General features: G+C 45.7%; 1 long non-coding RNA gene across 1 annotated transcript; it reads right to left on the bottom strand.

The window, feature by feature from the left end:
- Positions 1-41,592: 41,592 nt before the first annotated feature.
- LOC138672624 (uncharacterized) lies at positions 41,593-66,908 on the bottom strand. Its single transcript, XR_011319756.1, has 2 exons — positions 66,726-66,908; positions 41,593-43,720 (listed from the first exon to the last, which is right to left on the bottom strand). It is a non-coding gene; the product is annotated as an uncharacterized lncRNA (long non-coding RNA).
- Positions 66,909-72,089: the final 5,181 nt, after the last annotated feature.

Here is a 72,089-nt window from a genome sequence, read left to right as displayed (position 1 = left end):
GTGTGTTCCACTCCAAGGTGTTCTCCAGGTTGCCTTTCCTGAGCTTCGATCTTCCAGCTCTCGTTTAGTAGTTGTTGGAAACTACGCTGCATTAGGCCTACAAATTGGGTATGGGGTGTAGAGAGATGGTGTGTTCCACTCCAAGGTGTTCCCCAGGTTTCCTCACCAATGCTTCGATCTTCATGCTCTCATTTAGTAGTTGTTGGAAACTACGCTTCATTAGGCCTACAAATTGGCTATGGGGTGTAGAGAGATGGTGTGTTCCACTCCAAGGTGTTCTCCAGGTTGCCTTTCCTGAGCTTCGATCTTCCGGCTCTCGTTTAGTAGTTCTTGGAAACTACACTGCATTAGGCCTACAAATTGGGTATGGGGTGTAGAGAGATGGTGTGTTCCACTCCAAGGTGTTCTCCAGGTTGCCTTTCCTGAGCTTCTATCTTCAGGCTCTTGTTAAATTGTGGTTAAATGGAACAACTGCATTTGGCGTACTAGTTGGTTTGGGGCCTACTAACAGTGTCTGCCGCTCCTTGCTGTTCTCCTGGTTTCCTGTCCTGAAATTCCGTTTTCAGGCGCTCGTTAAGTAGTTGTTAATGTTAGACTGCATTTGGCCTACTAGTTGGGTTGGGGCCTACTATCGGTGTCTGCCACTCCTTGCTGTTCTCCTCCACTGAACAAAGCTGTGCCGCCTGTTTACTACGGTTGCCAATTTTGAACTGCATTTAGCCCACTTTATTCTTTGGGCCTATATCTGTGTTTCCTCCTCATCCTGCCCATTGCCCAGCCAGTGATAGATGAGTCTGCTGGTACATTGACCCATAACGCAACATTCCCCGTGCACGCTACACAACAACATTGTGACCCTGCTGAAAGTCAGGTTGCTCTTCCCGCATACCATACCACCTTACACGGGGACAAAGAGGAAGGTGCAGATGAAAGTGCAGGTTCCTTCATCAGGTGGGGGGAGGAATACTAGTTGGCGACGTCACTGGCACAGGGCCTCTCATAGTACGCAAAAGTGTTGCTGCCGGTGGGAGGCGCCCCCGCCGTGCAAACACACCGCTGTACTTTGAGGGGCCCTGTGCCAGTGCCAATGCCAACGAGTGGGCCCCCCCTGCTTGCTCAGGTTCACAGCACTTGCAAAGTTGAAATACTTACCTCTCCCTGCTCCACTGCCGTGACGTGGTCCAGATTTCCTGGGCCCACTAATTACTTGAACCAGCCCTACCCACCACAACTTTATCCAAATGACCCCCAATTTCAAATGCCTTCCAATTATTATAAGGTAAATTACGCTTGACAAGCTTCATTAAGAAGAATGGATGGTTTTGACATTAAAATGGGCACTCTAGGTGTTTTCCTGGCCCCCACTCACTGCCGACTATGCTGCCCCATTGACTTGCATTGGGTTTCGTGTTTTGGTCGATCCCGACTTTACGTCATAATCAGCCGATTTCACTCGACCCAACTTTTGAGATAGTCGGGTTTCGCGAAACCCGGCTCGACTCTAAAAAGGTCAAGGTCGCTCAACTCTACTGGTGAACTCAATGCAAAAAGACCTGGAGCCCACGGAAGACAACAGTGGTGGATGATCGCAGAATAATCTCCATGGTGAAGAGAAACCCCTTCACAACAGCCAACCAAGTGAACAACACTCTCCAGGAGGTCGGCGTATCAATATGCAAATCTACCATAAAGAGAAGACTGCAAGAAAGTAAATACAGAGGGTTCACTGCCTGGTGCAAGCCACTCATAAGCATCAAGAAGAAAAAGGCTAAAAACATCTAAAAAAGCCGCACAGTTCTGGAAGAACATTCTTTGGACAGATGAAACCAAGATCAACCTCTACCAGAATGATGGAAAGAGAAAAGTATGGCGAAGGCGCGGTCCAGCTCATGTTATGATCTGGTGGTTTAGGAGCAACATGGGATGAGCTCTGAAGGAAGTGGTACCTGTACTGACCGCAGTCCCTAAGCTCAACACAACACTAGAAGTAGCCGTGGGATGCTCCTGACACTCCCTAGGCACCTCGTCACAGCCGGAGAACTAACTACCCCTAAAGATTGAAACAGGAAAACTATCTTGCCTCAGAGAAAATCCACAAAGGATAGATAGCCCCCACAAGTAATGACTGTGAGTGGAGAGGGAAAAGACATACACAGAATGAAACCAGGATGAGCACAGGAGGCCAGTCTAGCTAGATAGATAGGACAGGATGGAATACTGTGCAGTCAGTACAAAACACTACAAAAAGATCCACACAGAGTTTACAAAAATCTCCACACCTGACTAAAGGTGTGGAGGGTAAATCTGCTTCCCAGAGCTTCCAGCTACACTGAATTACTTCATACTGACAAGCTGGACAAAACATAGAAAGCACAGAACGGACAAGTCCACAACCTGTGGACAGAAAAGAGCAAGCAAGGACTTAACTTTGCTGAACTGGTCAGGATAACAGGGAAATCCAAAGAGATGTGAATCCAACCAGGAACCATTGACAAGTGGCACAAGCTGAAGGAAAGAGCCAGGCTAAATAGCCGAGCAGAAAAGACAATCAGTGGAAGCAGCTGCTAACTACTAAATCCAAGGAGCAGCCATTCCACTTCAAACCACCGGAGGGAGCCCAAGAGCAGAACTCACAAAAGTGTCACTTAGAACCACCGGAGGGAGCCCAAGAGCGGAATTCATAACAGTACCCCCCCCTTGAGGAGGGGTCACCGAACCCTCACCAGAGCCCCCAGGCCGATCAGGACGAGCCAAGTGAAAAGCACGAACCAAATCGGCGGCATGGACATCGGAGGCAACAACCCAAGAATTATCCTCCTGGCCATAACCCTTCCACTTGACAAGATACTGAAGCCTCCACCTCGAAAAACGAGAATCCAAAATTTTCTCAACCTCATATTCCAACTCTCCCTCAACCAACACCGGGGCAGGAGGATCAACCGAGGGAACAATGGGCACCACATATCTCCGTAACAAAGATCTATGGAAAACATTATGAATGGCAAAAGAGGCTGGAAGGGCCAAACGAAAAGACACAGGATTGATAATCTCAGAAATCTTATAAGGACCAATAAACCGAGGCTTAAACTTAGGGGAAGAAACCTTCATAGGAACATGACGAGAAGACAACCAAACTAAATCCCCCACACGAAGCCGAGGACCAACACACCGACGGCGGTTAGCAAAACGCTGAGCTTCTCCTGAGACAACGTCAAATTGTCTACCACATGAGTCCAAATCTGCTGCAACCTGTCCACCACAGAATCCACACCAGGACAATCAGAAGGCTCAACCTGCCCCGAAGAAAAACGAGGATGAAAACCAAAATTACAAAAGAAAGGTGAAACCAAAGTAGCCGAACTAGCCCGATTATTAAGGGCAAACTCGGCCAACAGCAAGAAAGCCACCCAATCATCCTGATCAGCAGACACAAAGCATCTCAAATAGGTCTCCAAGGTCTGATTAGCTCGCTCAGTTTGGCCATTAGTCTGAGGATGAAACGCCGAAGAGAAAGACAAATCAATGCCCATCCTAGCACAAAAGGCCCGCCAAAACCTAGAGACAAACTGAGAACCTCTATCAGACACAGTATTCTCCGGAATGCCATGCAAACGAACCACATGCTGAAAAAACAATGGAACCAAATCTGAGGAGGACGGCAACTTAGGCAAAGGTACCAGATGGACCATTTTAGAGAACCGGTCACAAACAACCCAGATAACAGACATCTTATGGGAAACAGGAAGATCCGAAATAAAATCCATGGAAATATGCGTCCAGGGCCTCTCAGGGACCGGCAAAGGCAAAAGCAACCCACTAGCGTGGGAACAGCAAGGCTTGGCCCGGGCGCAAGTCCCACAGGACTGCACAAAAGCACACACATCGCGCGACAAGGAAGGCCACCAAAAGGACCTAGCAACCAAATCTCTGGTACCAAAAATCCCAGGATGACCAGCCAACACTGAACAATGATCCTCAGAAATCACCTTACTTGTCCATCCATCAGGAACAAACAGTTTCCCCACTGGACAGCGGTCAGGCCTATCAGCCTGAAATTCCCGAAGCACCCGCCGCAAATCAGGGGAGATGGCAGAAAGAATCACCCCTTCCTTAAGAATGCCAACCGGCTCAAGGACTCCAGGAGAATCAGGCGAAAAACTCCTAGAGAGGGCATCAGCCTTATCATTCTTAGATCACAGAAGATACGAGACCGCAAAATCAAAACGGGAGAAAAACAGGGACCATCGAGCCTGTCTAGGATTCAGCCGCTTGGCCGACTCGAGGTAAATCAGATTCTTATGATCAGTCAAGACCACAACGCGGTGCTTAGCTCCCTCAAGCCAATGTCGCCACTCCTCAAACGCCCACGTCATAGCCAACAACTCCCGATTGCCGACATCATAATTGCGTTCCGCAGGCGAAAACTTTCTGGAAAAAAAAGCACACGGTTTCATCAAAGAACCATCAGAATCCCTCTGAGACAGAACGGCCCCTGCCCCAATCTCAGAAGCGTCAACCTCAACCTGAAAAGGAAGAGAAACATCTGGCTGACGCAACACAGGGGCAGAAGTAAATCGGCGTTTAAGCTCTCGAAAGGCCTCAACAGCCGCAGAGGACCAATTCGTCACATCAGCGCCTTTCTTCGTCAAATCAGTAAGGGGCTTAACCACACTGGAAAAGTTGGCAATGAAACGACGATAAAAATTAGCAAAGCCCAAAAATTTTTGAAGGCTCTTCACAGATGTGGGTTGAATCCAGTCATGAATAGCTTGGACCTTAACAGGATCCATTTCCATAGACGAGGGAGAAAAAATAAAACCCAAAAAAGAGACCTTCTGAACTCCGAATAGGCACTTAGACCCCTTCACAAATAAAGCACGCAGCAAGGATATGATGATTTTAACTTGCTGAATAGGATCACCAGAAGAACGGGGTTTCAAAGCAAAAAACAATTTGCAGTTATTTTTAAAGTTCAAAAACTTGGATCTGTCCCCAAAAAACAAATCAGGAGTAGGAATTCTAGGCTCCAAAGCCGGAGTCTGGACAACATAATCTTGGATACTCTGTACTCTTGCAGCAAGTTGATCCACACGAGAAAACAAACCCTGAACATCCATGCCAGAGCATAAATCCTGAACCACCCAGAGATCAAGAGGAAATAAAAAAAGACAAAACAGAGCACAGAAAAAAAAATGGCTCAGAATTTTTTTTCCCTTCTTTTGAGATGCATTTAATTCATTTTTGCCCACTTGTACTGTTATGATCTGGTGGTTTAGGAGCAACATAGGACGAGCTCTGAAGGAAGTGGTACCTGTACTGACCGCAGTCCCTAAGCTCAACACGACACTAGAAGTAGCCCTGGGATGCTCCTGACACTCCCTAGTCACCTCGTCACAGCCGGAGAACTAACTACCCCTAAAGATAGAAACAGGAAAACTATCTTGCCTCAGAGAAAATCTCCAAAGGACAGATAGCCCCCCACAAGTAATGACTGTGAATGGAGAGGGAAAAGACATACGGTACACAGAATGAACCAGGATGTAGCACAGGAGGCCAGTCTAGCTAGATAGATAGGACAGGATGGAATACTGTGCGGTCAGTATAAAACACTACAAAAAATCCACACAGAGTTTACAAAAATCTCCACACCTGACTAAAGGTGTGGAGGGTAAATCTGCTTCCCAGAGCTTCCAGCTACACTGAATTACTTCATACTGACAAGCTGGACAAAACATAGAAAGCACAGAACGGACAAGTCCACAACCTGTGGACAGAAAAGAGCAAGCAAGGACTTAACTTTGCTGAACTGGTCAGGATAACAGGGAAATCCAAAGAGATGTGAATCCAACCAGGAACCATTGACAAGTGGCACAAGCTGAAGGTAAGAGCCAGGCTAAATAGCCGAGCAGAAAAGACAATCAGTGGAAGCAGCTGCTAACTGCTAAATCCAAGGAGCAGCCATTCCACTTAAAACAACCGGAGGGAGCCCAAGAGCAGAACTCACAAAAGTGCCACTTAGAACCACCGGAGGGAGCCCAAGAGCGGAATTCACAACAGCTCATGATCCAAAGCATACCACATCATCTGTAACACACGGCGGAGGCAGTGTGATGGCTTGGGCATGCATGGCTGCCAGTGGCACTGGGTCACTAGTGTTTATTGATAATGTGACACAGGACAGAGCAGCCGGATGAATTCTGAGGTCTTCAGAGCCGCCATACCGTGTGCTCAGATCCAGCCAAATGCAGCCAAACTGATTTCTCGTCGTTTCATACTACAGATGGACAATGGCCCAAAACATAAAGCCAAAACAACCCAGGAGTTTATTAAAGCAAAGAAGTGGAATATTCTTGAATGGCCAAGTCAGTCACCTGATCTCAACCTAATTGAGCAGCATTTCACTTGTTAAAGACTAAACTTCAGAGAGAAAGGCCACAAACAAACAGCAACTGAAAACCACGCAGTGAAGGCCTGGCCGAGCATCAAAAAGGGGGAAACACAGCGTCTGGTGATGTCCCTGAGTTCAAGACTTCAGGCAGTCATTGCCAACAAAGGGTTTTCAACCAAGTACTACAAATGAACATTTTATTTAAAATTATTGAATGTGTCCAATTACTTTTCGTCCCTTTAAAAACAGGGTGGGACATGTTAAGGAGCTGAAACTCCGGCTAAATGCATGACCATGCATTTTTAGGGTCTTGGTACTCATTTAGCCGGTTATTTGTTCTTCTTGTTGGAAGGGGGCCATATCCTGGGCGGCTTTTTTCTTACCTCATAGCCGATTCCAGTCAGGTCCCTTTGGATTTTCAGCACACCCTTACAAGTCTGCATGTGCAGCATGTGTCCTATACTTCAGGAATATAGGTTGGGAGGTTAACTAGATTATTGCAGGTGACACAGCATGCACATAGGGGTTGTGTTTTATTTATATTATACATTTGTCTTTTTATCCCATTGTTAGCTTATATAAGCCGGTATTATTATTTTTTGTGATTAGACCCTTAAATGCTTCTGTAGTATTATACTTTGCATTGTATAGACCCTTATCTCCCATTGTTTGTGGGAGTTTTTAATTGTTTTTACCATAGTTGTTTGTGTGGTGTGGTTCAAATAAAATTTGTTATACTTTTGTTAAATTGACTTGTGGTGATCCCATTTTTATGATGCTGTCTTTTCTCTTGTGAAGTGTTTGACGCTGCGTTGAGCCACAGCGTCAAAAACGCAGCGTCCAGATGTTACAGCATAGTGGAGGAGATTTAATGAAATCCTGTCTCCACTATGCATTAAAAGACGCATGCGGCAGACTCACGGAAACGGACATGCGGCCCGCCTTTTAAGAACGCAGCATGTCCTTACATTCCTCAAACAACGCACGAACAACGCAGGTGACCTGCCAGTGACCTCAGGTGCAGATTTGGTCAGGATTTTACCTGCATAAAATCCTGACCAAATCCTGATGCAATCCTGAACGTGGACACATAGCCTTAGGCTATGTTCACTGACATTCACGTCTGTAGGTGACATGACAGGAAATGTTCTGCACAGGAATGTTTTCAGTATTACTACTCTGAAGACACAGTTATTCATTATAAATTTTTACGTGTACTGTATGGCGGCATAATTTATAGAGCATTATTTATGTGTACTGTTTGAAGGTGTTATTTATTCATACAGTCTGGCAGCATTTATTTATGCGTACTGTTTTGTGAACTGGTGGAATTATTTGTAAAATCTAGCAGCATTATTATGTACTCGGTGGTGGCCATTACTTATTTGTTCGATCTGGCAGCATAATTTATGTGCAGCGTATTGTGGCAGTATTTATGTGAACAGTGTGACATCATTATTTATGTGTACTGTTTGGAGGCATAACTTATCTCTTCTGTATGGCAGCATTATTTATTTAGACTGTTTGGAGGCATTATTATTGTTGTACAATCTTGCGGCCTTTATTTATGTGTATTATTTGGTGACATTATTTATTTATACTGTATGACAGCATTATTTATGGGAAATGCACAGTGGCATTATTTATTGACACAATGTGTCAATATTATTAATGTGTATTGTAGTGTGGTAATATTTATAGCGAGTGAAATAAGTATTGAACGTATCACCAATTTTCTAAGTAAATATAATTCTAAAGGTGCTATTGACATGAAATTCTCACCAGATGTCGGTAACAACCCATCCAATGCACACTGTTACACCCGGTTCTGGTGCTGCCCCCAGTTCTGCTCCCTCATCCGCTTCTGCTCCCGAGGCTGCCTCTCCACCTCTGCGAGGTCCCTGCCTGGATCCTCGCTCTCCGTCTGTTCCTAGGGGTCCTGCTGCTTCTCTCTCCCCCACTTCCTGGCACGCTGCCAGCAGGCCTCCAGGGAGAATGCTTAGGACATGCACCAGTACCTCCGGTCTCTTATAGGGACAGCGCGCATTTAAAAAAAAATCTTAATTAACCAATGGCAGCGCACTGATTACTACTTCTGGCCCCTCTGTCATAGGGAGGGTGCCGGAGCAACGAGTATCTACTCTTGCTATTTCTGTGTCTGTTCTGACTGCGCTGATATAGCATTCCGTTGTGCGCTCTGCTTATACTGTTTGTTTCCGCAGAATATCAGTGACCAGTGGTTTGGCTATCCTAACACAACTTATGCACCTATATACTCACGTGCCATCCCATTCTGCCACCCGCCATCCATACCCCTGGACAACGCTGAAGGTGCCAGAGCCAGCGTCTTTCCATCTACACGGAATCTGACTATCCTCACCAGAGCCAGCTTCACATCTCATACCCGGTGTCCGTCGGTCTGCTCCACCATCTCTGTTATACTTTTTACCTGTTTGTCCCACTGGGACAGCTGCCACGTGTTGACTGGAGGTAGCACCTGTGTCCCCCAGGTACTCCACTCTGGTCCTGGTCGAAGGGATCTTACTATGGATACCTGGGGCTCACTGGTTACGACCCCTTCGGAGCCCCCCGGACCGAGGTCCCGAGGTTCCACTCAAAAAATAAAAACTTCATCACCTGTGCCTCCACTTCCATTCGTTACACACACAGGTAAAGAAATGAAACCATAGATGTCCATAAATTAAGTTATGTGCATTAACGAGAAATGGCACGGGAAAAAAGTATTGAACACATGAAGAAAGAGAAGGTGCAAAAAGCCACGGGAAGTCATGACACCAGCTGACATCTATCAGTAGTTAAAAAGCAATACTGCTGCTTATTTACCAATAATATCAGCTTGTTCAATTGATGGTCATTGGCCTGGAAAAAGGTGTCTCATTACCAAGGTGCCACACAAGAAATATCTCATGATGGGTAAAACCAGTGAGCTGTCTCAAGACCTTTGCAACCTTATTGTTACAAAACATACTGATGGCATTGGTTACAGAAGAATTTGTAAATTAGTCAAAGCTCCAGTGAGCACTGTTGGGACCATAATCCAGAAGTGGAAACAACATAATTTCACCACAAACCAGCCATGGTGTTTGACTGCAATTATTGGGTGACAATAACTTTTTAAAAAATATTTCCAAATGGCTGCATTTTGGTAAATGCAGCAATCCATGACCCACAATTAGAACAAGGAAGGAGAGACCCCAGTATATGAAATATGCTTAAGTTGGCTGTAAATAGTAATGGAACATATGTAAAGTTTGGCACCACAGCTGCATGTGTCACGGCTGTGTGATAGTCACAACAAATTCATGGAGAGCCTTTTTGCTAGGCTCTCCATGCCGTACAGGATCAGTAATGTAATGTATGTACACGGTGACTGCACCAGCAGAATAGTGAGTGCAGCTCTGGAGTATAATACAGGATGTAACTCAGGATCAGTAATGTAATGTATGTACACAGTGACTGCACCAGCAGAATAGTGAGTACAGCTCTGAAGTATAATACAGGATGGAACTCAGAATCAGTGCAGGATCAGTAATGTATATACACAGTGACTGCACCAGCAGAATAGTGAGTGCAGCTCTGGAGTATAATACAGGATGTAACTCAGGATCAGTAGTGTAATGTATGTACACAGTGACTGCACCAGCAGAATAGTGAGTGCAGCTCTGGAGTATAATACAGGATGTAACTTAGGATCAGTTATGTAATGTATGTACACAGTGACTGCACCAGCAGAATAGTGAGTGCAGCTCTGGAGTATAATGCAGGATGTAACTCAGGATCAGTAATATAATGTATGTACACAGTGACTGCACCAGCAGAATAGTGAGTGCAGCTCTGGGGTATAATACAGGATGTAAGTCAGGAACAGTAATGTAATGTATGTACACAGTGACTGCACCAGCAGAATAGTGAGTGCAGCTCTGGGGTATAATACAGGATGTAACTCAGGACAGTAATGTAATGTACGTACACAGTGACTGCACCAGCAGAATAGTGAATGCAGCTCTGGAGCATAATACAGGTTGTAACTCAGGATCAGTAATGTAATGTATGTACACAGTGACTGCACCAGCAGAATAGTGAGTGCAGCTCTGGAGTATAATACAGGATGTAACTCAGGATCAGTAATGTAATGTATATACACAGTGACTGCACCAGAAGAATAGTGAGTGCAGCTCTGGAGTATAATACAGGATGTAACTCAGGATCAGTAATGTAATGTATGCACACAGTGACTGTACCAGCAGAATAGTGAATGCAGCTCTGGAGCATAATACAGGTTGTAACTCCGGATCAGTAATGTAATGTATGTACACAGTGACTGCACCAGCAGAATAGTGAGTGCATCTCTGGAGTATAATACAGGATGGAACTCAGGACCAGGGCCCCAATGTTTATGTATTTCAGACCATTTCAAAGGGATTGGTGCTAAAAAATATGAGGTGGTCACATTCGCATTGCAGCTCCTTTCGATGTCTATGGGACTCTATGGAGATAGTGCAGTCTGTACTCAGCTAGGTAGGACAGTAATGTCATGACTATCCCTCAATTCAAGCACCTCCGTAATGAGAACGATGTTGTAGTGATCATGGGATCCCCCGGAATCATACATTGTGATCAGTCAGATTCTCTTTCTACTCCTCTCCGTGTGCTATGAGCTTTGTGTCTGCACCAACACTGAGGCCCCAGATCTCTCCGTTTATATTTCTGGCTCTGGCTCGTATAAATATTATCACTGTGTATAAACTATATCCAGGACAGGAGACGTTGTAAAAAATACATTACCACTTTATATTGCTGTGATTATTTTTAAGAAGAATTGGAAGACAATTCCTGTAAAGTCTATATTTTGGCTGAAGCTGGTGGAAAAGTGACGACCAATTTCATCAGTTGTAAATGTGCACAGAGCAGTTGTCGCTTCCTTTCCTCCATTTCTCGCGGCAGCTCATACAAAATGCGTTACCTAGTAGGGGGCAACAATAAGCAAAGGAGTGCGCATATACTGGTGCAGCGCCCCAGAGATCTGGTCGTTGCAGTATGACACTCTGCCACTAAGGGGAGTGATGGTACGTCTGATGGCACTTAGGAATTCTACTGACCAGGTATCACCAGCACACATTACACTTCACACTCCGGCCACTAGGGGGAGCAAAAGGCTTTATTTATTGGGCCACTCCTCACACTGGTAAAACTAGGGGTTGGATAGGAAGTTAGTCAGAAGCTGACTGGGTTGGATTCAGGCAACATCCCGTGGCAGGGGGTGTTGCAGGGAGAAGACACAGGGGGGTCCCTGTCAGGCGTGGGAACCTGGCAGGTGCCTAGCGAACAGAGCAGAACGTTACGGAACCGCGCCTGCACACCCTGCGGCGGTATCCTAAGAAAGTGACACGAAGGGAAGGATATTGTGGAATAGTGAGAAACGAGATCAAGCACAAAGGAGAACCAGTAGGAGTCGTGCCGTGAGACCGAGGCAACATCCTACTGAGGCGCGTAGCCGGTGGCCGGAACACCGCAGAAGTAACTGACTCTAGGCCTTACTTCAAACTCCGCAGGACAGTTAATTATAGGTTGGCTGTCTACCTTAAATTTCCTACGAAGACATAGGGGGCAACGCGTGGAGAGGGGCGGAATAGCTCCGAGCCTTCCCGTCATACGGGTGCGTCCTAGCCATAACATACTGGGGGACGAGAAACTAGTAACATCTGGAACAAGCGAGAGAGAATTAGAAAGAACGAACGAATGAGAACAGCAGTTGTGAGGACTATTCCGAATGCTCAGCAGGGTAGCACTACAACACACAGGCGCTAGTGGTAGGCACTGATTTCCACCTGCAAAGGGAACTCTGGAAGTGCCCATCGGACCGGCCGGTCTCAGATAGCCCTGTTAAGCGTGCTCTGGATTGAGGATCCTGAAGTCTTCAGTAAAGAGGTAAAGAGACTGCAACCCTGTGTCCTCGTTATTGACTGCACCTCACACCATCACCATCCACCTTACTGGGAAGCTGTCACGGTGAGGCTGACACGGTGGCTAGACCCGGTCCGTGACCCTGCTAAGGGGCGTCCAATAAAAGGTGATAGGAGTCTGTCAAGGTTTCGTGACGCCACCTGTGGTATTCGGTCAGGGTGACCGACGCTGCTTTAAGGGGTCCGCTGGGGACCGGTGATGTTATGGCTGCTAGATGGTATACCTTCCCACAGGTGAAGTATGTCCCCAGGGCTTCCCAGTGTGTAGACGGTGAATGATGAATGGCGCAGTGAAGAACGAGGCCACAAGGTTGCAGTCTCTTTACCTTTACTGAAGACTTCAGCATCCACAGTCCAGGGCACCAGATCACAGGGCAGGCGGAGTCCGGCCGATTTGGAGGCAAGTCCAGAGTCCCCTTTGTCCAGGTGGAAATCAGTAGCCTTCCTCTAGCGCTGCAATATTGTAGTCCCTTACTGCTAAGCTTCTCATAAGGTCCTCACAACTGTTGTAGATGTTATATCTCTCTCTCTGTCCCCCGGATAGGATAGGACAAACCCGTATGACTAGTGGCTTGAGGTGGTTTATAGGGACTCTATCATGCCCCAGCCTCTAAGGGGTGCCACCGTGCCTCCTGGGTGTAGGGCGGACAGGCAACGTGAAATTAGCTGCCGGTCTCTGGAGTAAAGCATAAAGGTCGTTACTCCCTCAGTGTTCCAGCTACCGGGCTTCTGCGCCTCAGAAGGAGGCAGCCTGTGTAGGGCTGGTCCCCTTCTGATATCCACTCCTTTGCTACGACTTCTTTTGCACGATCGCTGCAATACAGTTCTGCCTTCGATGTCTCTTTCTAGGAGCTGCAGCTCTGAGGGCATGCACAGCTCTGTGTCCCTCTCCTTTGCTCTCCGACAGGATCTCACCCCTGCCAGGGACCAACTAACTGAGCGGAGCTCAGCCAGCAACTGACTAACTTTCCCTACAGGCAACCAGTTTTACCAATGTCGGGAGTGACCTAATAAATAGGAGCAAGAGCTCCCCCTGGTGACCTGGAGTGTGAAATGTGTTGCATGTTTGTGATACCTGGATGCAGTTGTCCTTCTTTGCCTCCAAACGTAACACCACCCTCCCCTAGAGGAGAATGATATAACTGCAACGAGCAGGACCCTGGGGCGCTGCAATACCATATCAAGTGGACAATGTCATATCAATATTTTGGTAATCTTACAGGTTTCATATTTATCTTGACCTCCGAGGGATCCTCCTTGATCCCGGGAATAAGGTTCTAATCAGACGAACGATGGAAGCCTCATCTAAATGGACCATTGTCTGGTACCACTGTTGTCAGTTGACTTGTGAAAAATTGACTTGGGGTAGACTTGTTCAAGACTTGAGGCAGCAGCAGGGTCAAGTTGGGTCTGTTATTCAAGCCATTTTTTGGGACTACAGAAGACTTGTTATGGTATCCTGGTTGCCTGGAGGTCCTACGTGAGGTCTGGATAATTCATAGTTGTCGTTAGACAAAATGATTGTAAGTGGCCCTGAAAGAAGTAGTGTGGCAAGGGTTCCAGAGGAGCAGGAAGTGATGCGAACAACTGGCTAAGACGATGGTGCAGACAACAAGGATTCGGATTCCTGGACCACGGTGTGAATTACTTGTACGATTGACTCCTCGCCAGAGACGGACTACACATCAACAAACCTGGGAAACACACATTCACCAGAAGACTCGCTACACTCATCAGGAGGGCGTTAAACTAGAAGAAGAGGGGACGGGAAGAAAAACATTAGACTTGAACAAAGAAGACCCAGGAAAACATACTCAGAAGGGAGGTAAGAACATTTCTAAAACAATCCACAGCGAGGAGATTGGAACAAAACAAAATCCTCTAAACTGCATGCTCGCAAACGCCAGAAGTCTGACAAACAAGATGGAAGAACTAGAAGCAGAAATATCTACAGGTAACTTTGACATAGTGGGAATAACCGAGACATGGTTAGATGAAAGCTATGACTGGGCAGTTAACTTACAGGGTTACAGTCTGTTTAGAAAGGATCGTAAAAATCGGAGAGGAGGAGGGGTTTGTCTCTATGTAAAGTCTTGTCTAAAGTCCACTTTAAGGGAGGATATTAGCGAAGGAAATGAGGATGTCGAGTCCATATGGGTCGAAATTCATGGAGGGAAGAATGGTAACAAAATTCTCATTGGGGTCTGTTACAAACCCCCAAATATAACAGAAATCATGGAAAGTCTACTTCTAAAGCAGATAGATGAAGCTGCAACCCATAATGAGGTCCTGGTTATGGGGGACTTTAACTACCCGGATATTAACTGGGAAACAGAAACCTGTGAAACCCATAAAGGCAACAGGTTTCTGCTAATAACCAAGAAAAATTATCTTTCACAATTGGTGCAGAATCCAACCAGAGGAGCAGCAATTTTAGACCTAATACTATCTAATAGACCTGACAGAATAACAAATCTGCAGGTGGTCGGGCATCTAGGAAATAGCGACCACAATATTGTAGAGTTTCACCTGTCTTTCACTAGGGGGACTTGTCAGGGAGTCACAAAAACACTGAACTTTAGGAAGGCAAAGTTTGACCAGCTTAGAGATGCCCTTAATCTGGTAGACTGGGACAATATCCTCAGAAATAAGAATACAGATAATAAATGGAAAATGTTTAAGAACATCCTAAATAGGCACTGTAAGCGGTTTATACCTTGTGGGAATAAAAGGACTAGAAATAGGAAAAACCCAATGTGGCTAAACAAAGAAGTAAGACAGGCAATTAACAGTAAAAAGAAAGCATTTACACTACTAAAGCAGGATGGCACCATTGAAGCTCTAAAAAACTATAGGGAGAAAAATACTTTATCTAAAAAACTAATTAAAGCTGCCAAAAAGGAAACAGAGAAGCACATTGCTAAAGGTACCGTCACACTAGACGATATCGCTAGCGATCCGTGACGTTGCAGCGTCCTCGCTAGCGATATCGTCCAGTGTGACAGGCAGCAGCGATCAGGCCCCTGCTGTGCTGTCGCTGGTCGGGGAAGAAAGTCCAGAACTTTATTTCGTCGCTGGACTCCCCGTAGACATCGCTGAATCGGCGTGTGTGACACCGATTCAGCGATGTCTTCACTGGTAACCAGGGTAAACATCGGGTAACTAAGCGCAGGGCCGCGCTTAGTAACCCGATGTTTACCCTGGTTACCATCGTAAAAAAACAAACAGTACATACTTACATTCAGCTGTCTGTCACTTGCCGTCTGTTTGCTGCACTGACTGCTGGCCGCAAAGTGAAAGTGAAAGCACAGCACAGCGGTGAGTCACACAGCGGTGACTCACCGCTGTGGCTGTGCTCTGCTTTCACTTTGCGGCCAGCAGTCAGTGCAGCAAACAGACGGCAAGGGACAGACAGCTGAATGTAAGTATGTACTGTTTGTTTTTTTACGATGGTAACCAGGGTAAACATCGGGTTACTAAGCGCGGCCCTGCGCTTAGTTACCCGATGTTTACCCTGGTTACCGGGGACCTCGGGATCGTTGGTCGCTGGAGAGCGGTCTGTATGACAGCTCTCCAGCGACCAAACAGCGACGCTGCAGCGATCCGGATCGTTGTCGGTATCGCTGCAGCGTCGCTAAGTGTGACGGTACCTTAAGGAGAGTAAAACTAATCCCAAACTGTTCTTCAACTATATCAATAGTAAAAGAATAAAAACTGAAAATGTAGGCCCCTTAAAAAATAGTGAGGAAAGAATGGTTGTAGATGACGAGGAAAAAGCTAACATATTAAACACCTTCTTCTCCACGGTATTCACGGTGGAAAATGAAATGCTAGGTGAAATCCCAAGAAACAATGAAAACCCTATATTAAAGGTCACCAATCTAACACAAGAAGAGGTGCGAAAGCGGCTAAATAAGATTAAAATAGATAAATCTCCGGGTCCGGATGGCATACACCCACGAGTACTAAGAGAACTAAGTAATGTAATAGATAAACCATTATTTCTTATTTTTAGGGACTCTATAGCGACGGGGTCTGTTCCGCAGGACTGGCGCATAGCAAATGTGGTGCCAATATTCAAAAAGGGCTCTAAAAGTGAACCTGGGAATTATAGGCCAGTAAGTCTAACCTCTATTGTTGGTAAAATATTTGAAGGGTTTCTGAGGGATGTTATTCTGGATTATCTCAATGAGAATAACTGTTTAACTCCATATCAGCCTGGGTTTATGAGAAATCGCTCCTGTCAAACCAATCTAATCAGTTTTTATGAAGAGGTAAGCTATAGGCTGGACCACGGTGAGTCATTGGATGTGGTATATCTCGATTTTTCCAAAGCGTTTGATACCGTGCTGCACAAGAGGTTGGTACACAAAATGAGAATGCTTGGTCTGGGGGAAAATGTGTGTAAATGGGTTAGTAACTGGCTTAGTGATAGAAAGGAGAGGCTGGTTATAAATGGTATAGTCTCTAACTGGGTCGCTGGGACCAGTGGGGTACCGCAGGGGTCGGTATTGGGACCTGTTCTCTTCAACATATTCATTAATGATCTGGTAGAAGGTTTACACAGTAAAATATCGATATTTGCAGATGATACAAAACTATGTAAAGCAGTTAATACAAGAGAAGATAGTATTCTGCTACAGATGGATCTGGATAAGTTGGAAACTTGGGCTGAAAGGTGGCAGATGAGGTTTAACAATGATAAATGTAAGGTTATACACATGGGAAGAAGGAATCAATATCACCTTTACACACTGAACGGGAAACCACTGGGTAAATCTGACAGGGAGAAGGACTTGGGGATCCTAGTTAATGATAAACTTACCTGGAGCAGCCAGTGCCAGGCAGCAGCTGCCAAGGCAAACAGGATCATGGGGTGCATTAAAAGAGGTCTGGATACACATGATGAGAGCATTATACTGCCTCTGTACAAATCCCTAGTTAGACCGCACATGGAGTATTGTGTCCACTTTTGGGCACCGGTGCTCAGGAAGGATATAATGGAACTAGAGAGAGTACAAAGGAGGGCAACAAAATTAATAAAGGGGATGGGAGAACTACAATACCCAGATAGATTAGCGAAATTAGGATTATTTAGTCTAGAAAAAAGACGACTGAGGGGCGATCTAATAACCATGTATAAGTATATAAGGGGACAATACAAATATCTCGCTGAGGATCTGTTTATACCAAGGAAGGTGACGGGCACAAGGGGGCATTCTTTGCGTCTGGAGGAGAGAAGGTTTTTCCACCAACATAGAAGAGGATTCTTTACTGTTAGGGCAGTGAGAATCTGGAATTGCTTGCCTGAGGAGGTGGTGATGGCGAACTCAGTTGAGGGGTTCAAAAGAGGCCTGGATGTCTTCCTGGAGCAGAACAATATTGTATCATACAATTATTAGGTTCTGTAGAAGGATGTAGATCTAGGGATTTATTATGATGGAATATAGGCTGAACTGGATGGACAAATGTCTTTTTTCGGCCTTACTAACTATGTTACTATGTTACTATGAATTGACTTGTAAAGAACATACTTGTCAACAGTCCCATTTTATCTAAGATAATCTTGATTTTTCTAAAATTGTGAAAGCAAATGAGTCCAACTGAGGTGGGACTTACAGCAACTGTGCCCACAAATGGTTGGTCCAGTTTGGATTGAGGATGAGACCAGGGACTGGGCTAAAACATCTCCATAGTGCCAACATCCATGTTGGTGATTATGGAAGACCAGGTTCTGGATAAAGAGGAATAAGCCTCTTGAGAACAGGATGTGAGTTAAGAGGAATGGGCTCTTGTGAGTACAGTCTGGGGGCTACAGAAGTTATGATAGAATCCCTGTATTCTCTGTTGCAGGTCTAGCAGAGCTCGGAATCCTGAGTTGTAAATAAAGGTACCGTTACACTAAACGACTTACCAACGATCACGACCAGTTATACAACCTGGCTGTGATCGTTGGTAAGTCGTTGTGTGGTCGCTGGGGAGCTGTCACACAGACAGCTCTCTCCAGCGACTAACGATCAGGGGAACGACTTCGGCATCGTTGAAACTGTCTTCAACGATGCCGAAGTCCCCGGGTAACCAGGGTAAACATCGGATTACTAAGTGCAGGGCTGCGCTTAGTAACCCGATATTTACCCTGGTTACCATTGTAAAAGTTAAAAAAAACAGTACATACTCACATTCCGATGTCTGTCACGTCCCCCGCCGTCAGCTTCCCGCACTGACTGTGTCAGCGCTGGCCGTAAAGCAGAGCACAGCGGTGACGTCACCGCTGTGCTCTGCTTTACGGCCGGCGCTGACAGTCAGTGCAGGGAAGCTGACGGCGGGGGACGTGACAGACATCGGAATGTGAGTATGTAGTGTTTTTTTTTTTAACTTTTACAATGGTAACCAGGGAAAATATCGGGTTACTAAGCGCGGCCCTGCGCTTAGTAACCCGATATTTACCCTGGTTACAAGTGAACACATCGCTGGATCGGCATCACACACGCCGATCCAGCGATGACAGCGGGTGATCAGCGACCAAAAAAAGGTCCTGATCATTCCCCAACGACCAACGATCTCCCAGCAGGGGCCTGATCGTTGGTCGCTGTCACACATAACGAGATCGTTAGCGGGATCGTTGCTACGTCACAAAAAGCGTGACGTTGCAACGATATCGTTAACGATATCCTTATGTGTGAAGGTACCTTTACTGTGAAGAAATCAGATTATATCTTAATTACCCAAACAATCAGGTTTGGCAAACCAAAAAGAATTGACTTTTTATCTGTATGTTGGCTTTTGGATGTAAGTTGATTTCTGGTGGGTCAAGAAAACAGAATGGAATATTGACTTGTAAGATGATATGTGATATAACATAGTGTGCTCTTATCCTTGTGAATGGTAAGGTCTGCTGATATGCTATATATGCATTGCGTTAAGGTACCTTCACACATAACGATATTGTTAACGATATCGTTGCTATTTGTGACGTAGCAACGATATCGTTAATGAAATCGTTATGTGTGACAGCGACCAACGATCAGGCCCCTGCTGGGAGATCGTTGGTCGCTGAATAAAGTCCAGAACTTTATTTCGTCGCTGGACTCCCTGGAGACATCGCTGGATCGGCGTGTGTGACACCGATCCAGCGATGTCTTCACTGGTAACCAGGGTAAACATCGGGTAACTAAGCGCAGGGCCGCGCTTAGTAACCCGATGTTTACCCTGGTTACCATGCTAAAAGTAAAAAAAAACAAACAGTACATACTTACCTACAGCTGTCTGTCCTCCAGCGCTGCGCTCTGCACTCCTCCTGTACTGGCTGTGAGCCGGAAAGCAGAGCGGTGACGTCACCGCTCTGCTTTCCGGCTCCCAGACAGTACAGGAGGAGAGCAGAGAAGCAGAGCCCAGCGCTGGAGGACAGACAGCGGTAGGTAAGTATGTACTGTTTGTTTTTTTTTACTTTTAGCATGGTAACCAGGGTAAACATCGGGTTACTAAGCGCGGCCCTGCGCTTAGTTACCCGATGTTTACCCTGGTTACCGGCATCGTTGGTCGCTGGAGAGCGGTCTGTGTGACAGCTCTCCAGCGACCAAACAGCGACGCTGCAGCGATCCGGATCGTTGTCGGTATCGCTGCAGCGTCGCTAAATGTGAAGGGGCCTTTATGGAGCCAGTTTGTTGACTTCGAGAGGGAAAATCTATGCAAATAGTTTAAATATTCAAGTAATGCTACTTGATCTAATCACCATTGTTCTTTGATGCTAGACTGAAGGACACTTGTTAGATCTAAAAATAGATTTCTTCTGGTCAGTGTGACTCTTCAGGATCTCAGCTGAGGGTACGTCAGACCTGGCTGAAAGAACATAGGACTGCTTCATTGAACATCACTGAAACCCCAGAGACGTCTTAAAAAATCCTGTAGAGTGTAAGCTCTAAAGGTCAGCGGGGTCCTCTCTCCTGTAGAGTGTAAGCTCTTATGGTCAGTGGGGTCCTCTCTCTCCTGTAGAGTGTAAGCTCTTATGGTCAGTGGGGTCCTCTCTCTCTCCTGTAGAGTGTAAGCTCTTATGGTCAGTGAGGTCCTCTCTCTCCTGTAGAGTGTAAGCTCTTATGGTCAGTGGGGTCTTCTCTCTCCTGTAGAGTGCAAGCTCTTATGGTCAGTCAGGTCCTCTCTCTCTCCTGTAGAGTGCAAGCTCTTATGGTCAGTCAGGTCCTCTCTCTCTCTCCTGTAGAGTGTAAGCTCTTATGGTCAGTGGGGTCCTCTCTAGCATGTAGAGTGTAAGCTCTTATAGTCAGGGGGTCCTCTCTCTCCTGTAGAGTATAAGCTCTTGTGGTCAGCGGGGTCCTCTCTCTCCTGTAGAGTGTAAACTCTTATGGTCAGCGGGGTCCTCTCTCTCTCCTGTAGAATGTAAGCTCTTATGGTCAGTGGGGTCCTCTCTGTCCTGTAGCGTGTGAGCTCTTATGGTCAGCGGGGTCCTCTCTCTCCTGTAGAGTGTAAGCTCTTATGGTCAGCGGGGTCCTCTCTCTCCTGTAGAGTGTAAGCTCTTATGGTCAGTGGGGTCCTCTCTCTTTCTCCTGTAGAGTGTAAGCTCTTATGGTCAGCTGGAACGTCTCTCTCCTGCAGAGTGTAATCTCTTACAGTCAGCGGGGTCTTCTCTCTTTCTCCTGTCGAGTGTAAGCTTTTATGGTCAGTGGGGTCTTCTCTCTCCTGTAGAGTGTAAGCTCTTATGATCAGCGGGGTCTTCTCTCGCCTGTAGAGTGTAATCTCTTATAGTCAGCGGGGTCCTCTCTCTCCTGTAGAGTGTAAGCTCTTATGATCAGCGGGGTCCTCTCTCTCCTGTAGAGTGTAATCTCTTATAGTCAGCGGGGTCCTCTCTCTCCTGTAGAGTGTAAGCTCTTATGGTCAGCGGGGTGCTCTCTCTCTCCTGTAGAGTGTAAGCTCTTATGGTCAGTGAGGTCCTCTCTCTCCTGTAGAGTGTAAACTCTTATGGTCAGTGGGGTCTTCTCTCTCCTGTAGAGTGTAAGTTCTTATGGTCAGTCAGGTCCTCTCTCTCTCCTGTAGAGTGTAAGCTCTTATGGTCAGTGGGGTCTTCTCTCTCCTGTAGAGTGTAATCTCTTATAGTCAGCGGGGTCCTCTCTAGCATGTAGAGTGTAAGCTCTTATGGTCAGTGGGGTCCTGTTATGAACTGGTGATTCAGAACCACAACAGACCTGGTGGTTAAGAGCACACAAAGTGACCTGATAGTTACTAATAACATAGGACGAGCTCTGAGACGTGGGAACTCTGCTGACCGCAATCCCTAATCCTATCACACCACACTAGAGGTAGCCGTGGAGCGCTCCTGACCAGACCTAGGCGCCTCGGGCACAGCCTGAGAAACTAGCTAGCCCTGAAGATAGAAAAATAAGCCTACCTTGCTTCAGAGAAATTCCCCAAAGGAAAAGGCAGCCCCCCACATATAATGACTGTGAGTAAAGATGAAAATACAAACACAGAGATGAAATAGATTTTAGCAAAGTGAGGCCCGACTTACTGAATAGACCGAGGATAGGAAAGATAGCTTTGCGGTCAGCACAAAAACCTACAAACAACCACGCAGAGGGCGCAAAAAGACCCTCCGCACCGACTAACGGTACGGAGGTGCTCCCTCTGCGTCCCAGAGCTTCCAGCAAGCAAGAAAAACCAATATAGCAAGCTGGACAGAAAAAATAGCAAACAAAAGTAACACAAGCAGAACTTAGCTTATGCAGGTGAAGACAGGCCACAAGAACGATCCAGGAGAGAGCAAGACCAATACAGGAACATTGACTGGAGGCCAGGAACAAAGAACTAGGTGGCGTTAAATAGAGCAGCACCTAACGACTTAACCTCGTCACCTGAGGAAGGAAACTCAGAAGCCGCAGCCCCACTCACATCCACCAAAGGAAGCTCACAGACAGAACCAGCCGCAGTACCACTCATGACCACAGGAGGGAGCTTGACCACAGAATTCACAACAGTACCCCCCCCTTGAGGAGGGGTCACCGAACCCTCACCAGAGCCCCCAGGCCGACCAGGATGAGCCAAATGAAAGGCACGAACCAGATCGGCAGCATGAACATCAGAGGCAAAGACCCAGGAATTATCCTCCTGACCATAACCCTTCCACTTAACCAGGTACTGGAGTTTCCGTCTCGAAATACGAGAATCCAAAATCTTCTCCACTATATACTCCAACTCCCCCTCAACCAAAACCGGGGCAGGAGGATCAACGGATGGAACCACAGGTGCCACGTATCTCCGCAACAACGACCTATGGAATACATTATGGATGGAAAAAGAAGCTGGAAGGGTCAAACGAAAAGACACAGGATTAAGAACCTCAGAAATCCTATACGGACCAATGAAACGAGGCTTAAACTTAGGAGAGGAAACTTTCATAGGAATATAACGAGACGACAACCAAACCAAATCCCCAACACGAAGTCGGGGACCCACACAGCGCCTGCGGTTAGCGAAACTTTGAGCCTTCTCCTGGGACAATGTCAAATTGTCCACTACATGAGTCCAAATCTGCTGCAACCTATCCACCACAGTATCCACACCAGGACAGTCAGAAGACTCAACCTGCCCTGAAGAGAAACGAGGATGGAAACCAGAATTGCAGAAAAACGGCGAAACCAAAGTAGCCGAGCTGGCCCGATTATTAAGGGCGAACTCAACCAAAGGCAAAAAGGACACCCAATCATCCTGATCAGCAGAAACAAAACATCTCAGATATGTTTCCAAGGTCTGATTGGTTCGTTCAGTTTGGCCATTTGTCTGAGGATGGAAAGCCGAGGAAAAAGACAAATCAATGCCCATCCTAGCACAAAAGGCTCGCCAAAACCTCGAAACAAACTGGGAACCTCTGTCAGAAACGATGTTCTCCGGAATGCCATGTAAACGAACCACATGCTGGAAAAACAATGGCACCAAATCAGAGGAGGAAGGCAATTTAGACAAGGGTACCAAATGGACCATCTTAGAGAAGCGATCACAAACCACCCAAATGACCGACATCTTTTGAGAGACGGGGAGATCTGAAATAAAATCCATAGAGATATGTGTCCAGGGCCTCTTCGGGACCGGCAAGGGCAAAAGCAACCCACTGGCACGAGAACAGCAGGGCTTAGCCCGAGCACAAATCCCACAGGACTGCACAAACGAACGCACATCCCGCGACAGAGACGGCCACCAAAAGGATCTAGCCACCAAATCCCTGGTACCAAAGATTCCAGGATGACCAGCCAACACCGAACAATGAACCTCAGAGATAACTCTACTTGTCCATTTATCAGGGACAAACAGTTTCTCCGCTGGGCAACGGTCAGGTCTATTAGCCTGAAATTTTTGCAGCACCCGCCGCAAATCAGGGGAGATGGCAGACAAAATTACCCCCTCTTTGAGAATACCCGCCGGCTCAGGCAAACCCGGAGAGTCGGGCACAAAACTCCTAGACAGGGCATCCGCCTTCACATTTTTAGAGCCCGGAAGGTACGAAACCACAAAGTCAAAACGGGAGAAAAACAGTGACCAACGAGCCTGTCTAGGATTCAACCGTTTGGCAGACTTGAGATACGTCAAGTTCTTGTGATCAGTCAAGACCACCACGCGATGCTTAGCTCCTTCAAGCCAATAACGCCACTCCTCGAATGCCCACTTCATGGCCAGCAACTCTCGATTGCCAACATCATAATTACGCTCAGCAGGCGAAAACTTCCTGGAAAAGAAGGCACATGGTTTCATCACCGAGCCATCAGAACTTCTTTGTGACAAAACAGCCCCTGCTCCAATCTCAGAAGCATCAACCTCGACCTGGAACGGGAGCGAAACATCTGGTTGGCACAACACAGGGGCAGAAGAAAAACAACGCTTCAACTCCTGAAAAGCTTCCACAGCAGCAGAAGACCAATTGACCACATCAGCACCCTTCTTGGTTAAATCAGTCAACGGTTTAGCAATACTAGAAAAATTATTGATGAAGCGACGATAAAAATTAGCAAAGCCCAAGAACTTTTGCAGACTCTTCAGAGATGTCGGCTGAGTCCAATCATAAATGGCCTGAACTTTAACAGGGTCCATCTCGATAGTAGAAGGGGAAAAAATGAAACCCAAAAATGAAACCTTCTGAACACCAAAGAGACACTTTGACCCCTTCACAAATAAAGAATTCGCATGCAGGACCTGGAACACCATTCTAACCTGCTTCATGTGAGACTCCCAATCATCCGAGAAGACCAAAATATCATCCAAGTATACAATCAGGAATTTATCCAGGTACTCTCGGAAGATGTCATGCATAAAGGACTGAAATACTGATGGAGCATTAGAAAGCCCGAATGGCATAACCAGGTACTCAAAATGGCCCTCGGGCGTATTAAATGCCGTTTTCCATTCATCGCCCTGTTTAATACGCACAAGATTATAGGTCTCAGCGAACCATCCTTCTTGGCCACAAAAAAGAACCCTGCTCCCAATGGCGACGACGACGGGCGAATATGACCCTTCTCCAAGGATTCCTTTACGTAACTCCGCATAGCGGCGTGCTCAGGCACAGATAAATTAAACAGTCGACCTTTAGGAAACTTACTACCAGGAATGAAATCGATAGCACAATCGCAATCCCTATGCGGAGGTAGGGCACTGGACTTGGGCTCATCAAATACATCCCGGTAATCCGACAAGAACTCTGGGACCTCAGAAGGGGTGGATGATGAAATAGACAGAAATGGAACATCACCATGTACCCCCTGACAACCCCAGCTGGACACAGACATCGATTTCCAATTCAATACTGGGTTATGGACTTGTAGCCATGGCAACCCCAACACGACCACATCATGCAGATTATGCAACACCAAAAAGCGAATATCCTCCTGATGCGCAGGAGCCATGCACATGGTCAATTGGGTCCAGTACTGAGGCTTATTCTTGGCCAAAGGCGTAGCATCACTTCCTCTCAATGGAATAGGATACTGCAAGGGCTCCAAGAAAAACCCACAGCGCCTAGCAAACTCCAAGTCCATCAACTTCAGGGCAGCGCCTGAATCCACAAATGCCATGACATAATAGGATGACAAAGAGCAGATCAAAGTAACGGACAAAAGAAATTTCGACTGTACCGTACCAATGGTGGTAGACCTAGCGAACCGCTTAGTGCGCTTAGGACAATAGGAGATAGCATGAGTGGAATCACCACAGTAAAAACACAGCCCATTTCGACGTCTGTGTTCTTGCCGTTCAGCTCTGGTCAAAGTCCTATCACATTGCATAGGCTCAGGTTTATGCTCAGATAATACCGCCAAATGGTGCACAGTTTTACGCTCACGCAAGCGTCGAGCGATCTGAATGGCCAAAGACATAAACTCATTCAGACCAGCAGGCATAGGAAATCCCACCATGACATCCTTAAGGGCTTCAGAGAGACCCTTTCTGAAAATTGCTGCCAGCGCACATTCATTCCATTGCGTGAGCACAGACCACTTCCTAAACTTCTGACAATATATCTCTACCTCATCCTGACCCTGACACAGAGCCAGCAAATTTTTCTCTACCTGATCCACTGAATTAGGTTCATCATAAAGCAAACCGAGCGCCAGAAAAAACGCATCAATATTACATAATGCAGGATCTCCTGGCGCAAGGGAAAATGCCCAGTCTTGAGAGTCGCCACATAATAAAGAAATAATGATCTTAACTTGTTGAACTGGGTCACCAGAGGAGCGGGGTTTCAAAGCCAGAAACAGTTTACAATTATTTTTAAAACTCAGAAACTTAGCTCTATCTCCAGAAAACAAATCAGGAATAGGAATTCTTGGTTCTAACATAGAATTCTGAACCACAAAGTCTTGAATATTTTGTACTCTTGCAGTGAGATGATCCATACAAGAAGACAGACCTTTAATGTCCATCCCCACACCTGTGTCCTGAACCACCCAGATGTCTAGGGGAAAAGAAAGACAAAACACAGTGCAGAGAGAAAAAAAAAATGGTCTCAGAACTTCTCTTTTCCCTCTATTGAGAAGCATTAGTACTTTGGGCCTCCAGTACTGTTATGAACTGGTGATTCAGAACCACAACAGACCTGGTGGTTAAGAGTAGAGTTGAGCGACCTTGAACTTTTTAGAGTCGAGCCGGGTTTCGCGAAACCCGACTATCTCAAAAGTCGGGTCGAGTGAAATCGGCCGATTATGACGTAAAGTCGGGATCGACCGAAACACGAAACCCAATGCAAGTCAATGGGGCAGCATAGTCGGCAGTGAGTGGGGGCCAGGAAAACACCTAGAGTGCCCATTTTAATGTCAAAACCATCCATTCTTCTTAGTGAAGCTTGTCAAGCGTAATTTACCTTATAATAATTGGAAGGCATTTGAAATTGGGGGTCATTTGGCTAAAGTTGTGGTGGGTAGGGCTGGTTCAAGTAATTAGTGGGCCCAGGAAATCTGGACCACGTCACGGCAGTGGAGCAGGGAGAGGTAAGTATTTCAACTTTGCAAGTGCTGTGAACCTGAGCAAGCAGGGGGGGGCCCACTCGTTGGCATTGGCACTGGCACAGGGCCCCTCAAAGTACAGCGGTGTGTTTGCACGGCGGGGGCGCCTCCCACCGGCAGCAACACTTTTGCGTACCATGAGAGGCCCTGTGCCAGTGACGTCGCCAACTAGTATTCCTCCCCCCACCTGATGAAGGAACCTGCACTTTCATCTGCACCTTCCTGTTTGTCCCCGTGTAAGGTGGTATGGTATGCGGGAAGGGGGACCTGACTTTCAGCAGGGTCACAATCTTGCAGTGTAGCGTGCACGGGAAATGTTGCGTTATGGGTCAATGTACCAGCAGACTCATCTATCACTGGCTGGGCAATGGGCAGGATGAGGAGGAAACACAGATATAGGCCCAAAGAATAAAGTGGGCTAAATGCAGTTCAAAATTGGTAACACAGGACTAATCAGGGGGCATTGCAGTGGAGGACAACTGGAATGAGAGGCTGACACAGAGAGTAGGCCCAAATCAGTAAGTAGTCGAAATGCAGTTCAAAATTGGCAACAGTAGTAAACAGGCGGCACAGCTTTGTTCAGTGGAGGAGAACAGCAAGGAGTGGCAGACACCGATAGTAGGCCCCAACCCAACTAGTAGGCCAAATGCAGTCTAACATTAACAACTACTTAACGAGCGCCTGAAAACGGAATTTCAGGACAGGAAACCAGGAGAACAGCAAGGAGCGGCAGACACCGATAGTAGGCCCCAAACCAACTAGTACGCCAAATGCAGTTGTTCCGTTTAACCACAATTTAATGAGAGCCTGAAGATAGAAGTTCCGGAAAGGCAACCTGGAGAACACCTTGGAGTGGAACACACCATCTCTCTACACCCCATACCCAATTTGTAGGTCTAATGCAGCGTAGTTTCCAACAACTACTAAACGAGAGCATGATGATCGAAGCATTGGCGAGGAAACCTGGGGAACACCTTGGAGTGGAACACACCATCTCTCTACAGTGGAACACACCATCTCTCTACACCCCATACCCAATTTGTAGGCCTAATGCAGCGTAGTTTCCAACAACTACTAAACGAGAGCCGGAAGATCGAAGCAATGGAGAGGAAACCTGGGGAACACCTTGGAGTGTAACACACCATCTCTCTACACCCCATACCCAATTTGTAGGCCTAATGCAGCGTAGTTTCCAACAACTACTAAACGAGAGCCGGAAGATCGAAGCAATGGAGAGGAAACCTGGGGAACACCTTGGAGTGTAACACACCATCTCTCTACACCCCATACCCAATTTGTAGGCCTAATGCAGCGTAGTTTCCAACAACTACTAAACGAGAGCCGGAAGATCGAAGCAATGGAGAGGAAACCTGGGGAACACCTTGGAGTGTAACACACCATCTCTCTACACCCCATACCCAATTTGTAGGCCTAATGCAGCGTAGTTTCCAACAACTACTAAACGAGAGCCGGAAGATCGAAGCTCAGGAAAGGCAACCTGGGGAACACCTTGGAGTGTAACAAACCCTCTCTCTACACCACGGAAGGGCTGATTCTTAGGAAGGAAGGCTGTCGGAAAGAAGCAGGGCGCGTCCGAGGGTGATTATATTCTTATTAGGTATATACTCACCCTCGGACGCGCCCTGCTTCTTTATTTGTAATGAATGTTTATTTGCAATGTGGTTTTGACTTACTCTATTTTTTTGGTAAATAATGATTTTATTATTTTCATTGTTTTGCATCTTCTTGGCAATAATATAAAGAAGACGCGACAGGACAACACTCGGTGGATGCCATATCTGTGTTTAAAATTGAAAAAACCTTTCAGTTAACTACTTGCAGGAGAAAGTTATTGTAGCTGGTGGCCATTTTTAGTACTGTACCAGATTTTTGTTGTATGTGTTTGTTTTTAATGTTAAAATGTCTGCATTTGATATCTCTCCAGTATTTTCTTTTTTATAAGCAAAATACTTATTTTTATATTTTCTGATGTTGGTTCCAGGGGTACACGGGCAGCAGTGGTGTGGTCAGTGGAGGCCTAGTGGAAGGAGTGACCGCAGACAGGCATCGAAGGCCTAAAATAATAACACATGGCTGTAGGCAATTTTAAATTGGTTCCAGGGGTACACGGGCAGCAGTGGTGTGGTCAGTGGAGGCCTAGTGGAAGGAGTGACCGCAGACAGGCATCGAAGGCCTAAAATAATAACACATGGCTGTAGGCAATTTTAAATTGGTTCCAGGGGTACACGGGCAGCAGTGGTGTGGTCAGTGGAGGCCTAGTGGAAGGAGTGACCGCAGACAGGCATCGAAGGCCTAAAATAATAACACATGGCTGTAGGCAATTTTAAATTGGTTCCAGGGGTACACGGGCAGCAGTGGTGTGGTCAGTGGAGGCCTAGTGGAAGGAGTGACCGCAGACAGGCATCGAAGGCCTAAAATAATAACACATGGCTGTAGGCAATTTTAAATTGGTTCCAGGGGTACACGGGCAGCAGTGGTGTGGTCAGTGGAGGCCTAGTGGAAGGAGTGACCGCAGACAGGCATCGAAGGCCTAAAATAATAACACATGGCTGTAGGCAATTTTAAATTGGTTCCAGAGGTACACGGGCAGCAGTGGTGTGGTCAGTGGAGGCCTAGTGGAAGGAGTGACCGCAGACAGGCATCGAAGGCCTAAAATAATAACACATGGCTGTAGGCAATTTTAAATTGGTTCCAGGGGTACACGGGCAGCAGTGGTGTGGTCAGTGGAGGCCTAGTGGAAGGAGTGACCGCAGACAGGCATCGAAGGCCTAAAATAATAACACATGGCTGTAGGCAATTTTAAATTGGTTACAGGGGTACACGGGCAGCAGTGGTGTGGTCAGTGGAGGCCTAGTGGAAGGAGTGACCGCAGACAGGCATCGAAGGCCTAAAATAATAACACATGGCTGTAGGCAATTTTAAATTGGTTCCAGGGGTACACGGGCAGCAGTGGTGTGGTCAGTGGAGGCCTAGTGGAAGGAGTCACCGCAGACAGGCATCGAAGGCCTAAAATAATAACACATGGCTGTAGGCAATTTTAAATTGGTTACAGGGGTACACGGGCAGCAGTGGTGTGGTCAGTGGAGGCCTAGTGGAAGGAGTGACCGCAGACAGGCATCGAAGGCCTAAAATAATAACACATGGCTGTAGGCAATTTTAAATTGGTTCCAGGGGTACACGGGCAGCAGTGGTGTGGTCAGTGGAGGCCTAGTGGAAGGAGTCACCGCAGACAGGCATCGAAGGCCTAAAATAATAACACATGGCTGTAGGCAATTTTAAATTGGTTCCAGGGGTACACGGGCAGCAGTGGTGTGGTCAGTGGAGGCCTAGTGGAAGGAGTGACCGCAGACAGGCATCGAAGGCCTAAAATAATAACACATGGCTGTAGGCAATTTTAAATTGGTTCCAGGGGTACACGGGCAGCAGTGGTGTGGTCAGTGGAGGCCTAGTGGAAGGAGTGACCGCAGACAGGCATCGAAGGCCTAAAATAATAACACATGGCTGTAGGCAATTTTAAATTGGTTCCAGGGGTACACGGGCAGCAGTGGTGTGGTCAGTGGAGGCCTAGTGGAAGGAGTGACCGCAGACAGGCATCGAAGGCCTAAAATAATAACACATGGCTGTAGGCAATTTTAAATTGGTTCCAGGGGTACACGGGCAGCAGTGGTGTGGTCAGTGGAGGCCTAGTGGAAGGAGTGACCGCAGACAGGCATTGAAGGCCTAAAATAATAACACATGGCTGTAGGCAATTTTAAATTGGTTACAGGGGTACACGGGCAGCAGTGGTGTGGTCAGTGGAGGCCTAGTGGAAGGAGTGACCACAGACAGGCATCGAAGGCCTAACATAACAAAAATGTCAATACAATGGTATTGTCAGTGGCAGGCATTGAAGGATGTCAGCGCATAGACTAAACATTGGTGGAGCTGTGAGATAATTTTGCAAGTGGTAGAGCACTGTTTGAGCTGGGGTGGGGGGAAACTGTCTTGTGGCCGGCGGTACAGGCCCAGGGCCCCTCATATTACAACGGTGTGTCTGACGTTGGGTGCGCACCACCACCGCCAGAGACACTTTATTGTACTAGGAGGGACCCAGTGGCAGTGCCGTCGACCAAAAGCGGGCTCACCCACCTCTTCAGACAAACTGCACTCTCACGGGTGCTGTCGCCAAGTGTCGATACCACGGCCCCGTGTGAGGAGTTTGGCCATTTAGTGAGGTGTAAACATGTCGTATGCTGGACAATCAGGTGCAGAAAATTACGAGATTGGAAAAGGCATTCAGAATAGTCCACAGGCAAGACCTTTTCATAGGAAAGCTAGGTGTCAGCCGGGCAAGGTGGGGCAAAAGATTTCGAAATCCAGTTGTGGTTCATTTTAATGAAGGTTAGATCATCTACATTTTGGGTAGCCAGACGAGTCCTTTTTTCTGTTAGTATTGAACCTGCAGCACTGAATACTCTTTCTGATAGGACACTAGCTGCCGGGCAAGCAAGCTCCTGCAATGCATATTCTGCCAATTCTGGCCAGGTGTCTAATTTTGATGCCCAGTAATCAAATGGGAATGACGGTTGAGGGAGAACATCGATAAGGGATGAAAAATAGTTTGTAACCATACTGGACAAATGTTGTCTCCTGTCACTTTGAATTGATGCTGCAGTACCTGTCCTGTCTGCGGTCATAGCAAAATCACTCCACAACCTGGTCAGAAAACCCCTCTGGCCAACGCCACTTCTGATTTCTGCCCCTCTAACTCCTCTGGTCTGCTGGCCCCTGCAGCTCGTGTGAGAACGATCACGGGCGCTGTGTGCAGGGAATGCCAGAAGCAAACGGTCAACAAAAGTTGATTGTTTGGTTGCTAATATTAGTTCCAAGTTCTCATGTGGCATTATATTTTGCAATTTGCCTTTATAGCGAGGATCAAGGAGGCAGGCCAACCAGTAATCGTCATCATTCATCATTTTAGTTATGCGTGTGTCCCTTTTGAGGATACGTAAGGCATAATCCGCCATGTGGGCCAAAGTTCCAGTTCTCAAATCTGCGGTTGTGCTTGGTTGAGGGGCAGTTTCAGGCAAATCCACGTCACTTGTGTCCCTCAAAAAACCAGAACCCGGCCTTGCTGCGCCACCAATTTCCAGTGGCCCCGGAAAAGCTTCCTCATTAAAAATATAATCATCCCCATCATCCTCCTCGTCCTCCTCCTCCTCTTCGCCCGCTACCTCGTCCTGTACACTGCCCTGGCCAGACAATGGCTGACTGTCATCAAGGCTTTCCTCTTCCTCAGCTGCAGACGCCTGATCCTTTATGTGCGTCAAACTTTGCATCAGCAGACGCATTAGGGGGATGCTCATGCTTATTATGGCGTTGTCTGCACTAACCAGCCGTGTGCATTCTTCAAAACACTGAAGGACTTGGCACATGTCTTGAATCTTCGACCACTGCACACCTGACAACTCCATGTCTGCCATCCTACTGCCTGCCCGTGTATGTGTATCCTCCCACAAAAACATAACAGCCCGCCTCTGTTCACACAGTCTCTGAAGCATGTGCAGTGTTGAGTTCCACCTTGTTGCAACGTCTATGATTAGGCGATGCTGGGGAAGGTTAAAAGAACGCTGATAGGTCTGCATACGGCTGGAGTGTATGGGCGAACGGCGGATATGTGAGCAAAGTCCACGCACTTTGAGGAGCAGGTCGGATAACCCCGGATAACTTTTCAGGAAGCACTGCACCACCAGGTTTAAGGTGTGAGCCAGGCAAAGAATGTGTTTCAGTTGGGAAAGGGAGATGGCAGCCATGAAATTCCTTCCGTTATCACTCACTACCTTGCCTGCCTCAAGATCTACAGTGCCCAGCCACGACTGCGTTTCTTTCTGCAAGAACTCGGACAGAACTTCCGCGGTGTGTCTGTTGTCGCCCAAACACTTCATAGCCAATACAGCCTGCTGACGTTTGCCAGTAGCTGCCCCATAATGGGAGACCTGGTGTGCAACAGTGGCAGCTGCGGATGGAGTGGTTGTGCGACTGCGGTCTGTGGACGAGCTCTCGCTTCTGCAGGAGGACGAAGAGGAGGAGGAGGGGGTGCGAACGGCTACAGCCAATTGTTTCCTAGACCGTGGGCTAGGCAGAACTGTCCCAAACTTGCTGTCCCCTGTGGACCCTGCATCCACCACATTTACCCAGTGTGCCGTGATGGACACGTAACGTCCCTGGCCATGCCTACTGGTCCATGCATCTGTTGTCAGGTGCACCTTTGTGCTCACAGATTGCCTGAGTGCATGGACGATGCGCTCTTTAACATGCTGGTGGAGGGCTGGGATGGCTTTTCTGGAAAAAAAGTGTCGACTGGGTAGCTCGTAGCGTGGTACAGCGTAGTCCATCAGGGCTTTGAAAGCTTCGCTTTCAACTAACCGGTAGGGCATCATCTCTAACGAGATTAGTCTAGCTATGTGTGCGTTCACACCCTGTGTACGCGGATGCGAGGCTAAGTACTTCCTTTTTCTAACCATAGTCTCATGTAGGGTGAGCTGGACTGGAGAGCTGGAGATCGTGGAACTAGCGGGGGTGCCGGTGGACATGGCAGACTGAGAGACGGTGGGAGATGGTATTGTTGCCACCGGTGCCCTAGATGCAGTGTTTCCTACTACGAAACTGGTGATTCCCTGACCCTGACTGCTTTGGCCTGGCAAAGAAACCTGCACAGATACTGCAGGTGGTGCGGAAAATGGTGGCCCTACACTGCCGGAAGGGATGTTGCATTGCTGACTAGCTTCATTGGCCGAGGGTGCTACAACCTTAAGGGACGTTTGGTAGTTAGTCCAGGCTTGCAAATGCATGGTGGTTAAATGTCTATGCATGCAACTTGTATTGAGACTTTTCAGATTCTGTCCTCTGCTTAAGGTAGTTGAACATTTTTGACAGATGACTTTGCGCTGATCAAATGGATGTTGTTTAAAAAAATGCCAGACTGCACTCTTTCTAGCATCGGATACCTTTTCAGGCATTGCAGACTGAGCTTTAACCGGATGGCCACGCTGTCCTCCAACAGGTTTTGGCTTTGCCACGCGTTTTGGGCAAGATACGGGCCCGGCAGATGGAACCTGTTGCGATGTTGATGCCTGCTGCGGCCCCTCCTCCTCCGCTTCAGAACTGCTGCCGCCTGCACCCTGTTCCCCCAATGGCTGCCAATCGGGGTCAAGAACTGGGTCATCTATTACCTCTTCTTGTAGCTCGTGTGCAACTTCGTCTGTGTCACCGTGTCGGTCGGTGGTATAGCGTTCGTGATGGGGCAACATAGTCTCATCAGGGTCTGATTCTTGATCAGCACCCTGCGAGGGCAATGTTGTGGTCTGAGTCAAAGGACCAGCATAGTAGTCTGGCTGTGGCTGTGCATCAGTGCACTCCATGTCAGATTCAACTTGTAATGGGCATGGACTGTTAACTGCTTCACTTTCTAAGCCAGGGACGGTATGTGTAAAGAGCTCCATGGAGTAACCCGTTGTGTCGCCTGCTGCATTCTTCTCTGTTGTTGTTTTTGCTGAAGAGGACAAGGAAGCGACTTGTCCCTGACCGTGAACATCCACTAACGACGCGCTGCTTTGACATTTACCAGTTTCACGAGAGGAGGCAAAAGAGCTAGAGGCTGAGTCAGCAAGATAAGCCAAAACTTGCTCTTGCTGCTCCTGCTTTAAAAGCGGTTTTCCTACTCCCAGAAAAGGGAGCGTTCGAGGCCTTGTGTAGCCAGACGACGAACCTGGCTCCACAGCTCCAGACTTAGGTGCAATATTTTTTTTCCCACGACCAGCTGATGCTCCACCACTACCACTACCCTCATTACCAGCTGACAATGAACACCCCCGGCCACGACCTCTTCCACCATACTTTCTCATTGTTTTAAAAACGTAAACAAACTAACGGTATTTGTTGCTGTCACACAAATTACACGGTGAGCTATAACTTCAGTATGATTTAGCTACCCCTTTACAGGTGAGTGAGACCACAACGAAAATCAGGCACAATGTTACACACTCTGTTGTTGGTGGCAACAAATGAGAGAGATGCCACACACGCAGGACTGTCACTGAAGCACAAATGTAAATATTAATCTCCCACTGATTTGATTTTTTTTTTTTTTTTTAAGGGAGACTTTAGGAAAAAAAAATAATAGAATAAAATGATTTTTTCAGGAAGAATTTAGAAACCAAATAAAATAAAATGATTTTTTCAGGGAGAATTTAGAAAACAAATAAAACAAAAAAAGGCTTTCTATGGCCCACTGAGTGAGAGATGACGCACACAGGAGTCAGGAGTGGCACACAAGCCCAGAGGCCAATATTTATCTCCCACTGATTGATGTAGTGATTTTTTCAGGTAGATTTTGGAACCCAAATCAAGCTAAAAAAAATAATAGGCTTTCTATGGCCCACAATTGGAGAGAGAGAGAGAGAGATGGCACACCCAGGAGTCAAGACTGGCACACAAGCAGAAAGGGCAATATTAATCTCCCACTGATTTGTTTGTTTTTTTTTTCAGGGAGACTTTAGGAAAAAAAATAATAGAATAAAATGATTTTTTCAGGAAGAATTTAGAAACCAAATAAAATAAAATGATTTTTTCAGGGAGAATTTAGAAAACAAATAAAACAAAAAAAGGCTTTCTATGGCCCACTGAGTGAGAGATGACGCACACAGGAGTCAGGAGTGGCACACAAGCCCAGAGGCCAATATTTATCTCCCACTTTTTTTTTTTTGTTCCAGGGAAAATTTATAAACCCAATAAAAAAAATAATAAATAGGCTTTCTATGGCCCACTATCTGAGAGACAGAGAGAGATGGCACGCTTAGGACTGGCACACAAGCCCAAAGGCCAATATTAATCTCCCTTTTTTTTTAAGGGAGAATTTATAAAACCAAAAAAAAAAAAATAAATAGGCTTTCTATGGCCCACTATTTGTGAGAGAGATGGCACGCTCATGACTGGCACACAAGCCCAGAGGCCAATATTAATCTCCCACTTTTTTTTTTTTCCAGAGAAAATTTATAAACCCATTAAAAAAAATAAAAAATAAATAGGCTTTCTATGGCCCACTATCTGAGAGAGAGAGATGGCACGCTTAGGACTGGCACACAAGCCCAAAGGCCAATATTAATCTCCCTTTTTTTTTAAGGGAGAATTTATAAAACCAAAAAAAAAAAAATAAATAGGCTTTCTATGGCCCACTATTTGTGAGAGAGATGGCACGCTCAGGACTGGCACACAAGCCCAGAGGCCAATATTAATCTCCCACTTTTTTTTTTTTTTCCAGGGAAAATTTATAAACCCATTAAAAAAAAATAAAAATAAATAGGCTTTCTATGGCCCACTATCTGAGAGAGAGAGATGGCACGCTTAGGACTGGCACACAAGCCCAAAGGCCAATATTAATCTCCCACTGATTGATTTATTGATTTTTTCAGGTAGAATTTAGAACCCAAATAAAGCAAAAAAAAATAAAAAATGGGCTTTCTATGGCCCACTGAGTGAGTGATGATGCACACAGGAGTCAGGAGTGGCACACAAGCCCTGAGGCCAATATTTTTCTCCCACTGATTGATGTAGTGATTTTTTCAGGTAGATTTTAGAACCAAAATCAAGCAAAAAAATAAATAGGCTTTCTATGGCCCACTGAGTGAGTGATGATGCACACAGGAGTCAAGAGTGGCACACAAGCCCTGAGGCCAATATTTTTCTCCCACTGATTGATGTAGTGATTTTTTCAGGTAGATTTTATAACCCAAATCAAGCAAAAAAATAAATAGGCTTTCTATGGCCCACTGAGTGAGAGATGACACAGACAGGGATGGCACTCTAGCAGAAATGTCAATCTTAATCTCCCCCCAAAAAAAAAAAAAAACAGGGAGTGTCCTTCAATTACTATCTCCCTGCAGTAATCTCAGCCAGGTATGGCAGGCAGCAATAAGGAGTGGACTGATGCACAAATTAAATAAAAAGTGTGTACAAACCAAAAAGATAGCTGTGCAGAAAGGAAGGAACAAGAGGATTTGTGCTTTGAAAAAAGCAGTTGGTTTGCACAGCGGCGTACACATGGGAAGAGGGAATCAATATCACCATTACACACTGAACGGGAAACCACTGGGTAAATCTGACAGGGAGAAGGACTTGGGGATCCTAGTTAATGATAAACTTACCTGGAGCAGCCAGTGCCAGGCAGCAGCTGCCAAGGCAAACAGGATCATGGGGTGCATTAAAAGAGGTCTGGATACACATGATGAGAGCATTATACTGCCTCTGTACAAATCCCTAGTTAGACCGCACATGGAGTACTGTGTCCAGTTTTGGGCACCAGTGCTCAGGAAGGATATAATGGAACTAGAGAGAGTACAAAGGAGGGCAACAAAATTAATAAAGGGGATGGGAGAACTACAATACCCAGATAGATTAGCGAAATTAGGATTGTTTAGTCTAGAAAAAAGACGACTGAGGGGCGATCTAATAACCATGCATAAGTATATAAGAGGACAATACAAATATCTCGCTGAGGATCTGTTTATACCAAGGAAGGTGACGGGCACAAGGGGGCATTCTTTGCGTCTGGAGGAGAGAAGGTTTTTCCACCAACATAGAAGAGGATTCTTTACTGTTAGGGCAGTGAGAATCTGGAATTGCTTGCCTGAGGAGGTGGTGATGGCGAACTCAGTCGAGGGGTTCAAGAGAGGCCTGGATGTCTTCCTGGAGCAGAACAATATTGTATCATACAATTATTAGGTTCTGTAGAAGGACGTAGATCTGGGTATTTATTATGATGGAATATAGGCTGAACTGGATGGACAAATGTCTTTTTTCGGCCTTACTAACTATGTTACTATGTTACTATGTTACTATGTTACTATGTTACACACAGCAATGCAGCTATCAGGGAGCCTTCTAGGGCAGCCCAATGAGCTACAGCGCTGAGGGAAAAAAAAAAAAAAAATGTAGCTTCCACTGTCCCTGCACACCGAAGGTGGTGTTGGGCAGTGGAAATCGCTACAGCACAAGCGGTTTGGTGGTTAATGGACCCTGCCTAACGCTATCCCTGCTTCTGACGAAGCGGCAGCAACCTCTCCCTAAGCTCAGATCAGCAGCAGTAACATGGCGGTCGGCGGGAACGCCCCTTTATAGCCCCTGTGACGCCGCAGACAGCAAGCCAATCACTGCAATGCCCTTCTCTAAGATGGTGGGGACCAGGACCTATGTCATCACGCTGCCCACACTCTGCGTTTACCTTCATTGGCTGAGAAATGGCGCTTTTCGCGTCATTGAAACGCGACTTTGGCGCGAAAGTCGCGTACCGCATGGCCGACCCCGCACAGGGGTCGGATCGGGTTTCATGAAACCCGACTTTGCCAAAAGTCGGCGACTTTTGAAAATGAACGACCCGTTTCGCTCAACCCTAGTTAAGAGCACACAAAGTGACCTGATAGTTACTAATAACATAGGACGAGCTCTGAGACGTGGGAACTCTGCTGACCGCAATCCCTAATCCTATCACACCACACTAGAGGTAGCCGTGGAGCGCTCCTGACCAGACCTAGGCGCCTCGGGCACAGCCTGAGAAACTAGCTAGCCCTGAAGATAGAAAAATAAGCCTACCTTGCCTCAGAGAAATTCCCCAAAGGAAAAGGCAGCCCCCCACATATAATGACTGTGAGTAAAGATGAAAATACAAACACAGAGATGAAATAGATTTTAGCAAAGTGAGGCCCGACTTACTGAATAGACCGAGGATAGGAAAGATAGCTTTGCGGTCAGCACAAAAACCTACAAACAACCACGCAGAGGGCGCAAAAAGACCCTCCGCACCGACTAACGGTACGGAGGTGCTCCCTCTGCGTCCCAGAGCTTCCAGCAAGCAAGAAAAACCAATATAGCAAGCTGGACAGAAAAAATAGCAAACAAAAGTAACACAAGCAGAACTTAGCTTATGCAGGTGAAGACAGGCCACAAGAACGATCCAGGAGAGAGCAAGACCAATACTGGAACATTGACTGGAGGCCAGGAATAAAGAACTAGGTGGAGTTAAATAGAGCAGCACCTAACGACTTAACCTCGTCACCTGAGGAAGGAAACTCAGAAGCCGCAGCCCCACTCACATCCACCAAAGGAAGCTCACAGACAGAACCAGCCGCAGTACCACTCATGACCACAGGAGGGAGCTTGACCACAGAATTCACAATAGGGTCCTCTCTGTCCTGTAGAGTGTGAGCTCTTATGGTCAGCGGGGTCCTCTCTCTCCTGTAGAGTGTAAACTCTTATGGTCAGCGGGGTCCTCTCTCTTTCTCCTGTAGAGTGTAAGCTCTTGTGGTCAGCTGGAACGTCTCTCTCCTGTAGAGTGTAATCTCTAACAGTCAGCGGGGTCTTCTCTCTTTCTCCTGTAGAGTGTAAGCTTTTATGGTCAGTGGGGTCTTCTCTCTCCTGTAGAGTGTAAGCTCTTATGATCTTCTCTCTCCTGTAGAGTGTAATCTCTTATAGTCAGCGGGGTCCTCTCTCTCCTGTAGAGTGTAAGCTCTTATGGTCAGTGGGGTCTTCTCTCTCCTACTGCTATATACTACGTGTGCAGTACTATATACTACATGGCTGCTATACACTACGTGGGCAGTACTATATACTACATGGCTGCTATATACTACGTGGGCAGTACTATATACTACATGGCTGCTATATACTACATAGGCAGTAGTACGTACTATATACTGTACTAAATGGCTGCTATATACTACGTGGGCAGTACTATATTCTACATGGCTGCTATATACTACGTGGGCAGTACTATATACTACATGGCTGCTATATACTACGTGGACAGTACTATATACTACATGGCTGCTGTATACTACGTGGGCAGTACTATATACTACATGGCTGCTATATACTACGTGGACAGTACTATATACTACATGGCTGCTATATACTACGTGGGCAGTACTATATACTACATGGCTGCTATATACTACTTGGAGAGTACTGTATGCTACATGGCTGCTATATACTACGTGGACAGTACTATATACTACATGACTGCTATATACTACGTGGACAGTACTATATACTACATGGCTGCTATATACTACGTGGACAGTACTATATACTACATGGCTGCTATATACTACGTGGACAGTACTATATACTACATGGCTGCTATATACTATGTGGACAGTACTGTATACTCCATGGCTGCTATATACTACGTGGGCAGTACTATATACTACATGGCTGCTATATACTACGTGGGCAGTACTATATACTACATGGCTGCTATATACTATGTGGACAGTACTGTATACTACATGGCTGCTATATACTATGTGGGAAGTACTATATACTACATGGCTGCTATATACTACGTGGACAGTACTATATACTACATGGCTGCTATATACTATGTGGGCAGTACTATATACTACATGGCTGCTATATACTACGTGGACAGTACTATATACTACATGGCTGCTATATACTACGTGGGCAGTACTATATACTACATGGCTGCTATATACTGCGTGGGCATTGTTATATACTACATGGCTGCTGTATACTACATGGCCTGTGTTAGATACTGCATGGGCTGCGTTATATACAACGCATCGGGTATTCTACAATATGTATGTATGTATATAGCAGCCACATACTATATAGCACAGGCCACGTACTATTTGTACGGCTCCTATATACTACGTGGCTTGTGCTATATAGTATGTGGCTGCTATATACATACATATTGTAGACTACCCGATGCGTTAGAATCGGGCCACCATCTAGTCAATAATAAATCTGTATTCAGTCAGCTCCTGAGCACCCTCTAGTGGTGACTGCAGGTAAAGTGTTGAACCACCATGTTGCTCCAGGGAGTTTCCAAAACATTATTAGAGTGTAGGCACTGTTATAAAAGAAAGAAGAGGTACCGTACAAACCGCTAGATTCCCCTGTGGCTATAGTACTGCGGCTCCCATAGTTAATGGAAGTAATGATGTTCCAACAATCACTAGATCTTTCACTTATTCAGTGGCTGCAGTGGCCAGTTGACTAGTGATTGGAATGTAATCACTTGACCGCTGCAGCTAATTAGTGGCCTCAGCAGTTATGTGACTGGTGTTTGACAAATGGCCCTTTTCAAGGAAAGTAGGAGACAAAAGGGCTCTAAACTTCACAGAGCTCAGAATTTTTTACCCAAAATGTCGGACTGTACCATCAATTCTGCTGAACACCAGAAAGGTCCTGTGTATAAAAACAAAGGATCATCACTAAGCTTATATTCTGGATCTCGGATTTTAGCTGATGCTGGATTTTAGCTGATGTTGGATTTTAGCTGATCTCGGATTTTAGCTGTAGATTACCTGTCATTCTGCTCTTTGTACTTGACTCTTACCTGTGTCCTAAATGCCGAAGCTTTACTATGAACGGCCTGGGGTTGTATTCTGCTTCTATCATCAGCAACAATCAGATGATCACTTAAAAATAAACGCTTGCAGCGAAATACTAATAATAACTTGGCCACAAACGTGTCGGTGGCAATAAACGTTTCCTGATTCGGTACGTCTACTTTCGCATTCAGTTTTTTAAATTGTTTCATAAAACAACTTTTCAGAAAGTTTTGTTTAAAATTCACTCCCGTTTAGTGTACGCAGCTCCCATGATGTGAACGGTGACATTTATTACACACATGCGAAACTAGCCCAATGAATAGATGAATTTATTGGTATAAAAAAAAAGAAATAATAAGTAACAATTACAATTATTAACAAACGGTGAAATTATTTAGTGAACGGTGGTTTTTCCTTCCATAGTATAATAATGTTCTAAAACAATAATAAATAAAAGTGAATAATGGAATTTCCTGTTTGGATGTCACATCAACTGGTATAAAAGGAAATCTTCAGTATGGCAGTAGGGGGCAGTATTGCAATGGTTCCTGTTTGTGTGATGGCTCCGGATGGGTACTGGTTCTGGTAGGGAGTCTTATGAGTCCACGGGATAAAAAAAGTTGCCCGAAGAAGGAAGAAAGTTGTCGCTCTAGCGCCACCTATAGGTAAATTTACACTGTAAGTTTATGTCCGACCCATAAAAGAGCAGTGAAGAGGCAGACTTTCCTATTACTGTGATAGAAGATGACAGTTGGTGCTTTTGATATTCTATGGTGGAGGAGGAACTTGTGTCAGACACAGTTATTCTCCTGAAACAGCTACAGTTCTCCATAGAAGTTTATGAGCACCAATGCCATCTCCTATCTCAGTCTATATTCACTGAATACAAGATTTTCTCCATGAATTGAGAATATTAAGATTAGTCCAGGGGAGAAAGAAGCAGATTTCATAGGTCGGTCATTGACTTACAAGGTAGCTACTTCTAGTTCTTCCTTTTGGGGGAAAGCTAATTTGCATGTTTGCATACTTTATCTGGAACAATTAAATCCGCACTTGAAAAACGAAGCTCCTATTACATGCTGTATGGTGCTATGTTGCAGTACTACTCACTGGCAGCTAGGGGCACTGTTTTCTTACTAACCGGGTGAAGATTTTGGGTTATTTTATGTTATTTGCATATTATTTTTGAAGAACGATAATGATGACCATAGACGGATATCACCGGAAACTAAGGTGTGGATTTTTCGTGAAACTGCTCACATGCGGCCGTGTACCCCAGGACACTTAGCTTGAGAATCTTTGAGTAAGGCATGGGTATATATTCCATAAAGGTAGACCATGCGGCTATTATAGGGTCCTTTGTTATCAGCTGGACGTTGGAGGAACCCCAGAGAGGACTTTCTTTTCAGAGGAACTGCAGTCTTGGCAAAACAAGGGGTTGGAGAATTGTCCCAACCATCGTGGTCATGCCGACTAACATTTTATTGTCCACGATTGGAGCATTTAAACAGAACCATCCAAAACAACCAGAAATGACCCTCAAGCAGACATTTTTTTGGGTGAGGTTAACATAAAACCCTTCCCATCAAGTGGTTCAGATTGTCTTGGCAATTTTTTCTGTCCATTGACTTAAAAAAAATTATGTTCAACCCAATACCCGATACGTTACTTTTTATGGACAATGATTATGTTATTACCCAAAAAGTTTCCAAAGTTTTACTCCACACAAGTTTCCCAGGCAAGATGGGAAGAACCAGAATTATATTTTCAATATCGTTGAAACTTGGGACATCACTATAGGGAGGACTGAGGTTGTGGTTGAGTTGATGGCCAAAAGGTCCCTGTGTCCTCAATGTAGAGCTTCTAGTTCATTTTGAAGTGGCAGGGGCATCGGGAGGTGTCTCCACCATGTGAATACGTCTGTAATACTATTGTACCCCGAGTATTAACTGTCCGTTTCCAGTGTTTTTTCGTTTAACCCCTTCATTAGGTCGACTCTTTCTGTTGGGGACGTGCCACCGGGGCGGACATCGGGGATCAGTCTGTGCTCATGGTTGGTATAAGACTGGTAGGATGCTCCGCTGCAAACCTATTCTCCACGAAGAAGCACGTTGAGGTGGGCACTGTGAGCCGTGGCACCACAACAGGCGCTTTCTTCCACTCTTTGGCGATGTACATATGATAGGGATCACTGGAATGTTCCCTTTTCTTGGACCGGATGTAACTCAGCATTATGCCAAATGTAAAAAATCCAAAAAATCCCAGTAACAGAAGGATGTACACCACCTCCATCTGGTCCGATGTCTTTGTGTAGATCACCGTGCTATTTACTGAATCTTTTACATAGTTATTCATTTGGACGAATAGTGAAGTCGTATTTTCATTTGTTGTAGATTCCATTTTGTTTCTTTTCTTCAATGACGTTCGGTATTTCTCAATCTGCAAAATATATAAAATATGTTATTGCCTCTTCTGTTCTTACACTATAAAGTATCTGAAGATAAATACGGGCACTATAAATTATTGCGGGCATTTTTTATGTTCATGTATATTATATGAATCTGTGTGGTTTAAATTTATGACATTTTTCTATATATAACCATTGGTAAAATCCTATATCAAGGGAAAAATCCACTATTATATATTCTGCAAAGTGGAACTTCTGGTGATTTAATGAAATACATATTCCTGATCCCCGCGCTGTATCTTAATTTTAAATATTGCTAATTTTAATGAGGTGTTAATGAAGATTTATGGGTAATAAACTCTGGGTGTTGGGCTTTTTTTAGTGCCCGTATTTATGTTCCAATATTGAATATTGAGTTATGGCCTCTGAATGAATTGTAAAATATAATAAAACTATATATATAAACTATCTGGCATTCTGGAACTTACTGCAGCTGTTCACGAAAACATGTCAACTAGCGATGAGCGTGCTGGCATAAGGTGTTATCTTCCATGCTCGGGTGCTCACCGAGTGTTTTCGGCGTGCTCAAATACTATGTTCCAGTCCCCGCAGTTGCATGTCTCGTGGCTGTTCGTCAGCGACAATACATGTAGGGATTTCCTGTTTGTTAGGTTATCCCTGCATGTGTTGTGGCTGTCAAACAGCCGGGAGACATGCAACCGCGGTGACTGGAACATAGTATTCGAGCACACGCAACTGCGGGGACTGGAACATAGTATTCGAGCACATGCAACTGCGGGGACTGGAACATAGTATTCGAGCACGCCGAAAACACTCGGTTAGCACCCAAACATGGAAGATAACACCTTATCCCGGCACGTTCCCTCGTCATCACTAATGTCAACTTTATTCCAAGTGTGGCTCTGATTTTCTTGCACTGGTATTCCCCTTATAACACGTTCACACTAGGAAAGTGCTTTACGTTGAGCGCTCAACTGTGGGGTTTAAACCCAAAAAATGGGAGTCAGACGATCCTCTCGGACCAGGACTCTGAATTTAATTAAGTTTTTAAGTCCGGTTAAGAAGGACACAGAGAGAAAGGAGATCAAACAGACTTTAAGGGATTCAGCGAAGTTTTCATGTCACAAATCCTTGAAAAGTTGCCATATTTTTGCCATTTTCAAGCCAGTTTCTCCCAGCTCTGACGAAATAGACAAAATTGGAGTGGAATGGGGGTACATTAGGGAGGCACGTAACACCACAGCTTGTCTGATTCATGATGAGCTGTTACGTTCCAAATACCAGAAATCTCACTCCAGTCCCTCAAGATTTCTGGCGTGGCATATGGAGGCGCATTCCACTCGTCAGACGCTGCAGATTCATGAAGAGGAGTGCCATTTTTTTTCGGATCACGCTATAGCATTTAAGCCATTCCTCTATTTCTCTAAGACACACCCTTTTCTCAAAAGCCACGCCCTTTGAAAATTTTCCTGCAAAAAAAATCTAAAACACAATAAATAATTCTAAAATGACATTTGATAACGCAACACACTTACCACCAAGTCTTAACCAACAAGTCGATGGAGTGTTTCTTTAGCATAGCACGTTTTTTTTTTTGTAAGTCTGAAAAAGACGAATACTGGGAGAATGGAAGCCAGTCAGTGTCCAAACAGACTATATTGACTTCATGCAAGCGAATGACTTCATTAGGCCTTTGTCGGGGTTCCCATTGGAATGTTATTTTTGGGGGGTATTCCATCAGAGGCCCCTGACGTAGTACTCGATGGAGAAAACTGGTGTAAACCCAGCCTCATTTGTTGCTGCACAGTGTCATAAAAGAACAGGATCGAGTTCAAACTATCAGAAGTGTAAAAAGGCTTCCGAAAAAGTCTATGGGGCTGTACTGTACCCAGAAATTCATTTAGAAGCCTATAAAACTGGAAGACATCGGAACAAATTTTCCAAGCTCTTTTCCGGAAGAAGGATACTATGAGGCAGGCTAAGTGTGTTGCCCAAAATTTACACCTAGCTAGTCCCCCTTTTAGAGGCTCCATCACCCCCAAATGTGGATTTGGACACGGAGGCTCACTGGAAGTTGTAGTTTTCACGAGGTTTAGGGAGGCTTTGGCGATGCCCAGGAAATTGGTCAACTGTTCTTCAAATCTGAGAGGTTCTGGTGCCATATTATTGGTTTATGAGCGCCATATCTATGAAGACAGAATGCAACATTCCACAAGCGCCGTCCACACAAACAGGAGCCTACAGGTAATAACATTGTTATTGTAAAATAAAGGCAACCAGTCAAAAACGTTTACCCCTCCCCCCCACAAACCATTGATTTGATTGTGTAGCTCTTTAATAAATAAGTCAATCGATCCTTTTAGGACCCCATATTACCGATCCAGCATTTTGAAGTTCTGAATTCATGCGTCTGGAAATTCATGACGGCGCACTTACAGCTTCTCTGTCTGACGCTGTACTCCTAAACTAGCTGTACCCCCTTCTGGTTGATTGACAGGTCATTTGTGATGTTCCTTGCCCACTGACCTCCAATCAGACAGGGAAGGGTGGTGGTAGGCAGGGAACACAGCGTGAGGCTGAGGAGCTGTAAGTGCCACGTCTCGTCCAAATACTCTTCCAGATGTGTGTACATAACTTCAGAGTTTTCTCACTGATGGAGCAGCATGTCTGGCTTATCTTTCATAGCGGTAGATTTTTTTTTGGGAGGGGGGTGTTAACGTTTCTGACAGGTTTAGGCATATAAATTTTATTTAAATTAGATCAGTTGCGAAATGCGTCTGAAGCAATTAAAATTTTTTCTTAAAGGAAGCCATTATATCCATAAACATAATGGAAGCGTTCTCAATAATCGCCAGTAACGAGGAAGAAGAACATTTCCCTATATAGACACAAGCGTTCTGTTCCTGCCAGCGGCACGTCCTACCTGGCGTACAGATACCAGGCTGCTCTGTCTGCGGCAGTCACAACAAATGACCCTTTCACTAGAAATTTAGCAATAAACGATGTTTCATAATGAAGGTTATTGAGTCTCCCTGCCCCCCTACTTCTCACTTTTAACATGAGAAGTCAAGGTCATTGCACCTCCTTGGATTGCCAAGGTCTCAAGATTCCCTGAAGGACTAAAGCCCCAGTGTGCTATCACACGTGTAAATGTAGCATGGCTGGTACCGGTATAAATCAATGCCGGGGTCGTATGCACATCGGTGCCAGAACCCTATCCAAATAAATGCCGTTTATACTACAGGACATGTCCATCTGTCCTTTACTTAGGGCACCGTACAATATAGTCAGTTGAACCCATCGATTTTTTTTCGCTGACCATCTAATGCTTACTGCATGCTTGTTAAGGTTCAGGATGACTTCAAAGAGACAAATCTTTTCCCTCTCCCAGAAAGTAGACCTCTTCTAGACGTGTCTGCAGCAGCTCCTTCCCTCTCCCCAATTTGAGAGTTCATGTACATGGGGGAATCATGATAGATAGCTGTCAGATCTTTAGTTTGGTGCCCACAATTCTCAAAGTGTAGTGATGAGTGAACGTGCTGGTGCTATCCGCCATGCTCGGGTGCTAACCGAGTGGCTGCGGCGTGCTTGAAAAATATGTTCAAGACCCCGCGGCTGCATGTCTCGCGGCTGTTCGACAAGCGCAACACATGCAGGGACTGCCTAACAAACAGACAATCCCTCCATGTGTTGTGGCTGTCTAACAGCCGCGAGACTTGCAACCGCGGGGACTCAAACATATTTTTCTAGAGCGCCCAAGTACTTGGTTTGCACCCGAGCATGGATGATAACACCTTATCCGAGCACGTTCACTCTTCAATATTAAAGTGTTATTCCCAAAATATTAATTAGTGGATAACATACTAATCGCTGGTGGTCCGACCTGAGATCAGGGATCTTGAATCCAAAAACTGGGCACGGGCCATATCTCCATTTATTGTCTCTGGGACAGTTGGAGATATTCGATTGCAGCTCTCCGCTATTTCCAACAGTCCCATAGGCAATGAATGGAGCTGAGGTCGAGTATATGCACCTCCACTCTATTCAACATGGAAAACCTGGTCTCCAAGTTCCAGATCCCTGATCTTTGGATCATGGTGTGCCCCACCAGTCGGACCTCCAGAAACCAGTAACTTATCCCTTTTCCTAAGGATTAGGAATAACAATATTTTGAAAATACTATCAACAAGATAGAGTGGCAAATATTTGTCATCCAGCATCTTGGGAATTTGATCCTATTAACCTCAAAACAATGTAAGGTGGGTAACACTTGTATTCCCATCTCATGGTATCGGTGGGTTCCCTTGTCTATTTAATTGTTGCTTGTGTTGTTTGACCCCATTCCTACCACCACTTGTATTGCACACCTGGTTGCCCTTTTAGATGTTAATGGGCTGTTGGCACGATGTTTATGGTCTTCCAGTAGTCACGGTACCCCGTATCCCAATATTGAGAGCCATAATACCCCATAATATATCATCTACACTCTGACAACTGACCTGTTCTAGAAGACAAACTATCGGCTGTCTAGTAGACTTGCTCACTTTACCAAGAGTCCTCTCCGAACTCTTTGGTTCCCCAGCAAAGGAAATTGGGTTAACCAATCTGGATAACATCACTCGTGTCCATTCTCATTTATTATCGGCCTTGAAGAAAACAATTCTATCATTTCTCCCATCACCTTGAGAAAGTCAAGCATTGGTACCGTGCAGACACAAAACAGACGGTGACACCAAATGCACCGACGGCCACTCCCGCGCCACCTCACCCTGCAGACTTCAGTCTTTGCAATGCAGACATCATGTCAATCATATGACCCCTTTAAATTTTCATCTGCACCTTAAATCAAAAATTGAAACATTCTGCCAGAAAACCCAAGAGTTTCCTGAGAAAAAGGGGAAAACCTCTCAAATTCGAAGAAAAGTTGGGCATTGCCAAAGCCTCCCTGGAAACCAACACTTCTACAAAGTTATTTATGACTCTGTGTCCAAATCCAGATTTGGGGTGATGGGCGTCTTGAAGGGGGACAAGAAATATGTACATTTTCAGTAACACACTTAGCTTGCCACTCAGTGTCCTTCTTCCAGAAAAAAAGCTTAGAAAATTTGGCAAGTATGCCTTAAATTAAAAGTTAGGCCATGAAGCGAGGAGCAAGCGAAGCATAAAATCCGTGCGATCCTTCCTGTACCGGCTGCGGCCTTCTGCGTGTCTTATAATATTGGATATTTATAAAGAAGGCTAAACCTTTTATACTGTAAGCTGAGGAGGATTTAGTAAAGAAAATGTGAGCAAAATAAACATTAAAGTAGTGCTAAAATAACAGGGCTGACATTCAGCGTACACAGTGATGTTCCTAGGACAGTGTCTTAATCTACTGACATTAACCAGGGCATGTCGAGCACGGGGCGTACCGTACAGTTCAAACACAGGGCACAGGATGACAAACCGCGAAGCCCTCGTTGCGTAACAAAGGGAAATATCTACATTTCTTAATTTGCTAATGGTTTTCAATGGGTAGTGCGTTGCAAAAGTATTCGCACCCCGTCACATTGAACTGCATCACTAGTATATATGTATACAGTATATATATGTATATATATATGTACTCTGAGAGGTTGACATGCTTAGCTGCTTCTTCGGGTAGACACAGAAACGCTTTGATAGCAAATTACCTGCTGGTTTATTATAGTCAGCATAGATCAAGGCGAGGTTCAGGAGAAAATAAGCAGAACCTTCCTGGCTCAACGGAAAACAAAACAAAGTACAAAAGACTTCTTTCTCTGCAGGTTTAAACCTGCAGGCACCACACACTGTCCTCAGCTCCTCCTGGAGCCACTTGGGAGTCTTTCCTCTCCCAAGTCACAACACACACTGACTCTCATGTCCAGGTGTTTAACAACCCGTGTGATGATCACGTGACCTTGACATCACACAGGTCCTGTCAGGACTCTGAAGGTGGAGATATGGTGGACCTCCTCCCACCCGCTCTATGAAGGTCCACTAAAACCAGCCCATAACATACCGTAACCCTCTCAGCACGTAGTGTGCTGGAGGAAAACGATTCTGGTTTTACATCTCTGATAGCATTATGTGCAGTGACACATATCTGCCTTCATACGCTGTGCCAGTAACCCTGTATGATATAATTTTCATCACAAAATTTTCAGTTTTACATAAGTTAGTTGATACAAAAGTGAATACACCCCACATCAAAAACTACTACATCCAATATTTTGTTAGACCTCCATGATTTTAAGGACAGCACCAAGTCTTCCAGGCCTGGAATGAACAAGTTGGCGACATATTGCAACACCTTTGCCATTCTCCAAGAACGAGTTCTTCTAGAGCCTGGATGCTGGATGGAGAGTGATGACAACTTGTCTTTTCAGAACTCACCATAGGTGTGCAGTTGGGGTTAGATCAGGAGACACTTGGCCACTGAGTCACTTTCACCTTGTTCTTCTTCAGAAATGTTTTGCTCATTGTCATGTTTTAAAAGTGCACATGTACCAAGGGCACAGAGTGATGGTAGAAGCTGCCATCATGAGATGTTATGGACAATTATTGAAATTAATGGGTGGATAAGCAATACTTGGGAATGTGGTCCCTTTTCTATGATGCCCACATGCCCCAATAGGGCATCTGAAAAGGGGTTTCCTAGTAAGCCAAACACTTTACTGAAACCATTAGGAACCAGGGAACCCTGTGTTGGTTTAGGCTAATACAACTGTCCACCACTCTCGTCGTCAGCTGACATTCGATCTACTGGAAGCTATCTCTCTCATATCCCCCCATACACAGCAGCATTCAGCTAACCAGAATGATCAGTTGTGTTCAGCAGGGAGAGCGAAGTACGCCACTGCCAGACACATCGGGCGGGGGTTTATCTCCACTAAAAACAAAAGGATATTCCAAATCTCCCCCATCATCAGGTCATGGAGAGGTGGAAGGTTCCCATAAACATCAAATGAGGATCCGGCCCCCAAAATCGACAACGTCAAACAACCTTCCTCCAATGTGTATGTAGGTCTTAGTTATTGGCACAGCTACAGTATCCGCTATCTGGCAGATACTTCATTGTGGTTCCTCTCTGGATGTTCTCCCAGGGCTTGGCGTCTCTCCAGTTTCTGGTATTGCTCTGATTTACTGCTTGGTGTGTTTTACTTGAAGTGTGAAATATTTTTTTTTAAACTGATGACAAAAGAAAGAAGTTTCCGCTCTGTTTGGATTATGAGAATTTAATGCAAACAGAGATGAGTTATAAGGGAGACAGCGAGCCTGTGAGCGCGGCCATGCTGGCTATGATCTCCAGCAGCAATGCTCCCAGAGAAGACAACCTGTAGAATCTGGGATGTCATGGAGCAAGTCTCAGCTTTGTGCCTGTATCTAAAGCTCGAGGCACACAGAGGTACAGTCTGGGCTACTGTGGATGCCCTGTTACACATACTGTACGATATAACACAGGATGATTAGTTGAGTCCTTCTGAACTTTGGCCCAGGAGAACTCCATCACATGCATGTACTTGCCAAGAATTCCAAGTTTTGCTGGAGCTTCTTCAAACCAAACTGGAAATGGTGTAGTGGATTCTGATTTTTCAGGATTACTATCTGAGCCATATTGGTAAACTTTTACTGATGCCTTTCAAGGAGGTGTTTTTCACTGACCACTGTGAAACTTTCTCCCTCAAAACGAGGCTTCTTTTACATGGGCCTTGCCCTCCAAGCCTTCTTGCCACCCTTTTTCCTTCCCTCCGAATGCGCCATTGGATACCGAGGCTTCAGCTGATGGGGGTGTCTCACACAAGAACCTTTCTGAAAGCTTTGCTTTTTAGGAGGATCTAAGAGGCTTTGACATGTGCCTGGAAGCTTTGCCAGCACTTTCAGAAGACCAAGAGGTCTTCCTTTATCTGGGAGGCTCCAGGACATAGAGTTGGCAACTATGATCTGGGCATTCTTATGATTTAGTTTGGCCTATGTAGATGCAAAGCAAAAACATTTCCATCTCAGTAACCATATTCAGAATTAGAAAAATTTTTTTTAATTATTTTAAATTGACTTGCAAGTTTTGCCTGCTGTCTGCTTAGAAGAAAGCTCTGTGTCTGCTACCAACGTGTCCCATAGACCTTTTCCCAGGCATCATGTAGGGAAGGTTCCCCAGATGACATGTAAGAGGAGCAATACTTAATGATCAATCCAAATTAAGAGCCGAGCACTGGAGAAACACATGTGCAGGACTAAGGCCCAGGAGAAACACATGTGCAGGACTAAGGCCCAGGAGAGGCTGCAGCCTGTGCTCTTTGCAGCCGCATGCGTGTTACCGGCAGTGTGTGACCTTCAGTCCAAAAGTTTTCCTTAAACCAGTGATAAAATTCCTACCTGTATCAGGTCAATGGGTTAAGTTTTGGAAAGTTTAGATGCCATGTCTCCCGGTATCTCGTTGATGTTCATTAGATCTTATCTGCAGCCTGGAATGGTGAAAGCTTAATTATGTAGCTAAGAGTAATATTAATTATTTCAAGGGTAACGACAAGGACGTTCCGTCATCAAAGTTCAGTATTGGAATCCTGGGCTTGAACTCGGTCTTCTTCTATATGGCACAGCACAGGATATATCACATATTACACGTATTTTTACAGGAATGTATATATGTAGCAGAGCTGGACTGATAGCTTGTCATATTTAAGGTTCATTACTCTGTATACAATATCATAAATTGCCATTTTACCATTTAAACTTTCCTCCGGACAGTATCCATCTTGCTATACATACAGGCGCCCTTACAGTTTACTCTACGGTGGAGCTCCGTGCATTAATCTCTATGACTATAGCTGGTGCACTGCTCATTAGTAGAATGATAAATGTCGGTGGCTTGGTTACAGAATAGGCTGTATGGGAAGGCGAGAAAACAGCAAAGTTATGTATGAACGAGGGTCCTACAGTTCCTTTGTGAAGCGTGTGCGACCACCCTCTCCATTCATTTTCCATAGGTAGGGTGGTCACACAGCGGAGTTTGGAACCCTCATTCATTTGTCATCTATTCTGTGAATAGGTGATAAAAGTTGTTTATAGGGCAACCACTTGGGGTTAGAATAGACGACTAATGTGTGATCAGTTAAGGACCTCCAGCAAGGAAGGACCCCGGTCTGGCTTATGGATATGGATATAGATTACAGACTCTTTGTTTTCCGAGCAAACTTATATAGCTTGGAGCAAAATGTAAAAAAGAGTGAACATGATTCTACACAACGCCGAAGGGGCCAGTATCATCTGGATGTCTTCTTTATGTAAGAAACCCAACATTACAGATGGATTAGCCATGCACCCCTGGTCAGGTGCATGCCAACATCAACTGCTGGCCTCTGATCATCCGACAGCGGGCCTTGCAGCACAAGGACCAATGGGTCCTGATGGGGCAATAGACTTCAGCTGGATGTGCGTCCCAGGTGAAGTTTCTGCTGGCGTCGGTGGGCCACTGTTCACGGTCTTCTCAACCATCATCTTAGTAGTATCAAGTTATCAAGTTGCTGGTTTCCTCCTGGCCTTGTTCCTTCTATTCTTCCGACCATGATGTCCTTCTCCAGTGATTGCTCTCTTCATATGATGCGTCCAAAGTAGGCGAGTCGTAGCTCGGTGATCCTTGCTTCCAGTGACATGTCTGGCTTGATTTCTTCCAAAATCGATTTGTTTCCTCTTCTTGCCATTGATAACCCTTCCAAAAAATACAAGAAGCAAATGTCCAAGGCCTCAGTTTACCACCAGCTCACCACTCACCCTCCATATAATGAGAATCTATGTACTGTATGTTGCATTATTTGGGCATGACAATGAAGTAATATTTATGCACTTTATGATCTTTTTTATTATTATTTTTGAGATTTTCGTAGTCTTCTTAGAAATGGTGGATACATTTTTCAGCTAGCACCACTTTTTCTTAAAAAACATTGTGGCCCAAAGTATTTTACCATCAGCCTCTATAGAATGGTAAAGGTGTTAATGGTGACTTACCTGGTGGTTTGTGGTGGTAAAGGTGTTAGTGGTGACTTCTCTGGTGGTCTCTGATGGTAAATATGTTAATGGTGACTTCCCTGGTGGTCTATGGTGGTAAAGATGTTAATGGTGACTTCTCTGGTAGTCTATGGTGGTAAGTGTTAATGGTGACTTCCATGGTGGGCTATGGTGGTAAAAGTGTTAATGGTGACTTCCTTGGTGGTCTATGGTGGTAAAGGTGTTAATGGTGACTTCCTTGGTGGTCTATGATGGTAAAGGTATTAATGGTGACTTCTCTAGTAGTTTATGGTGGTAAAAGTGTTAATGGGCACTTCCCTGGTGGTCTGTGGTGGTAAAGATGTTTATGGTGGCTGCTCCTTTGCCTGAACTCACACAGTATAGAGGTTTTCAATCAAGCAGGAGGCGGAGATGGGAGGGGAATAGAGCTGGTGTGACAGAGGTTTCAGATCTACTGTAGCTCTTCAGCCTTATTTGCATATACCTTTAATCCCTAATTTCTCAGTAAGGGAGGAAGGGACCGGCCATGTGTAGGTATTTCTGGACTCATCATTAAAAGAGCTATATGCGCATATAAATAGTTTGTGGTGTGAAATTCTGCCCACAGATTCCCTTTAAGGCCATGTTCACACCATCCTTTTTTTCATGCGGAATCGCCGCGATTTTCCCGCTGCGGGTCCGCAGCTATTTTCCATGCAGGGTACAGTACAATGTACCCTATGGAAAACAGGAACTGCTGTGCCCACATTGCGGAAAATCCCGAAAAAAGCCGCGCTGAATAGCTGCGGTAAAAAAGAAGTACCATGTCACTTCTTTTTACGGAACTGCAGCGGTTCTGCACCCATAGACCTCCATTGTGAGGTCAAACCCGCAGTAAAACCCGCAGATGAAAAAAATATCTGCGGGTTTTCTGCGGTTTGTGGTGCAGAACCGCTGCAGTGTGGCTGCCCCCCCGTGCCCCAATCCCACCCCCCATGCTCCGATGCCACCCCCCCTGTGCTCCGACGCCCCCCACATGCCCTCATCTCCCCCCCTTATACTTACCCAGCCTCCCGATGTCCGTCTGTCCGTCTTCTCCCTGGGCGCCGCCATCTTCCAAAATGGCGGGTGCATGCGCAGTGCGTCCGCCGAATCTGCCGGCCGGCAGATTCGTTCCAAAGTGCATTTTGATCACTGAGCTATAATCTATCTCAGTGATCAATATAAAAAAAAATAGTAAATGACCCCCCCCCCCTTTGTCACCCCCATAGGTAGGGACAATAAAAAAATAAAGAATTTTTTTTCCCCCACTAAGGTTAGAATAGGGGTAGGGTTAGGGGTAGGGTTAGGGGTAGGGTTAGGGGTGGGGTTAGGGTTAGAGGTAGGGGTAGGGTTAGGGGTAGGGGTAGGGTTAGGGGTAGGGTTAGGGGTAGGGGTAGGGTTAGGGTTAGGGGTAGGGTTATGGTATTTTCAGCCATTTTTACCCTAAAAACTTCCTAGAAAACACAGACTCTGCATAGAAAACTGCATTAAAAAACGCACTAAAAAAAAAACGCATCAAAAAACACATCAAAAACGCACCAAAAACGCATAAAAAAAAGGACCTGCGTTTTCTGCCAAGAGCTGCGGTTTTTAGTCCTGAAAAAAAAGGAGGGAAATCAGGAACGTGTGAACATAGCCTTAGGCTGTTTTATACTTGTGAAATCCCTCTTTATTATAAGGTTCCCCCAAAAAATGAATTGATCCCTAAGGAACGCTCAGCTGGGATATACAGCAATCAGCTGTGATCTGACTCCAAAAGACGGATCAATAGTCATAAGAGACTCCTGGATTTTATTTTAACCTCTATGCAACATGCGCTGTACTAGTACTGCTCTGCGGGAGGTGCGCCCGTAGTACTGGTATGGCGGTACGATCGCGCAGCCTCATGCTGAGCGCCATGGCGATCGTGTGTGGGTGTTGGCTGTCTGTAACATTTGACACCCCGCAGCAATGCCCACGATGGGTGCTAGCACTCTGATGCTGCTGTCAGTAGATGACCGCGGGGTCCTTCCGGGTCCTGCAGATAAGGTGGCTTGTGAACGCCTGCTGAGAACAGACAATGGCATGCCTCTTTACCTGCCTGTCAGATCATGCTCTGTAAAAATGTAAAAAAAAAAAGTATTACAAAGTCGAATAATATTTTTTTTAAATCCCTAAAGAATTTTTTTTTGTTTTACAATAAATACATTTATTCGTGTAAATAAAAAAACAACAATAGAGGTACACATATTTGGTATTGCCGCGTCCGTAACTACCCACTCTATAAAACTGTCCCACTACTTAACCCCTTCAGTGAACACCGTAAAAAAAAAACAAGGCAAAAAACAATGCTTTATCATCATACCGCCGAAATTAAAGTGCAATAAAACGTAATCAAAAAGATAGATGTAAATAAAAATGGTATAGCTGAAAAATAAAAAAAAGTTAAAGCTGTCAGAATAAAGCGATGCAAAAATAATTATTTTTTCTATAAAATGGTTTTTATTGTGTCAAAGCACCAAAACATAAAAAAATATAAATGAACTATCACTGTAATCGTACTGACCCGAAGAATAAAGCTGCCTTACCAATTTACCACACGCGGAAAGGTATAAAAAGAAAAGAAAAAAAGCAATTCCTGAATTGCTGTTTTTTTGTTCATTCTGTCTCCCAAAAATCAGAGTACAAAGCGATCAAAAAAAGTCATGTGCCCGAAAATGGTTCCAATAGAAACATCAGCTCTTCCCGCAAAAAAAGCCATCACATGACTCTGTGGGCCAAAATCTAAAAAATATTATAGCTCTCAAAATACGGTGAGGCAAAAACTAGTTTTTCCAATAAAAAGCGTCTTTTAGTGTGTGACAGCAGCCAAACATAAAAACCCCGATATAAATCTGGTATCGCTGTAGTCGTACTGACCCGAAGAAGAAAGTCACCTAATCACTTTCACCGCACAAGGAATGTTATAAAAAATAAATAAAACTAATTCTTCACCTGCTGTTAATTTTTAGATTCTGCCTCCAAAAGATTGAAGTAAGGCTCGGCACACATTTATCCTGCGCTGATCACTTGCACTGTCCTTTCCGTGTAAATCTCTGAAATACGTGATTCAGACAGAACCCCAGTCAGAAGATTCCCTATAATGAGGCAGATGGAGGCACTGTGGATGCCATCTGACCTGTGATCTGACCTGTGATCCGGCAGTGTTCGTCTTTTTAGGCGTGCATAAAAGTGCCGCCGGCCACAGTTTTGTGCACTTCTGAAAAGAAGGACACCGCTGAACAAAGGCCAGACAGAGTCCAGAATAACTCTGCTGCCTCATTATAGTGAATGGATCCCTAAGGGTTTCATCTGAATCGCGTCACTTGGCGATTTAGATGAAAACCCCAAAGTAGGTGCTCAGCATAGAGCGCAGGATAACTGTGATCCCAAACGTTATGTAAATTGTTCCCAATAAAAGCTTCCACTCAATCCACAAAAAAGCAAGTCCTCACTCAGATCTGTCATCTGTTAATGGAAATATAGGGGCTTCCGCGTTACTGGTAGCACAAAGGCTCTGGAAAAGCGAAACGGCTCCTCGCTCCCCAAAAGAAATTCAGCAAATTCTCCTCTCCCAAATCCAAATGCCCCCTCCCTTATGAGCCCCATAGTGTACCTAAACCACATATAGCGCCCACATGTTTGGTATTTCGGTAGTGATGTGAGCCCGCCTAATTTACAGGTGCGTGTCTCCAGAAGCAGGGGCTGGGCATAATGTACTGGTGACTGCTACGTACTGGTTACTACAGCGTACTGGTCACTACAACGGCAGTTTGCAATTTTCACTCATCCACTGCTGCCTGTTTCTGGAAAGCATCCATGGAGTCAAAGTCGTCACTACATCTGTAGATAAATTCCCAAAGGGGTATAATTTTCAAATGGGGTGACTTATGGGGGGATTCTGCTGTTCTGGCACATGGCACCCGCAAACAAATGCAGCAAAATCTGCACTTCAATATGGCGCTACTTCCCTTCTGAGCTTTGCACTGTGCCTCAAAAGTAGTTTTCTACCACATATGGGGGTATTGGCATACTCAAGAGAAATGGCACAACAAACTTTGGGGTCCATTTTCTCCTTTTGCCCTTGTGAAAATACAAAATTTGTAGCTGAAAAAGATTTTTGTGGGAAAAATGTGATTTTTTTATTTCCATGGCTCTTCGTTATAAACTTCTGTGAAGCACCTGTGGGTTCAAGGTGCTCAATACACATCTAGATAAGTTCCTTAAGGGGTCTAGGTTCCAAAATGGTGTCACTAGTTGGGGGTTTCCACTGTTTAGGCACATCAGGGGCTCTCCAAACGCGCGCATATTCCAGCATATTTTACATTCAAAAAGTCAAATGACGCTCCTTCCCTTTCAAGCCCTGCCGTGCGCCCAAACAGTAGATGTCCCCCACATATGGGGTATGGGCATGCTCAGGAGAAATTGCACAACTAAATGTATGGTCCATTTTCTCCTATTACCCTTGCAAAAGTTTAAAAAAATAGGTCTAAAGGAAAATTTTTGTGAACAAAAAGTAAATGTTTATTTTTTCCTTACACATTCCAATAATTCCAGTGACACATCTGAAGGGTTAACAAACGTCTCGAATGTGGTTTTGAGCACCTTGAGGAGTGCAGTTTTTAGAATGGTGTCACTTTTGGGTATTTTCTGTCATGTAGACCCCTCAAAGTCACTTCAAATGTGAGATGGTCCCTAAAAAAAATGGTGGTGTTGCAAATTTAGTTGTAAAAATGAGAAATCGCTGGTCAACTTATAACCCTTATAACTTCCTAACAAAAAAAAATGATGTTTCCAAAATTGTGCTGATGTAAAGTAGACATGTGGGAAACATTACTTATTAAGTATTTTGTGCGATATGACTTTCTGATTTAAGGTCATGAAAATTAAAAGTTTGAAAAATTGCGAAATTTTAATTTTTTTGCCAAATTTACATTTTTTTCACAAATAAACGCAAAGAATATCAAATAAATTTTACCACTATCATAAAGTACAATATGTCACGAGAAAAAAATCTCAGAATCACCGGGATCCGTTGAAGCGTTCCAGAGTTATTACCTCGTAAAGTGACAGTGGTCAGAATTGTAAAAATTGGCCCAGTCAGGAAGGTGAAAACAGGCTTCGGGGCGAAGGGGTTAAGGAGAGGACAGATTAGGATCCATGAAAGCTAGAGGCATTGTGTCCACCAGGTGCCATAAAAGTTAAGGCAGTAAACCCCCCCAAAGGTGTCTGCTGCCCCCATGTGGGTAGCGTGTGGTAAAGCGAGCTGTGGCAGAAGGGAACCCATAGCAGAACAGGAAAAAATGGTCCGTAGTCAAGATCCCAAATCTTTTTTATGGATCACACCGTAGGGTCATGCCACCCGGGCCGTGACAATATCTGAGCTGCAGTACTGACAACGGCCACTATATGGAGCACATAGCCGTCATGTTCCAAGTCCATACGCTGTGAACTGCTGGTGGCCACAGGACCTGTTAACAAGTAATCGTGGGGTTATCCGTTGTCGGACCCCCACTATTCTAACCCATCTTAACCTCTAAAGAAACCAGTATTTTTTTATTTTCGCGTTTTTAGTCTCGTTCACATACCCATATGAGTGCTTGTTTGGTGCGGAACGAGCAGTAATCTTGAATAACATCATTCACATTACCATATAATGTACTAAAAAAGTGGAAAAAATTCCAAAAGGAGGTGAAATGGTCAAATAATGCAATTATAACACTGTTTTTTTGGGAGGGTTTCATTTTTACAGCACTCATTAACCAGAAATATGATTACAGCTATATCAGATTTATTTATTTTTTGTTATAGTAGTAGCTTAAAAAACTAAAAAAAAGAAGAAGATGGGAACAGAGTAGTTCTGTATATTCCTGGAAATCCCTGCTGCCAGACATCCCCTTTTGTGACATTTCTCAATGACAATGGAAACACTCTTTAATTGATCCATTTTGCAAAATAATGTGTAGCGTTATAGACTTGCAGTACGTCCGCACAGGAGGAATTGTAGATGTCACCCGTCCAGACGTGCCCTTGGGCTGTGTCCTCACTAATTTCTGAGGTCTTTTCCACAACAGCCGTCACTCAGGTTTGTGCAAAGTAATTATTCTTTGGAATGTAGAATTCGTTTTTGTGATTTGCTGAAGAGACAGAAGTCACCTCATCTCTCCAGATTTTACAGGAATGTGCTGATGAGTTGGACCTCATGGGTGATCATCGTTTTTGGAGATGACACGTTACAGCAGGGGTCCCCAACCTTTCTTACCTTGAGAGCCACATTCTGCTATGAAAGATGGTCGAGAGCCACATTGTAGTACAGTGTATAGGGTCAGTGTACAGGTAACACACTGAGTCACCAGTGACGTCTGTATGTGAAGTCCTTCATCTTTGCTTTTCATCTTCATCCAGCACAGACAACCGTTACTTCTTCCAGCCAGGGCTTGTCTCTGCAGAAAATAACACAGTTATCTAGAGCTCCGCTTGCAGAACACATTACTTTTTTTCCCCCAAATTTCTAAACTACACCAAATGAAGAGAAAAAGGTGACAGTGTTGCTCTGCACAGTAACAGGACCGCCTCCCCCATTTAAAACACTATCCTCAAAAAATAAAATAAATACCTCACTGCAGTAATAATATCCCCCATCCTGGCCCCCCGTGTGTCTCATTCCTTGCTCCAGCCATATGTTCTCCCATCCTGCCTCCATGTGATATCCCATCCTGCCCCATCTGTCCCATGAGCTTGCCCCACCTGTCCCATGATCCTGCCCCATCTGTCCCATGATCCTGCCCCATCTGCCTCATGATACTGCCCCCTTTGTCCCATGATCCTCTCTCATGATCCTGCCCCATCTGTCTCTATTATATCCATCCTGCCCCATGACCCTGCACCATGTGTCTTCATCCTGCCCCATCTGTCTCCATCCTGCCCCATGATCCTGCCCATCTGTCTCCATCGTATCCATCCTGCCCCATGATTCTGCACCATCTGTCTCCATCCAGCCCCATGATCCTGCACCATGTGTCTCCATTCTGCCCCTGTCACAGGGCTACCGCAACAGAGGGATTCCAGAGAACCGCAGCGCTCTGGGCCTCGTTCACACACAGTGAACAGAAGCTCTTCACCTGTATTCTGACCTAGCTTCTTTGTGCCAGCAGTGCAGGAGTTAACCTTATTGTTAAGTTGCTGAGAGCTGGGTCTCTCAGCTGAAGTGGATTTTGTAATCTGATCCTCTATATAGACCCAGTCCTGACTTCAGCTAGTGTCAGTGATCAGTTCTACTGCCTGGCTTGGAGGTTGAAGGAGCGTAGTGTTGGAGGTTTATTTACAGAGATTGGTGTCTGCGGTTTTGGTTGCATATTAAACCTGTTTTCTTTCCTAAGTTTATTCCTTCTCTTCCCTTCTCTGTGTTTCCTCTGTGGTTGTATGAGCATTTGGTGAGTTTAAGACTTTTAGCTACCTTGTCTGTATACCCTGTTATTTGTTGTATTACTACTCTGGTGCAGTCCACCTCCTTTGGGGGGAGAGGGGGCCCCTGATAGGGCCTGCACAGGAGACAGGGATACACTGGCGGCTCGGGCCTCCTAACCATCATAGGTACCGCCGAGATAAGGGAAAGCCAGGGCCCCATTTAAGTGGTAGGAACAGGTGCGGGTTCCAGCCCCGTCCTGCCCCTTATCGCTGTTTACGGCGTGAAAGCCCCATGATGATGATGTCCCATCTGTCTCCATCCTGCCCCATGATCCTGCACCATCTGTCTCCATCCTGCCCCATGTTCCTGCACCATCTGTCTCCATCCTGCCCCGTGTCTCCAATCCTGCCCCCTGTGTACATTCTGCCCCGTCTCCATTCTGCCCGTTTCTCCCATCCTGCCGCCATGTCTCCATTCTGCCCCTTGTCTCCATTCTGTCCCCTTATCTCCATTCTGCCCCTTGTCTTCATTCTGCCCCCTTGTCTCAATTCTGCCCCGTGTCTCCATTCTGCCCCTTTTCTCCATCCTGCCTCTGTGTCTCCATTCTGCCACTTGTCTCCATTCTGCCCCCGTGTCTCCCATCCTGCCCCCTTGTCTCCATTCCGCCCCCGTGTCTCCCATCCTGCCCCCGTGTCTCCCATCCTGCCCCCTTGTCTCCCATCCTGCACCCGTGTCTGTATTCTGCCCTGGGCAGGATGGAGACACATGGATGGAGACACATGGTTCATGTGTCTCCATCATGCCAGTGAAACATATTGCTTTAAATAAAAAAACAAAAAACAACTTTCTTCGTACCTTGCCGCACTTCTGCGGCGATGATGATCCCTCCAGACGTCTCAAGTGCGCACTTGCCAGAGAATGACAATAACGTCATACGCCGGTGAAGTGCGCGCTGACGTCAGCTGCCAGCCTCCGATTGGCTGGCGGCTTTATCTATTGCCGGACGGGCCTGGGCCCACACTGCAATAGAGTAACTGAACCTGCGTCTCGGATGCAGGTTCAGTTACTGCACGGAGAAGAATCCTGCCGCTGGGGCTCGATCAGCAGAAGAGACGGGGCCCGATGTGGGCCTCCTCTGCTGATGAGGCCCCATACGCTAGTCAGGGCAGTAATCTGATGGCAGCCCTAGTGGCGCGGGTCACTGTGCTCTATTGAAGCCGCAGTAACCAAAGTTTTGCGAGATTTGTGAAGTCTCGCGAGACTTTGTGCAGCTTCAATAGAGCACGGTGACTACTGCGCAGGAGTGAATGCAGTCAGTGATTGACACAGGAGGGGCGGCATATTACCATCAGCAGGGCGGGTATTACAGGCGGTGGGGCGGCTCCCTGGGGACTTAACACAGTCTTCTTTCCGGTGACTGTCAGCGAGCCACATATCAGGAGCAGGCGAGCCACATGTGGCTCGCGAGCTACAGGTTGGGGACCCCTGCGTTACAGTATGTTAAGCTCATGCAACCATTCAATACTGTATAAAAGCTTTAGGCAGATGAGCAACGAGGGAACTAAGTACGATATGTCGTTCGTCTGCGCATGGAGTCTCCTTGGCTGACCACAGCATGGTCCATGGTCTTCAGTGTTGCCCATTTCTTGGTGTCCTCAATGCTGAGAAATACAGGCAGAGACTTATCCATCATGTGATCCCAACAAGGAGGCTTCCCAAAGCCCCCAAACATACAGCCAATGTCATTAACAACTATAATCTATGTAACGAAGAATGAGGAATCCTGGAAGTGGTGATTTTACCCCCAAGAGAGCCCTGATCTCATCATCCAGTCTGTCTGGGATTACGTGAAGTGACAGAAGATTTGTGGTTAGTTATCCAAGACGATTAGAACAATCTCCCTGCCAAGTTCCTTAAAAAATTGTGTAGAAGAACTTACGAAGGCAAAAGATGTCCACCAAATATTGATGTGATTTATATATCTCTTTTGTTTTTTCACTTCATATATACATATATACACACCGTGTAATGTCTTGGGGCTTATTCACGCGTCAGTATTTGATCAGTATTTTGCACCAGTGTTTGTATGCCAAAACCAGGAATAGAACAATCGGAGGAAAAGTATAATAGAGAGATTGACACCTGTTCTGTGGTTTGGAGACACTCCTGCTTTTGGGATACAAATACTACTCACCGTCTAGATTTCAATAAGGGATAGTCAAAATCATCTCACAAAAATTACCCTTAAAATGTTCCTTCATTAATAATTAAAAACACCCTCCCCATAATTATTACAACATGTACATAACATAAACAGAATTGATAGGTATCCAATACCACAGAAATGGATTAGCAAACCACCAAAATTGGCAACAAAAAGGAAATCTACCGTAATTGCCCCTATAAGAGTTCCCTGGGTGAATATCTGCCTTGTTGTGGAGGTTGGCACCTTAGGATATCCACAAATGGTGCCCCGGCTCACCCAGGACTATCCCTCTATGTCCCTAAATGACCCTCACAACATCTTTATTAATAGGGCACAAAGAACCGTAATAAGGCACAGAAAGCATCAAGTCATTGGATAAGGGTATAGGGTTATAAACCCAGGCAAGATGGTGGGTTAAAACTATCCAGCAGTAATAAAGTTAAGCATGTGTCATCAGTGCAATGATGTACTCATCTGAATCGTATGTAGTGCCTCTACACATTTCCAATCTGTCATTTGGTTCATAAGGAGGCTCTTAGACAGTTTGGCATCAAAACATGATGCACTTTCTAGAGATAGCAAGGGTGTCTGCAGTAATAATGACTTTGCTGGACTCTTCTCCCCATGTCTGGACTCTTCTCCCCATGTCTGGACTCTTCTCCCCATGTCTGCACTCTTCTCCCCATGTCTGGACTCCACTCCCCCATGTCTGTACTCTACTCCCTCATGTCTGGACTCTTCTTCCCATGTCTGGACTCCACTCCCCCATGTCTGGACTCTTCTCCCCATGTCTGGATTCTTCTCCCCCATGTCTGGACTCCACTCCCCCATGTCTGTACTCTACTCCCTCATGTCTGGACTCTTGTCCCCCATGTCTGGACCCCTCTCCCCATGTCTGAACTCTACTTCCCCATGTCTGTACTCTTCTCTCCCATGCCTGGACTCCACTCCCCCATGTCTGGACTCCACTCCCCCATGTCTGTACTCTACTTCCCCATATCTGGACTCTTCTCCCCATGTCTGGACTCTTCTCCCCATGTCTGGACTCTTCTCCCCATGTCTGCACTCTTCTCCCCATGTCTGGACTCCACTCCCCCATGTCTGTACTCTACTCCCTCATGTCTGGACTCTTCTTCCCATGTCTGGGATTTATTATGATGGAATATAGGCTGAACTGGATGGACAAATGTCTTTTTTCGGCCTTACTAACTATGTTACTATGTTACTATGTCTGGACTCTCCCTTGTCTGGACTCTTGTCCCCCATGTTTGGACCCCTCTCTCCATGTCTGAACTTTACTTCCCCATTTCTGTACTCTACTCTCCCATGTCTGGACTCCACTCCCCCATGTCTGGACTCTTCTCCCCATGTCTGGACTCTTCTCCCCAAGTCTGGACTCTTCTCCCCATGTCTGGACTCTTCTCCTCATCTCCCCATGTCTGGACTCTTCTCCCCATGTCTGGACTCTTCTCCCCATGTCTGGACTCTTCTCCCCATGTCTGGACTCTTCTCCCCATCTCCCCATGTCTGGACTCTTCTCCCCAAATCTGGACTCTTCTCCCCATGTCTGGACTCTTCTCCCCATGTCTGGATTCTTCTCCCCATGTCTGGACTCTACTTCCCCATGTCTGGACTCTACTTCCCCATGTCTGGACTCTACTTTCCCATGTCTGGACTCTTCTCCCCATGTCTGGACTTTTCTCCCCATGTCTGGACTCTACTCCCCCATGTCTGGATTCTTCTCCCCATGTCTGGACTCTACTTCCCCATGTCTGGACTCTACTTCCCCATGTCTGGACTCTACTTTCCCATGTCTGGACTCTTCTCCCCATGTCTGGACTCTTCTCCCCATGTCTGGACTCTTCTCCCCATGTCTGGACTCTTCTCCTCATGTCTGGACTCTACTTCCCCATGTCTGGACTCTTCTCCCCATGTCTGGACTATTCGCCCCATGTTTGGGATCTACTTCCCCATGTTTGAACTCTTCTCCCCATGTCTGGACTCTTTGCCCCATGTTTGGACTTTTCTCCTCATGTCTGGACTCTACTTTCCCATGTCTGGACTCTTTGCCCCATGTTTGGACTTTTCTCTTCATGTCTGGACTCTACTTTCCCATGTCTGGACTCTTTGCCCCATGTTTGGACTTTTCTCCCTCATGTCTGAACTCTTCTCCCCCAGTGCTGGACTTTTCTCCCCATTGCTGGACTCTTATCCCCCAGGTCTGGACTCTTCTCCCCCATTCCAGTTCTACAGAAACAACCCCACACACCATTTATACTGTATGTACAGAATTGATTCTTTTAAGTCACAGAAAGTCTGAATGACAACGCTTTTGGGAGATATAAACATTGACAGCCCAGCATCTATCAGTGAACACTAGGAAAATTACAACAGGGGTTATCTGATATAGACTATTAGAGCATATGGATGTGGTAAAGGGGGCCCCTCGCATCGGACCCCTCTATTAGCTGTAACATGGGCATGTCCATACATTATACAGTCAGTCCATGAAAGTCATGCTCCGTCCCATCCACTTTTCAAAAAGTTGGTGGTGCTGCTGGGACTTGTCTAAAAACACCCAAAGTTTGGCAAAAACTGAAATTTTTCACTGTTTTCAAGACGTCTTATTTCAGTGAATAGGACTTGTCATGTTTGTAACCGCATCAAAAGCATCTCATCCAACTAACACGCTGCTCTGCACTAATGAGGGGCAAAGGCCCCCAAACAGCTGCCTGCAGATGGGTGTCTGCTTGGGCTACTAGGACAATTTTCTTCCTTATGGAGGAGAACCATACATCAATATTTCCCTTTCTCTAAGGCTTTGTCCCCATAATGATTTTTCGATGCCGCGTATGACTGATAAAATGCAAGTAACTTTTTTTTTTTTTACTTAATGGAATCAGAAAATCTGCAACATCAAAAACTCATCAAAAGTTTATAGTGGGAACGCAGCCTAAAGCCATTAGAGACGGATTACCAGCACTGACCTGATAGGTCTCACAGCTGAGGAATGAATAATAATAATAATAATCTTTATTTATATGGCGCCAACATATTCCGCAGCGCTTTACAGTTTAACAGTTTCAAACACAACAGTCATAATTGCTACATTGTATCCTTTCTGGAGAATCCTGTGATGTAAACAGTCAGAACTACAGAACAATACATTTCACTTGAGCCGATACATTGTAGCAAAGTACAGATTTTGCATTGGAGCCCATGAGCTTCACCCCTCTGCCCATCAACTTGATTGATCCCCAGCAATTCCCCAGAACATGTCGGAGATTTCCACCTCTCATTCATTGTGAGTGGATTATAGTCACATTCTAAGTATTCGCCACTCATAGCTGTCACTTACCTGAAGACTGTAATAAGGTTTAACCCTTTCTTCCAAGATCTCGCGGTCGCAGTAGAATGAATGAATTCCTTGTGATTTTGGCTAGGGCAGTGAAGGTGGTATATACCTCCTTATCAGCGGGAAGCACAACTGTACAGAGAGGTTAGAGCATCTTCCCATGGTGACAGGTCCTCCCAGTCTGCTTCTGTCTCTCTCCAGGACCTATTCTTTAAATCGCTGGGGCTAAAAAAAATTTGGGGAGTGAACATGCAAATGTAAAATGGCTCATTATATGCACACACCCAGAATGCTGAGACACAGCACAGGGATGAAGACGAGGGACCCGACGAAGAGCTTCCTGAGCAGCAATATTTTCTGCCTTCCCATAAAAAGTAAAACATGTCATGGATGTAATGATTTACGCCATCTTCTGCGCTTTCTGCATTCACGCTTTCTGTTTCGTGTTTTTGAAGAATAGAGCACAGGTTAATATGCTGGTAACATACAGATACTGATCCTTCCTACTCCAGTCTTAATGAGGGACGCACAGGAATAAGATGCGCAAAATTCATTAACAGGCGCAGGCCACTTAATGAATTCGGTACATAACAGGAGGACACAGACAGAAGAGGCCCCTGTGCAGGAACGGTACACGTCCCCTTTACAGTTTTGTACTGGACTGTATATGGGGGTGACACGGGCACTGAGCATAGAGTAGCACTGACCCTGTATATGGGGGTGACACAGACACTGAGCATAGAGTAGCACTGACCCTGTATATGGGGGTAACACAGGAACTGAGCATAGAGGAGCACTGACACTGTGGAGGTGACAGAGGCACTGACACTGTATATGGGGGTAAAACCTCCTACAGATGTCCTACAGATGTGCCTCCTACAGATGTCCTACAGATGTGCCTCCTACAGATGTCCTACAGATGTGCCTCCTACAGATGTCCTACAGATGTGCCTCCTACAGATGTCCTACAGATGTGCCTCCTACAGATGTCCTACAGATGTGCCTCCTACAGATGTCCTACAGATGTGCCTCCTACAGATGTCTGTCATGATAAGGTAATTCAGTACCACAATGGACATTGAGGTCAGAGCACATACAGTGACCTGACAATAACCCAAAAACATAGAACGAGCTCTGAGACGTGGAAACTCTGCTGACCGCAATCCCTAATCCTCTCCAACACACTAAAGACAGCCGTGGATTGCGCCTAACGCTCCCTATGCAACTCGGCACAGCCTGAGAAACTAGCTAGCCTGAAGATAGAAAATAAGCCTACCTTGCCTCAGAGAAATACCCCAAAGGAAAAGGCAGCCCCCACATATAATGACTGTGAGTAAAGATGAAAGGACAAACGTAGAGATGAAATAGATTTAGCAAAGTGAGGCCCGACTTTCTGAACAGAGCGAGGATAGGAAAGGTAACTTTGCGGTCAACACAAAACCCTACAAAAACCACGCAAAGGGGGCAAAAAGACCCTCCGTACCGAACTAACGGCACGGAGGTACACCCTCTGCGTCCCAGAGCTCCCAGCAAGCAGGAAAAAACAAATAGACAAGCTGGACAGAAAAAAAAAGCAAACAAAATAGCAAAGCGGAACTTAGCTATGCAGAGCAGCAGGCCACAGGAACGATCCAGGAGGAAACAGGTCCAATACTAGAACATTGACTGGAGGCCAGGATCAAAGCACAAGGTGGAGTTAAATAGAGCAGCACCTAACGACTTCACCACATCACCTGAGGAAGGAAACTCAGAAGCCGCAGTACCACTTTCCTCCACCAACGGAAGCTCACAGAGAGAATCAGCCGAAGTACCACTTGTGACCACAGGAGGGAGCTCTGCCACAGAATTCACAACAGATGTCCTACAGATGTGCCTCCCACAGATGTCCTACAGATGTGCCTCCTACAGATGTCCTATAGATGTGCCTCCTACAGATGTCCTACAGATGTACCTCCTCCAGATGTCCTATAGATGTGCCTCCTACAGATGTACCTCCTCCAGATGTCTTATTGATGTGCCTCCTACAGATGTACCTTCTACAAATCTCATGATAGTGTACTTGCTAAAGATCCCTCATAACAATGTAACTACTATAGATAACTCCATAACAGTATAATTACTATAGATATCCTATGGCAGTGTGCAGCGCCCCAGAGACCTGGTCGTTGCAGTATGACACTCTGCCACTAAGGGGAGTGATGGTACGTCTGATGGCACTGAAGGAATTCTCCTGACCAGGTATCACCAGAACACTTTACACTTCACACTCCGGCCACTAGGGGGAGCAAAAGGCTATATTTATTGGGCCCCTCCTCACACTGGTAAAACTAGGGGTTGGGGAGGAAGTTAGTTAGAAGCTGACTCTGTTGGATTCAGGCAACATCCTGTGGCAGGGGGTGTTGCAGGGAGAAGACACAGGGGGGTCCCTGTCAGGCGTGGGAACTTGGCAGGTGCCTAGCAAACAGAACAGAACGTAACGGAACCGCGCCTGCACACCCCGCGGCGGTATCCAAGAGAGAGACACGAAGGGAAGGATATTGTGGAACAGTGTAAACGAGATCAAGCACAAAGAAGAGTCGGTAGGAGTCGTGCCATGAGACCGAGGCAACATCCTACTGAGGCGCGTAGCCGGTGGCCGGAACACCGCGGGAGTAACTGACTCTAGGCCTTACTTCGAACTCCGCAGGACAGTTAATTATAGGTTGGCTGTCTCACCTAAACACCTACGAAGACATAGGGGGCAACAGTGGGAGAGGGGCGTCTCTAGGGTCCCGGAAGACCTCCAGGCCTTCCCGTCATACGGGTGCGTCCTAGCCTTAACATACCTGGGGGACGTTGAACTAGAAAGATCTGGAACCAAAGAAAGAGAGAGCTGTAGAGAACGACGAACGAGAACAGCAGTTGTGAGGACTATTCCGAATGCTCAGCAGGGTAGGACTACAACACACAGGCGCTAGTGGTAGGCAACGATTTCCATCTGCGAAGGAAACTCTGGATGTGCCCATCGGACCGGCCGGTCTCAGATAGCCCTGTTAAGCGTTGAGGATTCTGAAGTCTTCAGTAAAGAGGTAAAGAGACTGCAACCCTGTGTCCTCGTTATTGACTGCACCTCACACCATCACCATGGGGACATACTTCATCTGTGGGAAGGTATACCATACAGCTGCCATTCCATCACCCCAGCAGACCCCACAGCAGCGTCGGTCACCCTGACCGAACTCCACAGGTGGCGTCACGAACCCCTGACAGACTGCACCACCTTTATTGGACGCCCCTTAGCAGGGTCGCTGACCAGGTCTAGCCACCGTGACAGCCTCAGAACCGAACCAGAGAGGCCCGGTACTGAGAACTCATGGCCCTGTGTCTGGGGGCGCTCCAAGTGTACCTGCTTCAAATCATGATAATAATAATAATCTTTATTTTTATATAGCGCTAACATATTCCGCAGCGCTTTACAGTTTTTGCACACATTATCATCACTGTCCCCGATTGGGCTCACAATCTAGAATTCCTATCAGTATGTCTTTGGAATGTGGGAGGAAACCGGAGTGCCCGGAGGAAACCCACGCAAACACGGAGAGAACATACAAACTCTTTGCAGATGTTGTCCTGGGTGGGATTAGAACCCAGGACCCCAGCGCTGCAAGGCTGTAGTGCTAACCACTGCGCCACCGTGCTGCCCGGTGATGATAATTATACAAAAATATTTTTCCTTAAAGGAATTGTCCAAGACTTGTACAGTGGTGGCCTTTCGTTAGAATAGGTCATAAATATCTGATTGGTGGGGGTGCGATACTCTGCACCTCCGACAATCAGCTGTTGCCAGTGGTCGGCAAAAGACCTCAGTTGTGGAGCTGCACTGCACAGCTCCGTCAACTATATAGTGGCCACAGCCATATACTTCACATCTGCCCCTATTCTAACCAATAGGGGATGGATGTGCAATACCCGGCCATGGCCACCATACTGTTGACTGAGCTATGATGTGTAGCTCCACAACTCAGCACTTCCACCCACTGCTGTCACTGGAAACAGTTGATCGTTGTGGGTGCCGATCTGATATTAATGGCCTATACCAGAATTTTTCTAACATTTGTTAAATATTTAAGCATGGCACAATGGGTACAGCAACATTGTTCCTGGGTTTTGGTTACACAGGTTTCTTGTTCCGATGGTTGCTTTATGACAAACCATCACACATCCTAGCCAAAGTTTCCCTATCATTCAGAGCGCAATAACCTCCATCGTGTCCATAGTTCACATATCACAGCAACTGTGATATCACACCGACCTTTTTAGAAAACACCAGTGATTGTCTTACCGCTGTCTCTAACATCATGTCCTCCCTCTATCTGAAACTAAACCTGTCAAAAACTGAACTCCTCGTGTTCTCTCCCTCTACTAACCTACCTTTGCCTGACATTGCCATCTCCGTGTGCGGTTCCACCATTACTCCAAAGCAACATGCCCGCTGCCTTGGGGTCATCCTTGATTCTGACCTTTCATTCACCCCCTACATCCGATCACTGGCTCGCTCTTCTTACCTGCATCTCAAAAACATTTCTAGAATTCGCCCTTTTCTTACTTTCGACTCTGCAAAAACTCTGACTGTTTCACTTATTCATTCTCGTCTGGACTATTGTAACTCTCTACTAATCGGTCTCCCTCTTGCAAAACTCTCCCGCTCCAATCTGTCCTGAATGCTGCAGCCAGGATCATATTCCTCACCAACCGTTACACCGATGCCTCTACCCTGTGCCAGTCATTACACTGGCTACCCATCCACTCCAGAATCCAGTACAAAACTACTACCCTCATCCACAAAGCACTCCATGGCTCAGCACCACCCGACATCTCCTCCCTGGTATCAGTCTACCACCCTACCCGTGCCCTCCGCTCCGCTAATGACCTCAGGTTAGCATCCTCAATAATCAGAACCTCCCACTCCCGTCTCCAAGACTTTACACGTGCTGCGCCAATTCTTTGGAATGCACTACCTAGGTTAATACGATTAATCCCCAATCCCCACAGTTTTAAGCGTGCCCTAAAAACTCATTTGTTCAGACTGGCCTACCGCCTCAATGCATTAACCTAACGATCCCTGTGTGGCCTATTTATAATAAAAAAAAAAAAAAAGGTTCCTCGCATCATGTTCTCATACACTTTATGCAGTATTAGCCCTCTGTGTCTGTACTGCTACATACTTAGGCAGGTAACTGGTTCATGCAGCTTTACATGAACACCTGAGCCTTACACTATAGCTGGTCCGAATAACTAAAGCAATTGTTACCATCCACCTCTCGTGTCTCCCCTTTTCCCCATAGTTTGTAAGCTTGCGAGCAGGGCCCTCACTCCTCCTGGTATCTG

This window comes from Ranitomeya imitator, chromosome 3 (genome assembly GCF_032444005.1).
Source record: "Ranitomeya imitator isolate aRanImi1 chromosome 3, aRanImi1.pri, whole genome shotgun sequence".
Classification (NCBI taxonomy): domain Eukaryota; kingdom Metazoa; phylum Chordata; class Amphibia; order Anura; family Dendrobatidae; genus Ranitomeya; species Ranitomeya imitator.
Note: the sequence above shows the minus strand (reverse complement) of the source record. Positions and strands in the feature narration are given on the sequence as shown.